This window comes from Triticum aestivum, chromosome 5D (assembly GCF_018294505.1).
Source record: "Triticum aestivum cultivar Chinese Spring chromosome 5D, IWGSC CS RefSeq v2.1, whole genome shotgun sequence".
Lineage (NCBI taxonomy): Eukaryota > Viridiplantae > Streptophyta > Magnoliopsida > Poales > Poaceae > Triticum > Triticum aestivum.
Window position 1 is genome coordinate 564,659,769 of NC_057808.1, and position 69,408 is coordinate 564,729,176.

The 69,408-nt window shown below is 45.8% G+C and overlaps 1 protein-coding gene across 1 annotated transcript; it reads left to right on the forward strand.

Annotated features, from left to right (window-relative positions):
• The first annotated feature begins 42,204 nt into the window (after positions 1 to 42,204).
• Positions 42,205 to 43,856, forward strand: LOC123126268 (transcription factor MYB60). Its single transcript, XM_044546632.1, has 3 exons — positions 42,205 to 42,552; positions 42,657 to 42,786; positions 43,176 to 43,856. Exons 1-3 carry the CDS (start codon positions 42,414 to 42,416, stop codon positions 43,753 to 43,755), a joined length of 849 nt encoding a protein of 282 aa, XP_044402567.1. The 5' UTR covers positions 42,205 to 42,413; the 3' UTR covers positions 43,756 to 43,856.
• Positions 43,857 to 69,408: the final 25,552 nt, after the last annotated feature.

Here is a 69,408-nt window from a genome sequence, read left to right on the forward strand (position 1 = left end):
CCAGTGAATCATAATGACCAGGCGGGTTGCTTGTAAACCGCCTGGTCAGGGCGGGTCGCCGGTGAATCGCCAAGTATCAGCCAGGTCTCAAGTAAACCGCCAAGTCCGGCCGGGTTATACTTCCGGCCGGTTTACGCCGCAGGGTATATCCCCGACAGGAAGGGTATCTAGGTCAGGCCTATGACCCTACCCTAGGTACATAGCTTCATCATTAGCCCCCCAAATGGATCAGGGTTTGAGTGGAGAAGGAGTTGGAAATACTTCCGATTCACTTTTCGCGCTTCGGATGTGTCTTGTTTGGATCGATGGACCAGCATGATGATACCAACTTCTTTTTCAGTCGCCTTGGTCCATTCCTGGTTTTGTCTAGTGAAATTTTGCTGAAAAGAGCTTCGAGGGTTAATATGGAGAAGATCTTCCGTCTGATAGGTTGTTCTTCTATCCGCGGATCTTGCGGGATTCGAATTTTGCGAAGCGCGCGGGGCGGAGGAGGCCGCAGTAATCGGGCTGGATAAGGCAGGGTCGCCTCGATTTCTACGCCATCTTTTTCGCCACGTATTGCGCACACGACTGTTGCGGGATTTGATAAGATCGTCCGGGCCTACAGGTCAGTCACTCGGAAGCAACCTCATATAAGGCGCCGGACCGGGGTTTTTTGAACAGAGCGCTCCCATTCTTCTTCCTTCCTCTCAGTTTTCCCCACTGCGTCCGCTCCTGCTCCAGCGCCGCCGCTCCATTCAAGCTCTGTCCGCCGCGATGGGGAAAGAGAAGACGGAGGCCCTGGAACGCGCGAAGAAGACGACGGTGAAGGGGAAGAAGACCAGCCGGGGCGGATCCTCGTCGAGGTCTGGTCTGCCGCACGGCTGGATCCAGGGCGACTGGATCCGGTCGACGATCCGCAGGGACGACATCGACGATCTGGCGGAGGAGGGACTAATTCCCCACGGATCTGCGCGGCTCCCGGGGAATGAGGCTGAGCCTCGACCGCAGGAGGGTGAGTGCGTCCTCCTCGCCACTCACATCGACCGCGGGTTTTCTTTGCCTCCGCACCCCTTTTTCCGAGCTTTCTTGAACTTCTTTGGGGCACAACTTCATCACTTTTCCCCCAACACCATAGTGTACCTTGCTGCTTTCGTGTCTTTGTGCAAAAATTTCTTGGGTTGTCGACCACACTGGGGCCTCTTCAAGCACATTTTCACGTGTCGCTCCCAGTCGGTCAAAAAGGCCAATCCGAGTGATGGGAAGACAAAAGTTATTCAGATGTGTGGGGGTCTTGGAATTCAAATGAGGGGTAAGAGCTCTTTCCCAGCCATAATTCTTCCCGAGTCAGTCCGAGGGTGGCAGTCGACCTGGTTTTACTGCAAAGACCAGCCGACTCCAGGACAGTCGACTGGACTTCCCCCCTTTTCCATGGCTCGCGTGGAGAAGCCGTCCGCCTTGAAAGTGACCCCGGGGGAGAAAGCGGAGGTGAAGGTGCTGGTCGAGCGAGTGGTCTACCTCATCCGTGAGGGCGTGACCGGCATGGATCTGCTGGAAGTCTTCCTCAGACGACGTATTCAGCCACTTTAGGCCCGTGACCATCCGATGTGGATGTATTCGGGCATTGAAGATTCCATCGGATACATCCAGAAGAAGTCGATGAGGACACGGTGGAGAAGTGGTTGAGGGGTATCACTGGCAACAAAGGTAACCCCAGGGGGGCCAGGAGAATCCCTCCACTCGACCAATCCTACGAACCAGACAAGGTCCAACTCCGAATTCCCGAGTGTTATCTTGATTTATCATGCAATTTTCTATGGTCCACTGACTGATTTTGTCTTGCTTGTTTTCTTCCAGGCCCTTACTGAGATGTATTCGATGCCCAACGGAGAGCAGGAGCAGGACCCGGAAGGGGAGGCAAGCGGAGGCGACAGCGGCGAGTGGCATTCTGACGGCGAAGGGGGCGAGGAGAGCAACGACCCGAGTGATGAAGAAGAGTTCGACTCAACTCCCCGCAGGGAAAGGCGGTCCAAGCTCACCCACGATCTGGCAAGCGCCCGCGACAAGGCGACCGTTCAGACCGGGCAGTCGTCAAAGCGTCCTCGGACGTCGTCTCCGGCGCCGACTGAAAAGGCACCGAAGCAGTCCAAGGTTGTAGTGCAGAAGACCCGGAAAGTGCTGCCCAGAATCAAAATTGACATCCCTGTTGCCTCTGCGTGAGTGTCCTGTGTTCATTTTACCCGAAGTTTTGTGCTGTCCATTTTTTCCTTGATTTGACCGAATGAATCTTGAAACTAGCAGTGCCGCTACCTCTGGGACCTCTCCTTATAAAAACGAGGATGAGGACATGGAAGATGCGGTCACCTCCAACCCAGGTATAATCTTTGTGATCTTGTCTTAGCTTTGTCGATTGAACTGCGATATAATCAATTGGGGATGAAATTTCAATGACCGATCTTTTTACAGCTCCTCTCAACGTCATTGACCTCCCCGACGACGATGAGGACGAGCCACAGAGGCCATTGGGGAGAAGAAACAGGAAAACGTCCGCTGGCAAGACGCCTCAGTCGACGCCGGTGGCGAAACCGGTAATTCAGGACGCCGCCGATGCCAATCGGACTTCTGTCTCCTTCGCTATACCGCTGTCGAGTGCTCAGCATTAAGCGTTAGCTGCACAGACTCCCGCCGACCCACCATCACTTTTTGCTGCACATTACGTCCTAGAGGACCAGGTGGGTGCTGCAAAAGAGGCTATACGTCAGGCGGGCATTATGATGGAGAAAATGAAGATGGTGCGGGAAGCCAGCCAAGCTGCTTATGATGCCAGCTCCGCTCTCCAGAGCAACGTCCAGGTTAGTAGGCTGTCGACTGACTCTTTTGGCTTGTTCTGTTAGGATATGGTACCTGAAAACTTTCTTTCCAAGAATCTTTTCATCTGTCTACGTCTCGCATCTGTACACCCACTAGGTGTTTTGATTTGCCACTGAGCAAACTCTCACTTTGAGCTGACTATGTTGTTGTCGATTGAAACTTTGAACCAGTGGGGGCACCCTGAGTGCACCCACTGGGTGTAGTCCCCGAGACCATAGTTGACTGCGGGCAGTCGACTGTGGTCTGAGAATCGGATTTTTCCATTCGGCCTGGATATTCCACGTCGAGTGGAAACTGAATCAGTGGGGGAACGCTAAGTGCACCCACTGGGTGTACTCCCCGAGACCGTGGTCGACTGCGGGCAGTCGACTATGGTCTTAGTTTTTCTTTTCTCTCTTTTTTTTGCCTGGTTATTCCACGTCGAGTGGAAACTGAATCAGTGGGGGCACGCTAAGTGCACCCACTGGGTGTAGTCCCCGATACCGTGGTTGACTGCGGGAAGTCGACTATGGTCTGAAAACAATTTGAATTTGTCGAACTATTGTTCTGAAGTAACTGATCTTTCCATCTGTCGATTGACTGCCCCTTGATTACAGAAATCCTGTGAACTCAGAGTTCGTTTTGCTGAATTGGAGAAAAAAACAGATTCAGCTCAATCTCGATCTGGAACTGGCCAAGACAAATCTGAAGAAGGCCAAGGATGAAGCTGCTGGTAAGAGAAAACTCGCTGACTGACTCGTCTTTGTGCCAGATCTTATCTTACTTTTTCTGAACCGAACGTTGTTTCTTTTCAGAGAAAATGAATCAAGCTCTGGCGAAGAAGGACCAAGACCTTGCGGCCGCACAGAAAGCAGCTGACGAGAAAACTGCACTCGCCGAACAGAAACTAGCTTGTCGGCGAATTGGAGGAAGAAAACACCAGGCTGAAAACTGCTCTTGATGAAGCCAATAAGGAAGCGACCCGCCTGAAGAAGGACAAGAACAATCTGAACGAGAAGATGGAAGGTATTGCTCGCAGGAGGGACGACTTGGAGAATTATCTGGGAGGTCTTGCCAAGAAGTTGTTCGTCATGCTTGAAGGTATTCTCTTTGACCCGACTGACTCGTTTCTGTCGATTCGACATACAATCACTGACCCATCTTTGAATCGTACGTGCAGAATTTTGCCAGAACTTCGAAGAAGAAACTGGGCGAGTTGAGACAAGTTTGGACCCCATCCATTCTCCAGTTAAAGACGAGGCTACCATGAATGTACTCCGATTGAAATCTCGTGTTGCGGGTGTTGTTGATTACCTTGCTCGACTGAAGGTCGCAATGTCGCGGATCGACACAGCACTCTGGCCAGGGGCAATACTCCAAAATGATCTCGACTCTCTGATGACTCGACTTAATGGGATTCCCGGTCGAGTGCAAGAATGGAAGAAGTCTTCTACCCGGTGCGGCACTGATGTGGCCCTGTCATTGGTTCGTGTTCACTGCAAGGAAGCGCGAGAAGAGAAGATGGCAGCGATCAAGGTTGCCAACACCAAGAGGCATGACTTCCAATCCTTCATGGAGACCTTCATTGCTGTTGCCACTCGGATCGCCGATGGAATTGACCTGGACGAATTTGACGAGCCTGCCAGCCCTCCTCCTGCAGAGTGAACAAACTCTTATGCTCCACCTTAAATTTCCTCGGGATGCCGAGTGATTTTGTAACCGTTAAACTCCTTCGGGCTTGATGCCCGAGTACTTTAATCCGCAGTCGGAACTTTAGGATTTATCTGGATTTGGTTTATCTCCGAATATGTTTGTGCTTGCCTTCGAGTGGAATCTATTCTTCACTCGGAACACTCTTGTATTTGAGATGCAGCTCTGGGGAGGAGTTCCCAGTCAACCTGCACTTTGTCATCCTTGCGGATCGGGATGGAGCGCACGTTGTACTTGCGGCGCAGCTCCGAAGGAGAAGGTTGCAGTCGACCTGCACCTCGTCGTCCTTGCGGATCGGGATGGAGCGCACGTTGTACTTGCGGTAGCTCCGAAGGAGAAGGTTGCACTCGACCTGCACCTCGTCGTCCTTGCGGATCGGGATGGAGCGCACGTTGTACTTGCGGCTCAGCTCCGAAGGAGAAGGTTGCAGTTGACCTGCACCTCGTCGTCCTTGCGGATTGGGATGGAGCGCATGTTGTACTTGCGGCGCAGCTCCGAAGGAGAAGGTTGCAGTCGACCTGCACCTCGTCGTCCTTGCGGATCGGGATGGAGCGCACGTTGTACTTGCGGTGCAGCTCCGAAGGAGAAGGTTGCAGTCGACCTGCACCTCGTCGTCCTTGCGGATTGGGATGGAGCGCACGTTGTACTTGTGGCGCAGCTCCGAAGGAGAAGGTTGCAGTCGACCTGCACCTCGTCGTCCTTGCGGATCGGGATGTGTTTCGAACTTAGGCGAGTACTGGACTGCAGCTAAGTCCCCGAGTGGGAGGGTCGCTTACCACTCGGTAGGATTTTACAAACTTAGGCGAGTACTGGACTGCAGCTAAGCCCCCGAGTGGGAGGGTTGCTCAACACTCGGTAGGATTTTACAAACTTAGGCGAGGACTGAACTGCAGCTAAGCCCCCGAGTGAGAGGTTTGCTCTCCACTAGATAGGATTTTTTTATAAACTTAGGCGAGTACTGGACTGCAGCTAAGCCCCCGACTGAGAGGGTTGCTCTCCACTCGGTAGGATTTTGTTATAAACTTAGGCGATTACAGGACTGCAGCTAAGCCCCCGAGTGGGAGGGTTGCTCACCACTCGGTAGGATTTTACAAACTTAGGCGAGTACTGGACTACAGCTAAGCCGCCGAGTGAGAGGGTTGCTCTCCACTCGGTAGGATTTTTTTATAAACTTAGGCGAGTACTGGACTGCAGCTAAGCCCCCGAGTGGGAGGGTTGCTCACCACTCGGTAGGATTTTACAAACTTAGGCGAGTACTGGACTGCAGCTAAGCCCCCGAGTGAGAGTCTTGCTCACCACTCGGTAGGATTTTTCAAACTTAGGCGAGTATTGGACTGCAGCTAAGCCCCCGAGTGAGAGTCTTGCTCACCACTCGGTAGGATTTTTTATAAACTTAGGCGAGTACTGGACTGCCGCTAAGCCCCCGAGTGAGAGTGTTGCTCTCCACTCGGTAGGATTTTTCAAACTTAGGCGAGTACTGGACTGCAGCTAAGCCCCCGAGTGAGAGGGTTGCTCTCCACTCGGTAGGAATTTTTAAAAACTTAGGCGAGTACTGGACCGCAGCTAAGCCCCCGAGTGAGAGTCTTGCTCACCACTCGGTAGGATTTTTCAAACTTAGGTGAGTACTGTACTGCATCTAAGTGTTGGGGAACGTAGTAATTTCAAAAAAAAAATCCTACACACACGCAAGATCATGGTGATGCATAACAACGAGAGGGGAGAGTGTTGTCCACGTACCCTCGTAGACCGATAGCGGAAGCGTTAACACAACACGGTTGATGTAGTCCAACGTCTTCACGATCCGACCGATCAAGTACCGAACGCACAGCACCTCCGAGTTCAGCACACATTCAGCTCGATGACGTCCCTCGAACTCCGATCCAGCCGAGTGCTGAGGGAGAGTTTTGTCAGCACGACGGCGTGGTGACGATGATGATGTTCTACCGACGCAGGGCTTTGCCTAAGCTCCGCAACGATATTATCGAGGTGTAATATGGTGGAGGGGGGCACCGCACACGGCTAAAAGATCGTAGATCAATTGTGTGTCGAGAGGTGCCCCCCTGCCCCCGTATATAAAGGAGCAAGGGGGAGGTCGCCGGCCAAGGAGGAGAGGCGCGCCTGGGAGAAGTCCTACTCCTACCGGGAGTAGGACTCCCCCCCCCCTTTTCCATGTTGGACTAGGAGACAGGGGGAAGAGGTGGAGGGAAGGAAGGAAGGGGGGCGCCGCCCCCCTCTCCTTGTCCTATTCGGACTGGGGGGGAAGGGGGGCGCGGCCCTGCCCTAGCCTCCTCTCCTCTCTTCCACCTAGGCCCACTAAGGCCCATTAAGTTACCGGGGGGTTCCGGTAACCTCTCGGTACTCCGGAAAAGTCCCGATTTCACCCGAAACACTTCCGATGTCCAAACATAGGCTTCCAATATATCAATCTTTATGTCTCGACCATTTTGAGACTCCTCGTCATGTCCATGATCACATCCGGGACTCCGAACAACCTTCGGTACATCAAAACATATAAACTCATAATATAACTGTCATCGTAACTTTAAGCGTGCGGACCCTACGGGTTGGAGAACTATGTAGACATGACCGAGACACCTCTCCGTTCAATAACCAATAGCGGAACCTGGATGCTCATATTGGTTCCCACATATTCTACGAAGATCTTTATCGGTCAGACCGCATAACAACATACGTTGTTCCCTTTGTCATCGGTATGTTACTTGCCCGAGATTCGATCGTCGGTATCTCGATACCTAGTTCAATCTCGTTACCGGCAAGTCTCTTTACTCGTTCCGTAATACATCATCCCGCAACTAACTCATTAGTTACAATGCTTGCAAGGCTTATAGTGATGTGCATTACCGAGTGGGCCCAGAGATACCTCTCCGACAATCGGAGTGACAAATCCTAATCTCGAAATACGCCAACCCAACAAGTACCTTTGGAGACACCTGTAGAGCACCTTTATAATCACCCAGTTATGTTGTGACGTTTGGTAGCACACAAAGTGTTCCTCCGGTAAACGGGAGTTGCATAATCTCATAGTCATAGGAACATGTATAAGTCATGAAGAAAGCAATAGCAACATACTAAACGATCGAGTGCTAAGCTAACGGAATGGGTCAAGTCAATCACGTCATTCTCCTAATGAAGTGATCCCGTTAATCAAATGACAACTCATGTCTATGGCTAGGAAACATAACCATCTTTGATTAACGAGCTAGTCAAGTAGAGGCATACTAGTGACACTCTGTTTGTCTATGTATTCACACATGTATTATGTTTCCGGTTAATACAATTCTAGCATGAATAATAAACATTTATCATGATATAAGGAAATAAATAATACTTTATTATTGCCTCTAGGGCATATTTTCTTCACTAACCCACTTGCACTAGAGTCAATAATCTAGATTACACAGTAATGATTCTTACACCCATGGAGTCTTGGTGCCGATCATGTTTTGCTCGTGGAAGAGGCTTAGTCAATGGGTCTGCAACATTCAGATCCGTATGTATCTTGCAAATTTCTATGTCTCCCACCTGGACTAAATCCCGGATGGAATTGAAGCGTCTTTTGACGTGCTTGGTTCTCTTGTGAAATCTGGATTCCTTTGCTAAGGCAATTGCACCAGTATTGTCACAAAAGATTTTCATTGGTCCCGATGAACTAGGTATGACACCTAGATCGGATATGAACTCCTTCATCCAGACTCCTTCATTTGCTGCTTCCGAAGCAGCTATGTACTCCGCTTCACACGTAGATCCCGCCACGACACTTTGCTTAGAACTGCACCAACTGACAGCTCCACCGTTCAATGTAAATACGTATCCGGTTTGCGATTTAGAATCGTCCGGATCCGTGTCAAAGCTTGCATCAACGTAACCATTTACGATGAGCTCTTTGTCACCCCCATAAACGAGAAACATATCCTTAGTCCTTTTCAGGTATTTCAGGATGTTCTTGACCGTTGTCCAGTGATCCACTCCTGGATTACTTTGGTACCTCCCTGCTAAACTTATAGCAAGGCACACATCAGGTCTAGTACACAGCATTGCATACATGATAGAGCCTATGGCTGAAGCATAGGGAACATCTTTCATCTTCTCTCTATCTTCTGAAGTGGTCGGGCATTGAGTGTTACTCAATCTCACACCTAGTAGTACAGGCAAGAACCCTTTCTTTGCTTGATCCATTTTGAACTTCTTCAAAACTTTGTCAAGGTATGTGCTTTGTGAAAGTCCAATTAAGCGTCTTGATCTATCTCTATAGATCTTAATGCCTAATATATATGCAGCTTCACCGAGGTCTTTCATTGAAAAACTCTTATTCAAGTATCCCTTTATGCTATCCAGAAATTCTATATCATTTCCAATCAGCAATATGTCATCCACATATAATATCAGAAATGCTACTGAGCTCCCACTCACTTTCTTGTAAATACAGGCTTCTCCAAAAGTCTGTATAAAACCAAATGCTTTGATCACACTATCAAAGCGTTTATTCCAACTCGAGAGGCTTGCACCAGTCCATAAATGGATCGCTGGAGCTTGCACACTTTGTTAGCTCCCTTTGGATCGACAAAACCTTCCGGTTGCATCATATACAACTCTTCTTCCAGAAATCCATTCAGGAATGCAGTTTTGACATCCATTTGCCAAATTTCATAATCATAAAATGCGGCAATTGCTAACATGATTCGGACAGACTTAAGCATCGCTACGGGTGAGAAGGTCTCATCGTAGTCAATCCCTTGAACTTGTCGAAAACCTTTCGCAACAAGTCGAGCTTTATAGACAGTAACATTACCATCAGCGTCAGTCTTCTTCTTGAAGATCCATTTATTTTCAATGGCTTGCCGACCATCGGGCAAGTCAACCAAAGTCCATACTTTGTTCTCATACATGGATCCCATCTCGGATTTCATGGCCTCAAGCCATTTTGCGGAATCTGGGCTCACCATCGCTTCTTCATAGTTCGTAGGTTCGTCATGGTCTGGTAACATAACCTCCAGAACAGGAGTACCGTACCACTCTGGTGCGGATCTTAATCTGGTTGACCTACGAGGTTCAGTAATAACTTGATCTGATGTTTCATGATCATTATCATTAACTTCCCCACTAATTGGTGTAGGTGTCACAGAAACTGATTTCTGTGATGATCTACTCTCCAATAAGGGAGCAGGTACAGTTACCTCATCAAGTTCTACTTTCCTCCCACTCACTTCTTTCGAGAGAAACTCCTTCTCTAGAAAGGATCCATTCTTAGCAACGAATGTCTTGCCTTCGGATCTGTGATAGAAGGTGTACCCAACAGTCTCCTTTGGGTATCCTATGAAGACACATTTCTCCGATTTAGGTTCGAGCTTATCAGGTTGAAGTTTCTTCACATAAGCATCGCAACCCCAAACTTTAAGATACGACAACTTTGGTTTCTTGCCAAACCATAGTTCATAAGGTGTCGTTTCAACAGATTTTGATGGTGCCCTATTTAGAGTGAATGCAGCCGTCTCTAAAGCATAACCCCAAAACGTAGCGGTAAATCAGTAAGAGACATCATAGATCGTACCATATCTAGTAAAGTACGATTACGACATTCGGACACACCATTACGCTGTGGTGTTCTGGGTGGCGTGAGTTGCGAACCTATTCCACATTGTTTCAAATGTAGGCCAAACTCGTAACTCAAATATTCTCCTCCACGATCAGATCGTAGAAACTTTATTTTCTTGTTACGATGATTTTCAACTTCGCTCTAAAATTCTTTCAACTTTTCAAATGTTTCAGACTTATGTTTCATTAAGTAGATATACCCATATCTTCTCAAATCATCTGTGAAGGTGAGAAAATAAGGATATCCGCCACGAGCCTCAATATTCATCGAACCACATACATCTGTATGTATGATTTCCAATAAATCTGTTGCTCTCTCCATAGTTCCGGAGAACGGTGTTTTAGTCATTTTTCCCATGAGGCACGGTTCGCAAGTACCAAGTGATTCATAATCAAGTGATTCCAAAAGTCCATCAGTATGGAGTTTCTTCATGCGCTTTACACCGATATGACCTAAATGGCAGTGCCACAAATAAGTTGCACTGTCATTATCAACTCTGCATCTTTTGGCTTTGACATTATGAATATGTGTGTCACTACTATCGAGATTCATTAAAAATAGACCACTCTTCAAGTGTGCATGACCATAAAAGATATTATTCATATAAATAGAACAACCATTATTCTCTGATTGAAATGAATAACCGTCTCGCATCAAACAAGATCCAGATATAATGTTCATGCTTAACGCTGGCACCAAATAACAATTATTTAGGTCTAAAACTAATCCCGAAGGTAGATGTACAGGTAGCGTGCCGACGGCGATCACATCGACTTTGGAACCATTTCCCACGCGCATCGTCACCTCGTCCTTAGCCAATCTTCGCTTAATCCGTAGCCCCTGTTTCGAGTTGCAAATATTAGCAACAGAACCAGTATCAAATACCCAGGTGCTACTGCGAGTATTAGTAAGGTACACATCAATAACATGTATATCACATATACCTTTGTTAACCTTGCCATCCTTCTTATCCGCCAAATAGTTCGGGCAGTTCCGCTTCCAGTGACCAGTCTGCTTGCAGTAGAAGCACTCAGTTTCAGGCTTAGGTCCAGACTTGGGTTTCTTCTCCTGAACAGCAACTTGCTTGCTATTCTTCTTGAAGTTCCCCTTCTTCTTCCCTTTGCCCTTTTTCTTGAAACTAGTGGTCTTATTGACCATCAACACTTGATGCTCCTTTTTGATTTCTACCTCCGCTGCCTTTAGCATTGCGAAGAGCTCGGGAATTGTTTTATTCATCCCTTGCATGTTATAGTTCATCACGAAGCTCTTGTAGCTTGGTGGCAGTGATTGAAGAATTCTGTCAATGACGCTATCATCCGGAAGATTAACTCCCAGTTGAATCAAGTGATTATTATACCCAGACATTTTGAGTATATGCTCACTGACAGAACTATTCTCTTCCATCTTGCAGCTGTAGAACTTATTGGAGACTTCATATCTCTCAATCCGGGCATTTTCTTGAAATATTAACTTCAACTCCTGGAACATCTCATATGCTCCATGACGTTCAAAACGTCGTTGAAGACCCGGTTCTAAGCCGAGCATGGCACACTGAACTATTGAGTAGTCATCAGCTTTGCTCTGGCAGACGTTCATAACTTCTGGTGTTGCTCTTGCAGGAGGCCTGGCACCCAGCGGTGCTTCCAGGACGTAATTTTTCTGTGCAGCAATGAGGATAATCCTCAAGTTACGGACCCAGTCCGTGTAATTGCTACCATCATCTTTCAACTTTGCTTTCTTAAGGAACGCATTAAAATTCAATGGAACAACAACACGGGCCATTTATCTACAATTAACATAGACAAGCAAGATACTATCAGGTACTAAGTTCATGATAAATTTAAGTTCTATTAATCATATTACTTAAGAACTCCCACTTAGATAGACATCCCTCTAATCATCTAAGTGATTACGTGATCCAAATCAACTAAACCATGTCCGATCATCACGTGAGATGGAGTAGTTTCAATGGTGAACATCACTATGTTGATCATATCTACTATATGATTCACGGTCGACCTTTCGGTCTCCGTGTTCCGAGGCCATATCTGCATATGCTAGGCTCGTCAAGTTTAACCCGAGTATTCCGCGTGTGCAACTGTTTTGCACCCGTTGTATTTGAACGTAGAGCCTATCACACCCGATCATCACGTGGTGTCTCAGCACGAAGAACTTTCGCAATGGTGCATACTCACGGAGAACACTTTTATCTTGAAATTTTAGTGAGAGATCATCTTATAATGCTACCGTCAATCAAAGCAAGATAAGATGCATAAAAGATTAACATCACATGCAATCAATATAAGTGATATGATATGGCCATCATCATCTTGTGCTTGTGATCTCCATCTCCGAAGCACCGTCATGATCACCATCGTCACCGGCGCGACACCTTGATCTCCATCGTAGCATCGTTGTCGTCTCGCCAACTTTTTCTTTTGCGACTATCGCTACTGCTTAGTGATAAAGTAAAACAATTACATGGCGATTGCATTGCATACAATAAAGCGACAACCATATGGCTCCTGCCAGTTGCCGATAACTCGGTTACAAAACATGATCATCTCATACAATAAAATATAGCATCATGTCTTGACCATATCACATCACAACATGCCCTGCAAAAACAAGTTAGACGTCCTCTACTTTGTTGTTGCAAGTTTTACGTGGCTGCTACGGGCTTAGCAAGAACCGTTCTTACCTACGCATCAAAACCACAACGATAGTTTGTCAAGTTGGTGCTGTTTTAACCTTCGCAAGGACCGGGCGTAGCCACACTCGGTTCAACTAAAGTCAGAGAGACAGACACCCGCCAGTCACCTTTAAGCAACGAGTGCTCGCAACGGTGAAACCAGTCTCGCGTAAGCGTACGCGTAATGTCGGTCTGGGCTGCTTCATCTCACAATGGCGCCGAACCAAAGTATGACATGCTGGTAAGCAGTATGACTTATATCGCTGACAACTCACTTGTGTTCTACTCGTGCATAGCATCAACGCATAAAACCAGGCTCGGATGCCACTGTTGGGGAACGTAGTAATTTCAAAAAAAATTCCTACGCACATGCAAGATCATGGTGATGCATAGCAACGAGAGGGGAGAGTGTTGTCCACGTACCCTCGTAGACCGATAGCGGAAGCGTTAACACAACGCGGTTGATGTAGTCAAACGTCTCCACGATCCGACCGATCAAGTACCGAACGCACGGCACCTCCGAGTTCAGCACACGTTCAGCTCGATGACGTCCCTCGAACTCCGATCCAGCCGAGTGTTGAGGGAGAGTTTCGTCAGCACGACGGCGTGGTGACGATGAAGATGTTCTACCGACGCAGGGCTTCGCCTAAGCTCCACAACGATATTATCGAGGTGTAATATGGTGGAGGGGGGCACCGCACACTGCTAAAAGATCGTAGATCAATTGTGTGTCGAGAGGTGCCCCCCTGCCCCCGTATATAAAGGAGCAAGGGGGAGGCCGCCGGCCAAGGAGGAGAGGCGCGCCTGGGAGGAGTCCTACTCCTACCGGGAGTAGGACTCCCCCCCTTTTCCATGTTGGACTAGGAGAGAGGGGGAAGAGGTGGAGGGGAGGAAGGAAGGGGGGGCGCCGCCCCCCTCTCCTTGTCCTATTCGGACTGGGGGGGAAGGGGGCGCGGCCCTGTCCTAGCCTCCTCTCCTCTCTTCCACCTAGGCCCACTAAGGCCCATTAAGTTACCGGGGGGTTCCGGTAACCTCCCCGTACTCCGAAAAAGTCCCGATTTCACCCGGAACACTTCCGATGTCCAAACATAGGCTTCCAATATATCAATCTTTATGTCTCGACCATTTCAAGACTCCTCGTCATGTCCGTGATCACATCCGGGACTCCGAACAACCTTCGGTACATCAAAACATATAAACTCATAATATAACTGTCATCGTAACTTTAAGCGTGCGGACCCTACGGGTTCGAGAACTATGTAGACATGACCGAGACACCTCTCCGGTCAATAACCAATAGCGGAACCTGGATGCTCATATTGGTTCCCACATATTCTACGAAGATCTTTATCGGTCAGACCGCATAACAACATACGTTGTTCCCTTTGTCATCGGTATGTTACTTGCCCGAGATTCGATCGTCGGTATCTCGATACCTAGTTCAATCTCGTTACCGGCAAGTCTCTTTACTCATTCCGTAATACATCATCCCGCAACTAACTCATTAGTTACAATGCTTGCAAGGCTTATAGTGATGTGCATTACCGAGTGGGCCCAGAGATACCTCTCCGACAATCGGAGTGACAAATCCTAATCTCGAAATACGCCAACCCAACAAGTACCTTTGGAGACACCTGTAGAGCACCTTTATAATCACCCAGTTACGTTGTGACGTTTGGTAGCACACAAAGTGTTCCTCCGGTAAACGGGAGTTGCATAATCTCATAGTCATAGGAACATGTATAAGTCATGAAGAAAGCAATAGCAACATACTAAACGATCGAGTGCTAAGCTAACAGAATGGGTCAAGTCAATCACGTCATTTTCCTAATGAAGTGATCCCGTTAATCAAATGACAACTCATGTCTATGGCTAGGAAACATAACCATCTTTGATTAACGAGCTAGTCAAGTAGAGGCATACTAGTGACACTCTGTTTGTCTATGTATTCACACATGTATTATGTTTCCGGTTAATACAATTCTAGCATGAATAATAAACATTTATCATGATATAAGGAAATAAATAATACTTTATTATTGCCTCTAGGGCATATTTCCTTCACTAAGCCCCCGAGTGAGAGTCTTGCTCACCACTCGGTAGGATTTTTCAAACTTAGGCGAGTACTGGACTGCAACTAAGCCCCCGAGTGAGAGTCTTGCTCACCACTCGGTAGGATTTTTCAAACTTAGGCGAGTACTGGACTGCAACTAAGCCCCCGAGTGAGAGGGTTGCTCACCACTCGGTAGGATTTTTCAAACTTAGGCGAAACGGATTCGCGGCTAAGCCCCCGAGTGAGAGGGTTGCTCCCCACTCGGTAGGATTTTTCAAACTTAGGCGAAACGGATTCGCGGCTAAGCCCCCGAGTGAGAGTCTTTCTCATCACTCGGTAGGATTGTTCAAACTTAGGTGAAACGGATTCGCGGCTAAGTCACCCACTAGGGGATTTATGACACAAGTATTAGCAACGACAATCATTTTAAGAAGACTGTAAAACTCTTGTCTCTAATAAACAAACTTCAAAGGTATTTCTTATTACAACTCAATAGAATGAGCGCTTTAAGTATAAAAGGGGCGGAGCAGCTCCGCATTCCAAGCCCGTGGCTCGTCTTTCTGATGTTCGACATTGTAAAGATGGTATGCCCCATTGTGGAGCACTTTGGTGATGATGAAGGGACCTTCCCAAGCAGGGGCGAGCTTGTGTGGTTTCTGCTGATCCACTCGAAGAACCAAGTCTCCCTCTTGAAATGCTCGACCTCTCACGTTTCTGGCGTGGAATCAACGCAAGTCTTGCTGATAAATGGTCGACCGGATTAATACCATCTCTCTTTCCTCTTCTAGGAGATCAACTGCGTCTTGACGGGCCTGTTCTGCTTCTTCTTCAGAGAAAAGCTCAACTCGGGGTGCATTGTGAAGCAAGTCACTCGGTAGAACAGCTTCAGCTCCATAGACTAGGAAGAATGGAGTTCGGCCAGTCGACCGATTGGGAGTTGTCCTTAATCCCCAAAGAACTGATGGAAGTTCATCGACCCAGGCACCTGCTGCATGCTTGAGATCACGCATCAATCGGGGTTTCAGTCCTTTGAGAATCAAACCATTTGCTCTTTCCGCTTGTCCATTCGACTGAGGGTGGGCGACTGAAGCATAGTCGACTCGAGTGCCTTGGGAAGCACAGAAGGCTCTGAACTCATCAGAATCGAAGTTTGACCCGTTGTCAGTGATGATGCTGTGCGGAACTCCATATCTTAATGTCAACTCTCTGATGAAGCTGACGGCAGTACTGGCTTCAAGATTCTTGATAGGCTTGGCTTCAATCCATTTGGTAAACTTGTCGACTACTACAAGCACATGAGTGAAGCCGCTCCTACCAGTCCTCAGGGGCCCAATCATATCTAACCCCCAAACAGCAAAAGGCCAGACGAGTGGAATGGTCTTCAGGGCTGATGCAGGCTTGTGGGACATGTTGGAGTAAAACTGGCCAATAAAAATGGTCTTCACATTTGTCGACTATATCTTTCGCCATTTCATTTGCTCGTGGCCAATAAAATCCAGCTCGGTATGCTTTGGCCACGGTGGTCCGAGAGGACGCATGGTGGCCACAGGTCCCCGAGTGGATGTCGTTGAGGATCACTCGACCTTCTTCTGGTGTTACGCATTTCTGGCTGACTCCAGTCACACTTTCTCTGAACAGCTGTCCTCTTATCACAGTAAAGGCTTTGGATCGTCGGACGATCTGTCGGGCCTCCTCTTCATCCTCTGGAAGTTCCTTCCTAAGGATATACGCAATGTATGGCACTGTCTAGTCGGGAGATATGACCAGAACCTCCATGATCAAGTCGACCACGGCTGGGACTTCGACTTTAGTCGGATCTGTGGCACTTTTAGGCTGCGGGGGCTCTTCAGTGAAAGGATCTTCTTGAACAGAAGCTGTATGAATATGTTCCAAAAACACATTGCTGGGAATAGCTTCCCTCTTGGAACCTATTTTTGCCAAATCATCGGCTGCTTGATTTTTCAGTCGGGGTATATGATGGAGCTCTAACCCCTCAAACTTCTTTTCCAACTTCCTCACTGCATTACAGTAACCAGTCATAGCCGGGCTTCTGACATCCCACTCCTTCATCACTTGATTGACCACCAAATCTGAGTCACCGTAGACCATGGGGCGACGGACGCCGAGTGAAATGGCCATACGTAACCCATATAAGAGTGCTTCATATTCAGCTTCGTTATTGGAAGAATCAAAGTGAATCTGGAGAACATATCTGAGCTTGTCTCCTCGGGGGGATACCAGTACCACCCCAGCACCGGAACCATTCAGCATCTTGGAGCCATCGAAGAACATGGTCCAGTGCTCCGACTGGACTTGAGTCGGCATCTGCTGTTCGATCCACTCGGCGAGGAAATGTGCTATTGCCTGGGACTTGATAGCTTTCTTTGCCTCAAACTTGATATCCAAGGGAAGAAGTTCAATCGCCCACTTTGCCACTCGACCAGTTGCATCTCTGTTGTTCAAAATCTCTGATAATGGAGCGTCACTGACGACTGCAATGGAGTGGTCAGAGAAATAGTGTGCAACCTTCTTCGTGGTCATATAAATACCATAGACAAGCTTCTGATAATGTGGATATCTTTGCTTGGATGGAGTCAGAACTTCAGAAACATAATATACTGGGCGCTGAACTTTATAAGCTTTTCCTTCTTCCCGCTCGACCGTAAGTACTGTACTGACAACTTGTCCAGTGGCTGCAATGTAAAGCAGTAAAGGCTCTTTGCTGATTGGGGCAGCAAGCACCGGCTGGGTGGAAAGCAGGGCTTTGAGCTCTTCAAACGCTGCATCAGCTTCGGGAGTCCACTCGAACTTATTAGACTTCTTCATCAGTCGGTAAAGAGGCAATGCCTTTTCACCGAGGCGAGAAATGAATCAACTTAAGGCGGCCAAACAACCAGTAAGCTTCTGGACATCGTGCACACGCACAGGGCGTTTCATCCGGAGTATAGTACCAACTTTTTCTGGGTTAGCGTCGATCCCTCGTTCGAAAATGAGGAAACCGAGTAATTTTCCGCCAGGAACTCTGAATGTGCACGTTCATGGATTAAGCTTGATATCATATCTTCTGAGGTTGGCAAAAGTTTCAGCAAGGTCAGCCAACAGGTCAGAACCCTTTCGTGACTTGACCACAATGTCATCCATCTATGCTTCCACATTCCGACTGATTTGAGTAAGCCAGCACTTCTGAATCACCCTCATGAATGTGGCTCCAGCGTTCTTCAAGCCGAATGGCATGGTGACATAACAGAAGCACCCGAATGGAGTGATGAAAGCTGTTTTTATCTCATCGGGTCCATACAGTCGGATCTGATGATACCCGGAATAGGCGTCCAAAAAGGACAAGCGCTCACACCCCACAGTCGAGTCGACTATTTGGTCGATGCGGGGGAGAGGAAAATGATCTTTTGGGTAGACCCGATTGATATGCTTGAAATCAATGCACATGCGAAGTGAGTTGTCCTTCTTGGGGACCATGACAACATTGGCGAGCCACTCGGAGTGGTAAATTTCTCGGATAAACTCAGCTGCCAGGAGCCGAGCTACTTCTTCACCAATTGCTTTTCTCTTCTGTACGGCGGACCGTCGAAGATGTTCCTTGACTGGTTTCACTTTTGGGTCGACTCGCAAACGGTGCTTAGCCAGCCCCCTGGGAACACCGGGCATGTCAGAAGGTTTCCATGCAAAGATGTCCCAGTTCTCACGGAGGAACTGGATGAGCGCTTCTTCCTATTTGGAGTCAAGTGTTGTCGAAATGTGGGTCAGAGCAGCATTGGGATCGGTCCGGTGAATATGAATCGGCTTCGTTTCACCAGACGACTGAAATGCAGAGTCTGTGGCAGGCTTCTTGGCTCGTAGAAAATCACTCGGATCTGCATTTTCTGATACTCTTGCAATTCTACTACTGCCATTTCTTCATCGGCGATCTTTGAGCCCTTCTGGAAGCACTCTTCCGCCTTCTGCCGATTGCCATTGATAGTGATCACTCCTCTGGGACCAGGCATCTTCAGTTTGAGGTACACGTAACATGGTCGAGCCATAAAACGTGCATAAGCAGGCCTACCCAGAATAGCATGATAAGCACTCTGGAAATCCACGACTTCAAATGTCAACTTTTCCTTTCGGTAATTTTTGGAATCACCGGAAACCACGTCAAGGGCAATCTGGCCGAGTGATTCAGCCTTCTTGCCAGGTATGATGCCATGGAAACTCATATTGCTTTCACTGGGCTTGGACATCGGAATGCCCATTCCCTTCAAAGTCTCTGCATACAGGATATTTAGGCCACTAGCACCATCCATCAGCACTTTAGTCAGTCGAGTGCCTTCAACAACTGGGTCGACCACCAGCGCTTGCCTCCCAGGGGTGGCTATATGTGCTGTGTGGTCAGACTGGTCAAATGTGATGGCAGCCTAGGACCACTTCAGATAACTGTGTGTCGCCGGAGCAACCATATTCACCTCTCTGTTTATAACTTTCAATCGACTTTTGCTTTCAACATCAGCAAAAATCATCAGAGTGGAATTGATGTTGGGAAAACCATCATCATCTTCTTCTTTATCTTCACCCTTGTCCGACTCCTTTTCCTTCTCCTTGGGCTATTTCTCTCGGAACTGTTGAATCAGGAGCCGACATTGTCGAGTGGTGTGTTTGGGGTAAATCAGGTTACCCTCCTCATCTTTCTTGGTATGGATGTGTACCCTCCTCATCTTTCTTGGTATGGATGTGACAGGGTAAATCCAACACATCATTTCCATCTTGATCTTTCACTTTCTTGGGATTCCACGGCCCTTTGGGCTTCCCCCTTGAACTTTCCTTGAGTCACGGCTAAGGCTTCATCAGGAGCAGCTGGCTCGGCTTTGCGCTTCTGCTTCCGACTGGAGTTCCCTCCTCCGGTTTCATGGGCGACTGTTTTGTGCTTGCAACTCCGGAGCCGATCCTCCTCTTCACCGTTAGCATACTTGGTGGCAATTTCCATCATCCGACTCAGAGACATATCTCCAGTCCGATCGAACTTCAGATGCAATTCTCGATACTTGACACCTTCCTTGAAGGCACAAACTGCTTGGTGATCTGACACGTTCTCCACCATGTGCAACGTGATCCACCTCTGGATATAATCTCTCAAGGTTTCATTCGGTTTCTGCACACAAGACTACAACTCGGTCAACCCTGCTGGTCGTTTGCATGTACCTTCAAAGGTCCTAACAAACACTCGGGCGAGTTCCTCCCAACTATAAATGCTGCCTGGCGCCAACTGATTCAACCACGCTCTGGCCGAGCCTTCCAACATCAAAGGAAGGTGCTTCACGGCCACTTCATCATTGCCGCCACCAATCTGAACAGCCACTCGGTAGTCCTCAAGCCAAGTGTCAGGCTTGGACTCACCAGTGAACTTGCTGACTCCAGTCGCCAACCTGAAGTTGGGAGGAATCACTACAGCCCTGATGGCCCTGCTGAAACACTCGGGACCTGAAACATGCACTCTGCTGCCAGTCAGGTAATCTCTGTCATGGCCTTCTCTGTGCGCTCTGTTCCTGTCAACCAGACCTTGAACGAGAATAGATCTCGCATGAAAGCCCGGCTCCCAGGGGTCGACTGGAATCCTTCGCCCACCACTGTGAGGGCGTCTGTCATCGTGCTGCCGAGGCACGTATGACCCACTCCTTGGGGGAGGTGTGGGCACTCGACGACGATCATCGTGGTCGAGTCAGTGATCATAGTGCTCACGGTTTCTGTACTGATCTCGTCAGTCTCCACGTCCCTCACGCCTCGGGGGTGATCTTGGGCTGTGAGCCGACTGGACTATGTCTGCTACAACGGATCTGCTATGGATCCTATTCCGCGACTGTGACACTGCTGTATTTTGTTCTCCCGCTGCCCGGAGTAAAGCCCTGATCTACATCAAACCTCTGCCAGCTTCTGACTAGGAAGGCTGAATCGACTCTGCTATTCGGGCTGCAGCTGTGAGATTCTGAATCGGAGTTCGATATACCTGAGTTGGAGGCGGAAAAAGCTGTCGTCGACTGGACTCAGGAATCCGTTGCCGAGCACGCTCGTCGAGTGCGTGCTAGAGGTTCTCCAGTCGAGTGCGCTCAGCCAAGTTGGCCAGGCACGCTTCCTCCAAGGCCTGGGCCTCGGGGGTTTCTCCGACGATAGGAGTGTGAAGTGCATCCATGTTACGGCGACGAAGCTCTTCCCTCTGCTGCGAAGATAGGGGCTCGGGGCGATACTCGTCATGGACGCATGACGGATCACCACCGCCATCACCACCGTCGCTGCGGGGGAAGCCAGGAGGACTGCGCGGTCCGTTGACCATCAGGACTTCCGCCGCGGGGTCACTGCTGTCGCACTCGGATGCAGTCTCGACGGAGCCAGTCGACAGATCGAACAGGCCGTAGAGAGTTTCGTCGGGCTCGATTGCCGCGACTTGTGGGGTGGCCGACTGGCAAGCCACCGCGTCTCTCACCAACCGCTGGAGCCGCGACCGACCGGAACGCTTGCGCCGGTGATCAGCGGGGAGTGAGGACGCCACGGGAGCCGAGCGATATTGAGTCGACGGCTGCCGCAGAAGGACGCCACGGACGCACGCGCGAAAGTGCGTTGCCCCGCGGACGGGGAGCGCCTCGACGTCGAGTGGAGCCTCTTGGAGCCAAGCGGAGTCGTCGGCGACGAACACGAGCGCGCCGAGACGGATCTCGCGGCCCTCAGCCAATCCTCCGCCAGAAACCATGATGATGGGGATCGGAAAAATTGCAACTTCTCCAACAAGTCGCTAAGACACCTGCCCCTCGGTGGGCGCCAACTGTCATGGTACTAAGACTGACAGTAGAATAGGGGGGTTAGTATGGAGAGGCAAGATCCTAGCTATGGCGAAGTTGTACACACGAGTTTTACGAGTTCGGGCCCTTCTCAGAAGAAGTAACAGCCCTACGTCTCGGAGCCCGGAGGCGGTCGACTGAATTATGCGTATGTGTGTTTACAGGGCTGCGAACTCTTGTGCATGTGGAGGGGGTGGCTTATATAGAGTGCGCCAGGACCCCAGCCAGCCCACGTTACAAAGGGTTTAAGGTACATCAAGAGGGGGGCGTTACTGGTAACGCTAGTAATAAAGAGTCATAATGATCATTAAAGCTATAGAGTAATGTCCGACCGTTGCAGTGCGGAGTGGCTTTAGATCTTCTGGCGGTCGAGTGACTGTCTCCACGGTCGAGTGACTTCGAGTCTTTCGAATGGAATGCATCGTGGTCGAGTGGATGGTGACTCCTCTTCGAATGCTTCTGGTTTTAGGGTGATGACCTTGGGAAGGGTATCCAGGTCAGGCCTATGACCCTACCCTAGGTACATAGCTTCATCAGCGGATGCTTGCAATAGGATTTAATCATAAGTGGGATGCTTGTCCAAGTAAGGACAGCACCCAAGCACCGGTCCACCCACATATCAAATTATGAAAGTACCGAACGCGAATCATATGAACGTGATGAAAACTAGCTTGACGATAATTCCCATGTGTCCTCGGGAGCGCTTTTCTCTATACAAGAGTTTGTCCAGACTTGTACTTTGCTACAAAAAGGATTGGGCCACCTTGCTGCACTTTATTTACTTTTGTTACGTGTTGCTCATTACAAATTATCTTATCACAAAACTATCTGTTACCTATAATTTCAGTGCTTGCAGAGAATACCTTGCTGAAAACCGCTTATCATTTCCTTCTGCTCCTTGTTGGGTTCGACACTCTTACTTATCGAAAGGACTACGATAGATCCCCTATACTTGTGGGTCATCAAGACTCTTTTCTGGCGCTGTTGCCGGGGAGTGAAGCGCCTTTGGTAGGTGGAATTTGGTAAGGAAAAATTTATATAGTGTGCTGAAATTTATTGTCACTTGTTACTATGGAAAGTAATCCTCTGAGGGGCTTGTTCGGGGTATCTTCACCCCGACCAGTAGAGCAAAGAGTTGCTTCTCAACCTACTGAACCTACTGAAAATGAAAATGTCTACTTTGAAATTCCTTCGGGTATGATAGAAAAACTGCTAGCTAATCCTTTTGCAGGAGATGGAACATTACATCCTGATGAGCACCTAATATATGTGGATGAAGTTTGTGGATTATTTAAGCTTGCAGGTATGCCCGATGATGTTATCAAGAAGAAGGTTTTCCCTTTATCTTTGAAGAGAGATGCATTGACATGGTATAGGCTATGTGATGATATGGGATCATGGAACTACAAATGATTGAAATTGGAATTTCATCAGAAGTTTTATCCTATGCATCTTGTTCATCGCGATCGTAATTATATATATAATTTTTGGCCTCGCGAAGGAGAAAGCATCGCTCAAGCTTGGGGGAGGCTTAAGTCAATGTTATATTCATGCCCCAATCATGAGCTCTCAAGAGAAATGATTATTCAAAAATTTTGTGCTCGGCTTTCTGATAACAATCGCACCATGCTCGATACTTCTTGTGCTGGCTCTTTTATGATGAAGACTATTGAATTCAAATGGGATTTATTGGAAAGAATTAAACGCAACTCTGAAGATTGGGATCTCGACGAAGGTAAGAAGTCAGGTATGACACCTAAGTTTGATTGTGTTAAATCTTTTATGGATACCTATGTTTTCCGTCAATTTAGCAATAAATATGGACTTGACTCAGAGATAGTAGCTTCTTTCTGTGAATCTTTTGCTACTCACGTTGATCTCCCTATGGAGAAGTAGTTTAAATATCATCCTCCCATAGAAGTAGAAGTAGCTGCACCTATTAAAGTTGAAGAAAAGACTATCACTTATAATGATCCTATTGTTCCTACTGCTTATGTTGAGAAACCACCTTTCCCTGTTAGAATAAAGGATCATGCTAAAGCTTCAACTGTGGTTTGTAAAAGAAATATTAGAACTTATACACCTCCTGAGCAAGTTAAAGATGAACCTAATATTGCTATTGTTAAAGATCTCTTGGCTGATAATATTGATGGGCATGTTATTTATTTCTGTGATGAGACTACTAGAATTGCTAAACCTTGTGCTAAAGATAAACATAGACCGGTGGTAGGCATGCCTGTTATTTCTGTTAAAATAGGAGATCATTGTTATCATGGCTTGTGTGATATGGGTGCTAGTGCTAGTGCAATACCTATTGACTTATACAAAGAAATTATGCATGATATTGCACTGAGTTACAAGAAATTGATGTTACAATTAAGCTTGCCAATAGAGATACTATATCACCAATTGGAATTGTTAGAGATGTTGGAGTCTTGTGTGGGAAAACTAAATATCCTGCTGATTTTCTTGTTCTTGGTTCTCCACAAGATAGCTTTTGTCCCATTATATTTGGTAGACCCTTCTTAAATACTGTTAATGCTAAGATAGATTGCGAAAAGGATGTTGTTACTATTGGTTTGGGTGATATGTCTCATGAGTTTAATTTTTCTAAATTTCGTAGACAACACCGTGCAGAGGAATTGCCTAGTAAAGATGAAATTATTGGTCTTGCTTCTATTGCCGTACCTCCTAGTGATCCTTTAGAACAATATTTGCTAGACCATGAAAATGATATGTTTCTGAATGAAAGAAGGGAAATAGATGAAGTATTCTTTAAACAGGGAACTATTCTGAAACACAACTTGCCTGTTGAAATCTTAGGGGATCCTCCTCCACCCAAGGGTGATCCCGTGTTTGAGCTTAAACCATTACCTGATACTCTTAAATATGCTTATCTTGATGAAAAGAAGATATATCTTGTTATTATTAGTGCTAACCTTTCAGAGAAGGAGGAAGAAAAATTATTGAAAACTCTGAAGAAGCACCGTGCTGCTATTGGATATACTCTTGATGATCTTAAGGGCATGATGTCTACTACGCAACCTTCTTCTTGTAGACATTGTTGGGCCTCCAAGTGCAGAGGTTTGTAGGACAGTAGCAAATTTCCCTCAAGTGGATGACCTAAGGTTTATCAATCCGTGGGAGGCGTAGGATGAGGATGGTCTCTCTCAAGCAACCCTGCAACCAAATAACAAAGAGTCTCTTGTGTCCCCAACACACCCAATACAATGGTAAATTGTATAGGTGCACTAGTTCGGCGAAGAGATGGTGATACAAGTGCAATATGGATGGTAGATAAAGGTTTTTGTAATCTGAAAATATAAAAACAGCAAGGTAACTAATGATAAAAGTGAGCACAAACGGTATTGCAATGCGTTGAAAAAAAGGCCTAGGGTTCATACTTTCACTAGTGCAAGTTCTCTCAACAATAATAACATAATTGGATCATATAAATATCCCTCAACATGCAACAAAGAGTCACTCCAAAGTCACTAATAGCGGAGAACAAACGAAGAGATTATGGTAGGGTACGAAACCACCTCAAAGTTATTCTTTCCGATCAATCCATTGGGCTATTCCTATAAGTGTCACAAACAGCCCTAGAGTTCGTAGTAAAATAGCACCTTAAGACACACATCAACCAAAACCCTAATGTCACCAAGATACTCCAATGTCACCTCAAGTATCCGTGGGAATGATTATACGATATGCATCACACAATCTCAGATTCATCTATTCAACCAACACATAGAACCTCAAAGAGTGCCCCAAAGTTTCTACCGGAGAATCAAGACGAAAACGTGTGCCAACCCCTATGCATAGGTTCATGGGCGGAACCCGCAAGTTGATCACCAAAACATACATCAAGTGGATCAATAGAACACCCCATTTTCACCACAGGTATCCCACGCAAGACATACATCAAGTGTTCTCAAATCATTCAAAGACTCAATCCGATAAGATAACTTCAAAGGGGAAACTCAATCCATTACAAGAGAGTAGAGGGGGAGAAACTTCATAAGATCCAACTATAATAGCAAAGCTCGCGATACATCAAGATTGTATCACCTCAAGAACACGAGAGAGAGATAGAGAGATCAAACACATAGCTACTGGTACATACCCTCAGCCCTGAGGGTGAACTACTCCCTCCTCGTCATGGAGAGCGCCGGGATGATGAAGATGGCCACCGGTGAGGGTTCCCCCCTCCGGCAGGGTGCCGGAACAGGGTCCCGATTGGTTTTTGGTGGCTACAGAGGCTTGCGGCAGCGGAACGCCTGATCTATTCTGTTCCCTGAAGGTTTTAGGGTATATTGGTATATATAGGAGGAAGAAATACGTCAGGGGGGCACGAGGGGCCCACGAGGGTGGAGGGCGCGCCCAGGGGGGTGGGCGCGCCCCCCTACCTCGTGCCTTCCTCGTTGCTTTCTTGACGTGGACTCCAAGTCCCCCGGATTGCTTTCTTTCCAAAAATAACTTCTCCAGAAGGTTTCATTCCATTTCGACTCCGTTTGATATTCCTTTTCTTTGAAACACTGAAACAAGGGGAAAAACAAGAACTGGCACTGGGCTCTGGGTTAATAGGTTAGTCCCAAAAATAATATAAAAGTGTTTAACAAAGCCCATAAACATCCAAAACATATAATATAATAGCATGGAACAATCAAAAATTATAGATACGTTGGAGACGTATCAGGGCATTAGTCCCACTCAAATACCTGTTATCAAATGCTAGAAAGATTATCCAAACCTTACATTTTTGCTTTCTAGATGGTTATTCTGGTTTCTCTCAAATACCTGTGTCAGCTGATGATCAAGCTAAAACCACATTTACTTGCCCTTTCGGTACTTTTGCTTATAGACGTATGCCTTTTGGTTTAAGTAATGCACCTGCTACCTTTCAAAGATGCATGATGGCTATATTCTCTGATTTTTGTGAAAAGATTTGCGAGGTTTTCATGGATGATTTCTCCGTCTATGGATCCTCTTTTGATGATTGCTTGAGCAACCTTGATCGAGTTTTGCAGAGATGTGAAGAAATTAATCTTGTCTTGAACTGGGAAAAGTGCCACTTTATGGTAATGAAGGCATTGTCTTGGGGCATAAAATTTCTGAAAGAGGTATTGAAGTTGATAAAGCTAAAGTTGATGCTATTGAAAAGATGCCATGTCCCAAGGACATCAAAGGTATAAGAAGTTTCCTTGGTCACGCTGGATTTTATAGGAGGTTCATTAAGGACTTCTCAAAAATTTCTCGGCCTCTGACTAATCTATTACAAAAAGATATACCATTTGTCTTTGATGATGATTGTGTAGAAGCATTTGAAATACTTAAGAAAGCATTGATTTCTGCACCTATTGTTCAGCCACCTGATTGGAATTTACCCTTTGAAATTATGTGTGATGCTAGTGATTATGCTGTAGGTGCTGTTCTAGGGCAAAGAGTTGATAAGAAATTAAGTGTTATTCAATATGCTAGTAAAACTCTAGACAATGCCCAGAGAAATTATGCCACTACTGAAAAAGAATTCTTAGCAGTTGTATTTGCTTGTGATAAGTTCAGACCTTATATTGTTGATTCTAAAGTAACTATTCACACTGATCATGCTGCTATTAAATATCTTATGGAAAAGAAAGATGCTAAACCTAGACTTATTAGATGGGTTCTCTTGCTACAAGAATTTGATTTGCATATTATTGATAGAAAGGGAGCTGAGAACCCCGTTGCAGACAACTTGTCTAGGTTAGAAAATGTTCTTGATGACCCACTACCTATTGATGATAGCTTTCCCGATGAGCAATTAAATGTCATAAATGCTTCTCGTACTACTCCATGGTATGCTGATTATGCTAATTACATTGTTGCTAAATTTATACCCCCTAGTTTCACATACCAGCAAAAGAAAAAGTGTTTCTATGATTTGAGACATTACTTCTGGGATGACCCACGTCTTTATAAAGAAGGAGTAGATGGTGTTATTAGACGTTGTGTACCTGAGCATGAACAGGAACAGATCCTACGCAAGTGTCACTCCGAGGCTTATGGAGGACACCACGCTGGAGATAGAACTGCACATAAGGTATTGCAATCCGGTTTTTATTGGCCTACTCTCTTCAAGGATGCCCGTAAGTTTGTCTTATCCTGTGATGAATGTCAAAGAATTGGTAATATTAGTAGACGTCAAGAAATGCCTATGAATTATTCACTTGTTATTGAACCATTTGATGTTTGGGGCTTTGATTATATGGGACCGTTTCCTGCCTCTAATGGATATACACATATTTTAGTTGTTGTTGATTATGTTACTAAGTGGGTAGAAGCTATTCCAACTAGTAGTGCTGATCATAACACTTCTATTAAGATGCTTAAAGAAGTTATTTTTCTGAGGTTTGGAGTCCCTAGATATTTAATGACTGATGGTGGTTCACATTTTATTCATGGTGCCTTTCGTAAAATGCTTGCTAAGTATGATGTTAATCATAGAATTGCATCTCCATATCACCCACAGTCTAGTGGTCAAGTGGAATTGAGTAACAGAGAGCTCAAATTAATTTTGCAAAAGACTGTTAATAGATATAGAAAGAATTGGTCCAAGAAACTTGATGATGCATTATGGGCCTATAGAACTGCATATAAAAATCCTATGGGAATGTCTCCGTATAAAATGGTTTATGGAAAAGCATGTCACTTACCTCTCGAACTAGAACATAAGGCATATTGGGCCATTAAAGAGCTCAACTATGATTTCAAACTTGCCGGTGAGAAGAGGTTATTTGACATTAGCTCATTCGATGAATGGAGAACCCAAGCCTATGAGAATGCCAAATTGTTTAAAGAAAAAGTTAAAAGATGGCATGACAAAAGAATACAAAAGCGTGAGTTTAATGTAGGTGATTATGTATTGCTATACAACTCCCATTTAAGATTTTTTGCAGGAAAACTTCTCTCTAAATGGGAAGGTCCTTACATTATATAGAAGGTCTACCGTTCCGGTGCCATAAAAATCAACAACTTCTAAGGCACAAATCCGAAGGTGGTGAACGGTCAAAGAATCAAACACTATATCTCAGGTAATTCTATAAATGTTGAAACTAATGTTATTGAAACCGTAACACCGGAGGAATACATAAGAGACACTTTCCAGAATGTTTCACACTCCGAAAAGGAATAGGTATGTGGTACGGTAAGTAAACCGACTCCAAAACAGTTCTAATGGCAATTTTTCTCCGTTTTGGAATATTTAGAAAAATAGAAAAACAAGATGCAGTCTGGGAAGGACACGAGGGTGGAGGGCGCGCCCTACCCCCCTGGGCACGCCCCCCTTCCTCGTGGGCACCTCGTGCGCTCTCCGGACTCCGTTTTCTTGCATGTTACGTATTTTGGTCGGTAAAAATTCATTATATATTGTCCCGAAGGTTTTGACCATCGTATCATGCAAATATCCTCTGTTTTCGTTTCGAGCTGTTTTTCTGACAGATCTAGATCATCATGACGTCTCCAAGCGCCCCCAAGGACAAGTTCTTCGAGAAAGTCATCAACCCTTACCTCGCGGAGGTGCTGCGACACCCTCAAACCATTGAGATGCGTGATGGGTTGCTGCACATCCGCGATGTTGAGGGACCAAAGGGAACCGGAAGCGTGGAGACGAGGCTCGAAGCAATGGAGCAACATGTTTTCAAGTGCCAGGGGATGGTGGAACGTGGACTCAGCTCCAAACACATGATGATCGCGGAGTTCACCAACAACCACAAGCTGGATGCCAAGAACATTGGGGAGACCATCTTCAAGCTTCACGAGAAGATCGAGCACCTCCAAGCACAAATCTATGACCTGCAAAACCAAGACAGTGAGTATGAATATAGATTCAAGAAGATGAGTTTGGCTGCAGATTGGAGGATCCCGGAGACTCGATCATCCTTCTATGATTGAGAGCCTATGCCTTGGAAGATGGACGACAAGCCCACATCATCAACAACTCCACCACCTTCTTCACCAGCAAAGGAGACATAATCACATGGGTATGGGCACTCCCCTTGGCAACTGCCAAGCTTGGGGGAGGTGCCCCGGTATCGTATCACCAACACACTCCTATCTTTACCGTTTTTCTTAGTTCGATCCTTTTTAGTATTATCTTGATCTAGTAGAATAAAGCTTTTGGTATGATCTAGTTTTGAGTTTTGCTTTATGATCCCTCTATGTAATCGTGTCCGTGAGCTATATAATAAAGATTAGTATTGAGTCAAGGGCTTGATTATTTTGCTATGATCTTGAGGGAATAAAAGAAAAAGAAAGAATAAAAAGAAACAAAGAGATCATATTGATCTTATGGAGAGTAATGACTTCACATAGAAAGAGTATGATGATTAAAAGTTGTTGAAAGTTCACAAATTTAGTTTTGGTCATCGTTGCAATTAAGAGGAAGTAATAAAGAAAGAGAGGTTTCACATATAAATATACTATCTTGGACATCTTTTATGATTGTGAGCACTCATTAAAATATGACATGCTAAAGAGTTGATGTTGGACAAGGAAGACAACGTAATGGGTTATGTTTTCTTATATATGAGATAAAGTATATTGTCATGGATCATCCAACATGTTGAGCTTGCCTTTTCCCCTCATGCTAGCCAAATTTTTGCACCAAGTAGAGATACTACTTGTGCTTCCAAAAACCCTTAAACCCAGTTTTGCCATGAGAGTCCACCATATCTACCAATGGATTGAGTAAGATCCTTCAAGTAAGTTGTCATCGGTGCAAGCAATAAAAATTGCTCTCTAAATATGTATGATTGATTAGTGTGGAGGAAATAAGCTTTACACGATCTTGTGATGTGGAAGAAATAAAAGCGACGGACTGCATAATAAAGGTCCATATCACAAGTGGCAATATAAAGTGACGTTCTTTCGCATTAAGATTTTGTGCATCCAACTCTGAAAGCGCATGGCAACCTCTGCTTCCCTCTGCGAAGGGCCTATCTTTTACTTTTATCTTCTACCTTATGCAAGAGTCATGGTGATCTTCACCTTTGCTTTTTACATTTTATCCTTCGGCAAGCACAGTGTGTTGGGAAGATCCAGACATATATATCTAATTGGATGTAAGTTAGCATGAACTATTATTGTTGACATTACCCTTGAGGTAAAAGGTTGGGAGGCGAAACTATAAGCCCCTATCTTTCTCTGTGTCCGATTAAAACTCCGTAACCACAAGTATTGCATGAGTGTTAGCAACTGTGAAAGACTAAATGATAGTTGAGTATGTGGACTTGCTGAAAAGCTCTGACATAGAATCTTTCTGATGTTATGATAAATTGCAATTGCTTCAATGACTGAGATTATAGTTTGTTAGTTCTCAATAAAGTTTCTGATTCGTACTTTGCATTGTGAATAGATTATTACTTGAGCATAAGAAATCATATGACATTATCCATATATGTTGCTCTTATGAGAATAATCATGATGCCCTCATGTCCGTATTTTATTTTATCGACACCTCTACCTCTAAACATGTGGACATATTTATCGTTATCGGCTTCCGCTTGAGGACAAGCGAGGTCTAAGCTTGGGGGAGTTGATACGTCCATTTTGCATCATGCTTTTATATCGATATTTATTGCATTATGGGCTGTTATTACACATTATGTCACAATACTTATGCCTATTCTCACTTATTTTACAAGGTTTACGTAAGGAGGGAGAATGCCGGCAGCTGGAATTCTGGGCTGGAAAAGGAGCAAATATTAGAGACCTATTCTGCACAACTCCAAAAGTCCTGAAACTCCACGGAAGTTATTTTTGGAAATAATGAAAAATACTGAGAGGAAGAAATACCAGAGGGGGCCCACACCCTGGCCACAAGGGTGGGGGCGCGCCCTACCCCCTGGGCGCGCCCCCTGCCTCATGGGCCCCCGTTGGCCCTCCGGTGCCCATCTTCTGCTATATGAAGTCTTTCGTCCGAAGAAAAATCAGAAGCAAGCTTTGGGGACTGGCGGAGCTGTTCTGCCGGACCTTGGCGGAACCTTGGCGGAACCAATCTAGGGCTCTGGCGGAGCTGTTCTGCCGGGGACACTTCCCTCCGGGAGGGGGAAATTACCGCCATCGTCATCACCAACGCTCCTCTCATCAGGAGGGGGCCAATCTCCATCAACATCTTCACCAGCACCATCTCCTCTCAAACCCTAGTTCATCTCTTGTATCCAATTCTTGTCTCTAAGTCTAGGATTGGTACCTGTAGGTTCCTAGTAGTGTTGATTACTCCTTGTAGTTGATGCTAGTTGGTTTATTTGGTGGAAGATCATATGTTCAGATCCATTATGCATATTAATACTCCTCTGATTATGAACATGAATATGCTTTGTGAGTAGTTAAGTTTGTTCCTGAGGACATGGGAGAAGTCTTGCTATTAGTAGTCATGTGAATTTGGTATTCGTTCGATATTTTGATGAGATGTATGTTGTCTATCCTCTAGTGGTGTTATGTGAATGTCGACTACATGACACTTCACCATTATTTGGGCCTAGAGTAAGGCATTGGGAAGTAATAAGTAGATGATGGGTTGCTAGAGTGACATAAGCTTAAACCCTAGTTTATGCGTTGCTTCGTAAGGGGCTGATTTGGATCCATATGTTTCATGCTATGGTTAGGTTTACCTTAATACTTCTTGTGTAGTTGCGGATGCTTGCAATAGGAGTTAATCATAAGTGGGATGCTTGTCCAAGTAAGGACAGCACCCAAGCACCGGTCCACCCACATATCAAATTATCAAAGTACCGAACGCGAATCATATGAATGTGATGAAAACTAGCTTGACGATAATTCCCATGTGTCCTCGGGAGCGCTTTTCTCTATATAGGAGTTTGTCCAGGCTTCTCCTTTGCTACAAAAAGGATTGGGCCACCTTGTTGCACTTTATTTACTTTTCTTACTTGTTGCTCGTTACAAATTATCTTATCACAAAACTATACCGCTTATCATTTCCTTCTGCTCCTCGTTGGGTTCGACACTCTTACTTATTGAAAGGACTACGATAGATCCCCTATACTTGTGGGTCATCAACCTATTTGAAGGGGCTGACGACAACTATATGCCAGAGTCCGAGGAAGACGAGAGCCTCGGAACCGAGGACTACATCGTCTCCGAAGAACCCTTTGAGCAAGAGCGCTTCCGGCGGCACCTCATCGCCACCGCCCGAACTATGAAACGCAAGCAGCAGCAGCTGCAAGCCAATATAGATCGCTGAACGAAAAGTGGGTTGAAGTACTCTCGGCCGAACAAGATCTCGAAGATCGACTCCAGAGCGCGCCCAAATCCTATAGTCGCAGGCGTTTGCTGCCGGAGTTTGATCCCAAATTAGCTGCCTATGCGCCTGGCCGACCCCCCCCTAGAGGGCGTGACAGGCCAGTGCGGTAAAATTTCAACACCCAACCGACTCCACGCCATCACGGCAAGGACCCTATAGATTACCTAGATCCTCATGACGTTCGATGTCGGATAGAGGCAAACCGGGCGCCGCCTCGATCCATTTACGGATCTAGAAGGCGCGAACCCATGGGACGCGACGGCTATGATGCGTGGATGGACAGGAACGACAGAGCTCGGGACCAGGCCTATGCACGGATCTCCCTCAAAATCCGACGCGACACTACTCGGACCCGAGGTCCCGCTCACCCGATCTGTTCCACAGACAAGGTAATGGAACATCAATTCCCGGACGGGTTCAAACCCATCAACATAGAATCATACGATGACACAACCGATCCAGCTATGTGGATCGAGGATTTCCTCCCGCATATAGACATGGCTGACGGAGATGACCTCATAATATGACGGTGGAGGTAATATCCTACTCCTGTCTTGTGTGGTGCTCATAATATAAGAGAGGTCCACCTGTGCGCTACTCCTTAGAGCATCTCCAATAGATGTCCAAATTTTGGCGGTCCAAAACCGGAGATGTAAAATTTGGACCGCCAAAAAGTGCATTTTGGAGCTTCGAAAAACGCTCAACTCCAACAAATGGTCCAAAAGAGCAACTCCAACAGATGGTCCAAACCAAAGATGTAAAAATCTGAAAACGGCCGCACGGCTGCTGCCAGCCACTGTTCAGTCGCGGTTTTGCATTGAAATAGCAACAAAAATTTGAAAATAAAGTGCATCATCATCATAGTTTCAATCAAAAGTGCATCACCATCATAGTATCAAATCCCTCTACCAAAAGAGCATCGTCTCAATCATAGTTTTTCGCCCTAGAAATTGAAATGCACCTGAATATTACTCATGCGGGTTATCAACACCACCGGCGTTGTGAACCGTGGTACGATCATCATCTTCACCACCGTCTTTGTCGACGTTCTCAACAAGCGGTGAACTCTCATTGCCGTGAGCACCACCGGAAGCATCTTCATTGCGTCCCATACCGGTCATGTTGCCGACGAAGCCAACTCCAACGCCACTCATGTTGCCGCCATAGCCACCTCCCAAGCCACCCATCATGTTGCCGCCAAAACCACCTCCCATGCCACCAAAGCCACCTTCCATGTTGCCACCGAAGCCACCTCCCATGTTTCCGCCAAATGCACCATTCATGGAAACTCCAATCATGTTCATGTAACCACCCATGGTACCTCCCATGCCTCCTCCCATGGCACCTCCCATGCCTCCTCTCATGCCTCCTCCCATGGCATCTCCCATGGCACCTCCCATGGCACCTCCCATGCCTCCTCCCATCATCATTTGCCTCATGAGCATTTGCTTCTTCATGAGCATTTCATCGCGACAAAGTTCAACATATGCCTTTGCCTTGGCATCAAGAGTTGATGTGTCCATAAACATAAACTTGAGTGTCCTCTCCTCAACCATCTTCCTCTCGTGGGCCGCAGCCTTCTTCTCCTCTAGGTCCACCTTCCTCTCCTCGGCCGCGGCCAACCTCTCCTCGGCTGCCACCCTCTTCTCCTCGGCCGTCGCCCTTCGCCGCTCGGCCTCACTCCTCTCCTCTATTTCCTTGATCTTCAAGATTCTTTTCTCTTCGGCATACTCTTTCCTCGCCATGACAATGGCATCAAATCCTTCCTTGAGATCATTCTCTCCGGCCTTGGTTCCCTTAGCTTTCTTGTTTCCATCGGGCCTATAAGATTTTGTCGCGGAGTGAGGAGTGGGGCTCGTCTCCTCAATGGCGACATCTTCTTTATCCTCAAGCACCGCACTCTTCTTCTTCGATGATTCAAAAGTCTCTCTAGTTTTCCACTTCTCCACATCCTTGAGCTCTTTGTAGCAATGATGAAAAGTGAAAGCTTTTCCTTTCCTTTTCTTCTTCTTGCCTTTCATGTTCCTCTCTCGATACAATCCTTGTGCAATCATTTTCTACAATAAAACAAGCAACACATCATCATCAACATGTGGAACAAAGAGGAAATATTTGACAAAGCATGGACGAAGAGGAAATATTTACCAAGTCACTATCACCGGAACCACTTGGGTTCATGCGAGCAACGTTTGACAAGCAACCGGCCCACTTTTGGCATTCAGCGTTGATGGTGGACCAACGTTGGCGTAGAGAGTCGCTCGAACGGAAGTGACCACTTGTGTTGCGCTCATCGAAGTACTCCTTGATGCGTTGCCAATAGGTGTTCACCGTTTGGTCGCTTCCAACGCTTGCATCTTGAGAGATTTTCTTCCAAGCGGTGCATATCAACACATCCTCCGCGGTGGTATAATTTCCACTTCTTCCCTTGACAACAAAGCCCTCATCGTCCAGATCAAGATTGTCATCATCATATTGGGTTTCATATTCTTGTGACGCATACATGTAATCATCATTTGCCACATTTGTCGCGTGCATGAAAGCTTCATCATCAACGCTACAATAGGACGCACAAACAATCAAGAACACATACAATTTGAAACAACAAACGAGAGCACAACCGGAAAATTTATACCTTTGCGACATTTCGTCGAACATGTTGGAGGCGGTGGCCGTCGGCGTGGCCACATCTTCCTCCACGGCCGGCGGTGGCAGCAGGGGAGGTTGAGGAATGGATGTGTGGCTGCTGGAGGAGGCCGCCGGCCGCACCGTCTGCGAGTCATTGCCCCGAGCCGCCGCGGCCGCCTTAGAGACCTTCACCGACTGCGTAGAACAGTCGGTCGGGTTGCGGCTGCGGTTGGCCGGCCGTTTTCCGCCGCCTCGTCCCTTCGCCGGCTTCGCCGGCGGCGCGGTGGCCACCGGCCGGGGCGGCGCCAATCCGGGCCGGCGGGCGGGGGGCGGCGGCAAGGCAGCGGTTGCAGGCGAGATGGCAGCGGCGGCGGCCACGTGGGACAGCCCACCGGCTGCGGCGGCGGCGGGGTCGTCGCCTTCGGCCATGGCGGCGCCGGATGGCGGGGGGCGGCGGCGGTCAGGAGGGTCGCGAGAGGGCGGACGGGCGCAGGCTGGCGGGAAAGGAAAAGAAGTGGCGGTTGGGCGTTCGCGGGCGGCGGCCGGTAACAGATGCATCTCCTGATGTAAATTTGCACCGTGAGGTGTTGTATTTTACATCACGAGGAGGCCGCGGTCTAATTTTTTACATATGGACCGTCTGTTGTAGCAGCGTTTTTTCCCAGACGGTCCAAAAGTTAGGTATTTTTACATTTAGACCATCTATTAGAGATGCTCTTACTTATATAATTATATAATGTGCTACGAGGTGGTGTTGCAACGGATCGCACTAATGAATGCATGACGAGGGTCATGGTAACGTACGACGTAGCCCACTGTAAGGTGACTAACTGCTCCTGTCTTGAGGCGACCGACTGATGGGTCTTGTCTATCAAGGGGTGTGTGACCCGATTGTAGACACATGGCTCGTTAGCGAGTATTCCGCTGGTATTTGATGCCCTGGGTTGTAACTCCAATGGGACTGGTGCGTTGCCGTTGGCCCATTGTCTTCTGAGCTATATCTTTGGTTCGAGAGTGACTATTTGACGAGCGCTACTTCAGGAGCTTTCTAACGATCACTTGGGCGGGTTGAGAGTGCGCCACTTGGCGCCTCTCAGTCACCGCCATGTGTCGCGTTCAGGAAGCTCTCTTCAGATTTTGTATTTTTTTATTTTCTCGCGGTCGTTTTCAGCTTTTTAGATGGTTTTTTCCTGGTTTTTTTTACTTTTCAGTTTTGCATAGCTTTTTGACAAAAAAGTATTTTAAAATATTGCGCAAAAGAATATGTTTTTTCTTTTTTTCTTTCGTGAGAGGCACGGTTTTGCTTTCGTGAGAGGCATGGCGGTGCCTCTTGGAAACGAAAAAAACGCGTTTTCTTTTGTTTTTTTTTATCCGTGAGTTCCCTGAGAGGCACGGTTTTTCTGCTGCGGGAGCCATGACTCTCGGAAACGGAACAAAGAACGTGTTTTCTCTTTTTCTTCTTCCAGGCACGGTTTTGCTTCCGCGAGAGGCACGCCGTGCCTCTCGGAAACGGAAAAAACCGCGTTTTCTCTACTTTTTTTTTTCTAGAAGAGACACGGTTTGCTTCCGCGAGAGTCACGGCCGTGCCTCTCGAAAGCAACTTCCGAAGGGGAAAAAAGTGCTCCTGGTTTGGTTTTTTCTTCAATTTTTATTCTGTCTGGTTTTATTTGTGAAGAAAAATTTGTCAAAACCTATCAACATGGGATCTAGTTTTGAAAATCTTGACCCGAAGAATCCATCGATGAAAAGGGTTCTGGATTTGGATGCACGGTTTAAGAGATAAAACGTTTTGAATAAATGAATTTACGAAAAAATGGAAAAAACAGATTGCGACAAGTGGCGCACATGCTAGCACGCCACTTGTCACAACCCGAGGAGGTGGAAGTGATGTTTGACAAGAGTACTCCTCGATTAGTGATTTCATTTCGGTTCACCTTGATCCTTGGCTGGGTCATATGTACCTTTGGGCCTACCCCTTAGTTATAACCCCATCATATCCCGTTTACTTTTATCAGGCCCGAGCCGATGGGAGTGCGATTTGTGCGCTCGCACAAAACCTCTAGCTTTTAGGGGTCCCTAATTTGGAAGCACCTAATCGGCGCTGCAGGCGCCCGTTACGCGCGCTGGCGCTCATAGAAGACCGTAATGGGCTGTGGCCCAAAAAAACTTCGCTCTCACCACTAGATGGAAAAAGTTCACATATATTGGGTGTACTTGGATTCGAACTCCAGTCACCTGCGTCATTACCAATCACATTAACCACCCGGCAAAACATCTCTATTTGACACTTCTTCCAGTACAAAACTTAAAACATATACCAGTATTATATATCCTCTATTTGAATAAAAGAAAAGGATGTACCAATTGAAAAAAAAATCGCAAAAATGGAAATAGTTCATAAATTTTGACAATAAAAGTTCATCGAATTTAAAAAATTCAGCATATTTGAAAGAAGTTCATCTAATTTGAAAAAAAAGTTCATCGGATTTGAACAAAATCATTAAATTTGATAATAAAAGTTCACCAAAATTTGTAAAAGTTCATCAAATTTGAAAAAGCTCATCGATTATTCTTTAAAAAGCTCACCAAATTTGAAAAAAAGTTCATGAAATTTGACAAAATTTCATTGTATTTGAAAAAAAGTGAATCAATTTTGAAAAAAGGTCCTCCAATTTGAAAAAAATTCGTCGATTTTAAGAAAAAACTTCATCGAATTAACCAAAAAGTTCAAAATTTTAAAATAAGTTCATCGAATTTGAGAAAAGAGTTCATCAATTTGAAAAAAATTCATCGAATTCAAAAAAAGTTCACAAATTGAAAAATAATTCATCGATTTTACAAAAAAGCGAAATGAAAAAATTTCGCGCATTTATCATTATCAAAAAGTGTAAGAATAAAGAAAGAAAAAAGGAAAAAATGTAAAAAGAAAAATGAACAAAACCGTTCGAAACTATTCCAGGTAAATCAACAGAAAAGAAGATATGTAGTCACATCGGATTCAGTTAGCTAGGTGGTTATCACGGGATTCCTCAAACCAGCTGGTCGCTGGTTCGAATCTCAGCTCGCGCAATCATTTTTCATTTCTAACAAAATGAGAAAAAAAATTCAATGGGCCGGCCCAGCTCGCTGGAGGTGGTGTTGGCCCCCTAATTCTCCATAGAACGGTATAACCCATTGTGCATGAAACTCAAGCATAAAATATACAGGCCCAAGCATGCAACTCAGTGGGCCCCGTCGGCTGGGGCACGCCTATGCCTCGCTTATAGCGGGACATAAGATACCCTCGCGTCAGGCGTCTCCCTAAATGGGCCGGCCTAGCGACGGGAGGCTACATGACACTCCCTCATTTTTTTTTCATGGTTTTTGTCTCCGTATTTTACTTTTATTTATACTTACAAATAATTTAAATAAATAATATAAAATTACTTTACACAAAATATTTGAAAAAAAGTTAACCAAGTACTTAAAAAATGTTAAATGTGTATAGAGAAACTTTTCTACTGTATACATAAAATGTATAAAAATATATAATGTGTATGAAAAAAGTAGATCAGGTATTTAATTGTTTAATGAATAATTTCAAAAATATTAATCAAGCACTTTCAACATGTAAATGTGTATATAATGTTATTCATTCATATGACAAAATATACAAATAAATACAATGGGTATAAATGTTAAACATTAATAAAAAATGTTACGTGTGTACAAAAAAACTACAACATATACTAAATAAAAGTAGACATATAAAATAGTTTATTATGCATTTTAACAAATTCATGTATATAAAAATATTTCTGATGTATATGAAAAATCTACATTGTGTGTGCCTTTTTTATTGCCATCATAAAAAATTTCACTGGTATTGAAAAATGTTTACCAGGTACTAAAAAAAGTTATTCTTGTATTTGAAAAATATTAAACCTGTATTAAAAATATGGAACATGTATGAAAAAGTATACATAAACAATATGAGTTTTCAAAAAATAATAATGATGTATTTCAAATTGCTAATCATGCATATAAAATATTTCTCTGATGTATGCAAAAAATATTGAATGTGTACTAAAAAAGTTGACATGTGTTGACCAAAAAGAAACAGGTGAAAATCAACAAAGAACACAAAGAAAAATGAAGATACCCAATAAAGAAAGAAAACAAAAAAAATGTGAAAAAATGATTCCAAAAGGAACGGAAACTGAGAAAACCGAGAAAGAAACAGGGAAAACAAAAAAGAGGAAAAATAACTAAATAAAGAATAATTGCAAAACAAACAAGTGAAGACAAAGAAAAATGAAAAAACAATAAATAAAAGAAAACCAGTAAAAATCATGAAAGAGACAAAGAAAACTAGTGAAAAGTTGAAGAAAATCGGTGAAGAAACAAAAAACCTAAAAGAAAACAAAACAGAAAAAACCCAAAAAACCAGGCAAGCAAGTACAGATGAATCGATCGAAAATGGCCAAAAAGGGCCGTCCTAGTAGCTACAGGTGGAGGAAACCCTCCAAACGGGATATAGTCACCGCGCGTTGACTTTTCCAATCATCGGTACGGCTGTCTCCTCAAGAGATGGGCCTCTGGACCGCGCATGTGCGATGAAGCAGCAGGGTGCCCTATGCTCATGTCAAACCGTTCGGCTAGGCAGACGTACGCCTCAAGTACAGGCTCCAGCGACGACTCGATGTCTGCATCTCTTCTTTTCTTTCTCCGTCCACCGCTGTCGATTGATGCCTCGCTCCAGACGGCAGCACCTGACCGCGAAGAAGGCATGAGTAATTCAAGTTCGACAAATATAGGAAATCGTTTTTCATCGGCCAAGGATGGGCGAGCCGCATGAGACTTTGATCGTGAGTCTCATCAATTTTCTTCTTTTTATTTTTTGAATGTTGCCTTTTGAATTGTGAGTTTTGTAGCTAATATTATTCTTTTCATCTTCTATATACTAGACGTATAGTGTTCCATGATCCAAAGTATTGTCGTCACGTCATCCAAAAACATGAATCTGGTTACCAAAAATTGTAAAAAAACATAGAATTTAACCCAATATCAGAAAGGACTATGCAACCAATGGTTGAAGATATACAGTTCTTGATAGATCCCATTGCTCTGCAACACATTCTAGTCTAGTATTATCATGTTATATTTATTTTTCTAGAAAGGCAGACCGATTTTCGAGTTTGGGCCTCTAATTTTGCCTTCTCGGCCCTGTTTTTTTAATTTTATTTTTTATATCCATACCAAAAAAATAGCGACAAAAGAACAAAAATAGCCCAGCTAGCCCAAAAGCACATGGCCCGTTAGGGCTAAAATGCCACGGGCCAGCCTGTTTAATACATGTGCCATGCCTGAGCCTGGGGCCTCGGCCTGCATTGCACGACCCACTTATAAATGTGCCTTGGTGAGTCGTGCCATGCCAAGACTTACGTTTAAGTGTCGGTTGGGCCGTGGCCGATCATGTTTTGAGCTTATCAACGGCCCAAGAGCTTGTAATAAGCTCACGGACGCATTAGCGACGTATGGGGCGAACCTTGGTGACTAATCCCAGCCTCTGTGCACGGAGTTTGCCTGTATGGTTGATCTGGTGGCCAACTCTGTGGCCAGCTGCTTGGTTTAATGGAAGGAAGTTTCAAAAGTAAAAAAAAATAAAAATACAATCACGTTGCATTTCACGCATGCCCACTTTTTTGACTTACTTTGGTGTCACAAGCTGGTTGTTGAAATTACCATACATACATGGTGCGAGTCGTCCATGTTGGGCCGTACACGCTTGATCGTACGTACCACATGAAAGCTTTACGGATGAGAGAGTGGTCTAGAAAGAAGAAAAGATGCCAAAAATGCTACACGTACGGAGAAAGTCGTACGGGATTAGGATGGGCTTACGTGGGATTTCTGGTTCGATGAAAATCGAGCTTTGCTACACGTATGGGGGATTACGAGATGAAGGGATTACAGGGTGTTACGGCAGTTTTTAATTGGTCATGAGTAGAGGCGCAGGCTCACCCCCATTGAATTAATTCAGGTGGGGGCTGTTTGGGAAGTTTCGAAGGAGGCTGTAGAATCCCTGTAAAAGCCTGTACGTCTAGCATTTTTGATGAAAATCAGGGGAGAAGGACTAGTGAAGAAGGTTCCGTAATTATTGGGTGGATTAATCGTAAGTGTACGTAGCATTTTTGGCGCGTGCTAGCTGATGGATGTGCACGAGCACACTCGCTGTCCCCATCAATGCCCAAGAAATCAGGAGGGAACACGCAACGCAATTACTCCCGTCATGAGCACCAGCTGCACAAAAGAAGCCCCGGAGAAAGTGACAGATAGACTATTGGTTGATCAGAAGTCCCCAAGCAATACGTCAACCTTTCATGTGGGAAAAGCAAGCCAAAGTTCACTCTGCATGTGATCTCTTTCACCAAAGAGATGGACCCGAGGAAAGAGGCTGCTGGATGCACCCTGGCTGACTTTTGCATGCATGGAAAGCACACTAGCACAGGGAGGAGGAAGGCTCCATATGATATGTGGTCACATGCAGCTGAGGAAAGCCGCAGGCCAGCCAGCACTGCAGGGCTTGGTGTCTTCGAATAAAAGGAGACCATGGGGAGAGGAGAAGCTTAGTTTCAGAGGTCAGTCTAGTGTGGAGGAGTGCCGGCCATGGCCGTTGAGGCAAATTAGGCTAGGCTATATCTCTATTTATCACAACGTACCTAGGTACTCTTCAACTAGCTATATATATATATAGTTGCCTAGCTATATTATCTGGCGGCAACGACGACATGGGGAGGCCACCCTGCTGCGACAATGGTGGCGCCAGCGTGAAGAAGGGGCCATGGACGCCGGAGGAGGACATCATCCTTGTCTCCTACATCCAGCAGCACGGGCCCGGGAACTGGCGCTCCGTGCCGGAGAACACCGGTTGGTAGATGATTCTTGTCTTTTGATCGACCAATCTATGAGAGTAGTAATTAATACAATATGTTGTTGCTTGTTTGCTTTGGTGATGGATTGGTTAATTGTAGGGTTGATGAGGTGCAGCAAGAGCTGCAGGCTGCGGTGGACAAACTACCTCAGACCCGGGATCAAGAGAGGAAACTTCACCCAGCATGAGGAAGGGATAATCATACACCTACAGGCATTGCTTGGCAACAAGTAAGTAATCATGTCTCTATCTTGAACTGTGTGTTGCTGAGAGATAATATTTAACAAAATTGATGCTCATTTCATATCTTTCTTAGGGCTCATATTCAACAAAATGAATGTTCACTTTGTTCCAACTAAAATCCTTTGTGTTGAATTTGCTCTAATTATTTCCATGTACCATCAAAAGGGATTAATCGAATTGCAGTGCTAGCACTTTTAATATTTCAATCTCCAAAATTTTGTCTTGCTTGTCTAGTGTTAAGTCTATTATAAGCAAAACTATAACTTTGTGACAGACTCATCTGAACCTTCAACTGTCAAAAAACTATTCTATGTTTCCCAGTTTTGTACGCTTGTGTGTGAACTTGGCGCTGACTATTCTTCCTATGTAAATTCAGGTGGGCAGCAATAGCCTCCTACCTCCCCCAAAGAACAGACAACGACATCAAGAACTACTGGAACACACACCTGAAGAAGAAAGTGAAGAGGCTGCAACAACAAACACATCCGGCAGATCACTTCTTCCAGCACACGTCCACTGCCCCTAATGCAGCTGAGCAAACCACCAGCATGAATTACTACAACCCTAGCAGCAGTAACCTCGACTCTGCCATGCAAGCCGCCATGGGTTACCCTGAGACCACCACGGGCAACGTTACACCTGCTACCATGGCTGTCTCGAAGCTCTTCCAGTCTTGGATGCCCAAGGCCCCATCGACGGATCTGGCAGACTACAAGGGTATGGTGGCCATGCAGGAGTTCCGGACGGATGGAGAGGCCGGTGCTTCAGTTTCCATGACCAGTGGCGACAGGTTCTCGTCCTCGGACATATTGACCGGACGTGGCAAGGCTGACACGGCCACCACCTTCTCGGTGCTCGAGAACTGGTTGCTCGACGACATGGTACCGGGGCAGGCTGCCATGGACGGGCTCATAGACATCTCTGCTGGTTGCTGTGCAAACCCCATCATGTTTTGATAGGCCCTGTCTGTTTCTTACCACTCTTGGTGGCCAATCTTGTGTTTCCGGTTAATAAGCCGTTGGTTTTATAAAGGTATAATAAAAGACAGAGATAACGAGCTCCATATGTCCTCCTTAACCCCGTCGCCCGCTTGTTCTTTGATTCGGACTCGCAGCTGTATATGCATGCATATGCGTATTGACAGAATTATGGAAAACGTTTAAAATCATCCGGTTGATCAATCGTGCTTGTAAGCCGTCTTGAACGATCGACACGCGTCCGGTGGGCTCCACGCGCCGCTTATCTTGCTCCCTCCCTTATCCCACGATGTGAGGCTGGTTGTAATGGGGAGTATCATATACTAGTATCATGCATATGATACTAGTGTATGATACTATCTCCCTAATGCATAGTATCATATATTAGTATCACGTAGTACTCTATTTATTGTCATGCATGACACATAGTAGCATAGCATTTATTATGATACCCACTCCTCTTTTTTTTCATTTAATTCTATGACACATCATCAAAATTGCCTAGTTTGCATGCATGATACTAGCTATGATACTACCATTACGACCAGCCTGAAGCGCACAGCCGCACGTTTTTCCCAGTTTGACTTCCTCTCGTCTTCAACCTCTCTCTAAGATCTCGCCCGGCATGGCTTTTCTCCTCCACTCCGGTAGTTTCCTCCTCCACCCGCCTGGCCGAAATCTGCACGTGCTCCTCCCGCGCACCCATCCCTCCTCTCCCTCGCGCAAACCCTGATGCTGCAGAGACATGCCGGACCACCGTAGCTGCAGAGACACGCCGGACCACCGTAGCTGCAGAGACATGCCACCGGGGCTGCAGTGGTGGCATCCGGAGCTGCAGAAGAAGATGGAGGCCGGCGGGGCTGCAATGGAGCGCCGTTCGGGGGTCGTTGACGCCACCAGGGCTGCAATGGAGCTCCGTCGGGGCTGTGAAGGACCAGCTGCTTCAATGCAGCAGGGGCGCTGCCGGCCGGTTGTACAGAGCGTCGCCGGCGCCGTCGAGGGTGGCGCCTGGCACGCTGCGTTGCAACTTCCACCCGTGTTGCGAGCCTGCAACCCACTCGCCGGTCTTGCATGTTGTATGGGGCGCGACGCCGTCGGGTCACCGGTGCTGCGATGAAGCCGCCGGTGCCGCTGATGCAATGAAGGCCTTGTCACGGCCACCGGTGCTGCAATGAAGCCGCTGGTGCTACAATGAAGCTCTCGTCGTCGCCGCCGGTGCTGCAATGAAGCCCTCGTCGTCGGCTGCCGGTGCTGCAATGAAGCCTCGTCGCCGGCCATTGGTGCTGCAATGAAGCCATGTTGTCGCCGGCATGGGGTGGTTCTCCTACTCTGCAGCAGCGCTGGAGCGGTGGCGACGGAGATGTCCGCTGCGAACATTGTGTTTGCTGACTCAGGAGGAGAAAGCCGGGAGCATGCTGATGTGTTGACCCCATCCACGGCTACACAGGGATGAATCGGATGGCTATGGACCCGACTGATTTCGGGAGGAAATCAGTCGGTTGATTTCGAGCAGGGACCAGAATTATATGCATGCTTATTCCACACCACGGTCCACCTACCTACTGTCATTAATGTAACCTTGTTAGGCAAAGATATTTAGAACAAAATTTGCATTAACTTAGATAAAGTAATTAATTAGCAATTATTCTAATTTGTTGAGTTAACACTTACTCCCTCCGTTCCTAAATATAGGTCTTTATAGAGATTCCACTATGAACTACATACAGAGAAAAACGAGTGAATCTACACTCTAAAGTATGTCTATATATACATCTGTATATAGTCCGCACTGAAATCTCTAAAAAGACTTATGTTTAGGAACGGAGGGAGTAATTGTCAGGAACGCTTAGGAAGAACTTTACAACAAAAACGTATGTAAAAGATAGCATGATGCTAGAATAAACCACTAACACTCATGAGTATTGCCTCATCAAGGCTCAGTGGTACTCTTTCCATCATTGTTTACTGAAACTTTTGCCTTACGATGACGAGATCATGCATTCCTAAAAATGATACATGCACTTTGGATATTGTTGTGGATCAAGCCGAATTGAGCATAATGATCATTATTCATTTTCCCACAAAAACACTCCCTCCAGAGAAAGCCAAATAATATTCGTTATAACATTTGTTTACACGCGTTAACCAACTCAATAACCGAAATCCAAGCTGAAACTCGGTTAGATCGTTCATAGGCCAGCTGAGTCGTCAATATATCTTAACAGGGGTGACAAAGCTCACAAGATACGCGTAAAATAATATCTTAGCGATAGGGCCATAAGACATGCATGCTTAAAGCAATATATCATGTTTTGCACACCAAGTTTTGGCATCTAATAATCTCAATCACCTCTAACTTGGTTCCTCTAGACAACTTTATCCTGAAGTGTTATTGAGTCTATCAAATTAAATACTATTGGGTTTGAGTATCTCTAATACTAGCTGCTTTTAACAAATTTTCTCAACAACTATGTCTTTTGAGAGACTTCGTCTTATGCATGGATTATCATTACTTTCTCTACAAATCAGTCTCATGGCAAGTTTTGGTTATGAAATAGAACAAAATCTAATTAATTAATTCATCTAATTGAATAAAAACTTCGTTCTAGCCATCAAGATTTACTTTCACTTGAATACATGGCACATGCAAGCTACTACAACTTGCATTGGTATTCCAAGCTCAAAAAGCGGGAGTCATGGCAGGGGCGGAGCCATGATTTGAGTTTGGGGGGGGGGGGGGGGGAGACACAACAAGAAAACAAAATCTAGCATTACAATTTGTAAACATGATAATTATCTCGGATGGTTCAGAATAGACCATATGGTCAATCAACAATGCAAAAAAGTTACATTTCTATTAGTTTAAAATTGGCTTTACGATTATCAAGAAGATCAAAGATGTCTATAATTTCATCAGAACTAAACTTTGAAGCTAGAATCTTTTGTCATGCCTAATTTACAGTACATATTTAATGCTAGAATTCACGTGTCAGAACTAAACTTTGATGCCACAATCCAAGAAATCAAACAGGACTACACAAACACAAAAATACAGATCGGTGACAATGGACAAATTAAAGCCGAACAAGAGAATCCATGTGTCATGCCTAATTTACGGTACATATTTGTGAGGATAAACAAGAAATTACCCGCAAAAAAGAAGAGGATAAACAAGACATTATTGCCCTAATTAAACCCATCTAACTCAAGAATTTCTGCAGCTTACATAACACAAATTAAAGAAGACTCATTGGCGAATCTCCTTGCAGGTTTGGCCATCCCTATTAGGCTTAGGCTTGACATTACCATGGGGGGTGGGCTAATTAGTCCTGGTCGTACCAAACTAGTGCTACAATACGTAGGTTCGACGTGCACGTTGGGGGGGGGGGGGCTAATTAGTCCAAATTAGTACTGGTCGTACCAAACTGGTGCTACAATACATAGGTTCGACGTGCATGTTGAGGGGGCGGGGGGGGGGGGGGGGGGCTCATCCCCCCCTACCTCCGCCCCTGAGTCATAGGACGTAGCTCACGTCCATGAATGTTCGCCCTTCTCTTCCTTATGATGAGTTCCTTATTCCTCAATGTAGATCAACTTTACTGTAAAAAGAATTAGCAAAAGATACCAAAGAAACCTCAATGAGAAAAAGGATTGATATTCGTTTTGTTTTTGAAAACAAACTTCCAAGAAAAACAAATGAAAACAAGGAGCAAGGCAAGGCTGCGAAAAAACAAACGAAAAAGGAAAGGAACAAAAGAGCAAAGTAAAGTGCTGGAAAAACCAACATGAGTGTTTCAAAGCTCTCCATGAGCTGAAGCTCATAATAAGTTCATTTAAATAAATGTCATCACCACATCTTGATGTATATGACATCCCTGAGCTTAGGCTTTTGCAAGTCCAACCTTGAGAGCTCATTGTGGTGGCGGCTGATAATAACCTGGAGCCCATGAATGGCTACATGTGGGGAAGTGGGACGTCATTCCTCCAGTTGTATGTCGGTTGGCGAGGTCGGTCATGTTGTTGATGGAGTCTCCAAGCTCGTAAATGTTTGCATATGTAGCATACGCCTCTCTCCTTCCTCATCGTCATCAAGTTGCACCTCCTGCTTTAGTGCAAGATCTGCTTCATTCTGGTATGACTGCCTCAAGGTCAATCTCCTCTTCCTCTCCCTGCACATCATAATGCAAAATGCCCTTCTTGATTGAGAAGTGTTTAGCCATGGGTTTGTCTGGGATAAAAATCGGTGGCAGGGTGCGGAGGTCGTGCGATACTCGAGCGATCATAGGGACCCGAAGATGAAACAAACGAAGCAACATACCAACTCCCACTTCATAATGCTCTCTTTGTTCACTATTATAAGATGTTCTAACTTTTTCTGATTTGGGTGTATGTAGACATATTTTAGTGTGTTTGTTCACTCATTTCAGTCCATATGTAGTCCACTAAGATATCAAAAACATCTTATACTTCCTCAATGATCATATATTAGTTTACAGAGGGAGTATATGTCAATGGAAGGATTACATAATAGTAATAGAGATATGAATTTAAACCTTAATAGTTCCAATGTTTACTTAAAGTAAATCTTCTTAAATGATTCTACCCTCATTAATTTGTGATGATTTCTGCCCTGAAATCCAAAGAAACAATGTGATATGATGTGACATGACATTGTAAAGTCTGCCAATATTGTTTATGCATGAAATTCTAATTTATAATCTGGAATTCAAAATTTTGTGTAAAATAGTACTACTCAAATAGTTAATAGTACACTCATATAACCTGATGGTGAATCCTAAACTTGAGAGGAAATTTAACTAACAAATGGGATCAATTGGCAATATGGCATCCTCTTTGAGAAAATTAATGTATGAAGTTGTAGCCAACAAGTACAATTAAGCAAAACATGGTTAGTATGTGCATCGAATATTAATGGAGTCACTACATGTATGTCAATTGCTATGTGAAAGCAAAGTAAGTGTCGGACACACAGGTCGTAGATGTAGCGTCGTATGCGCATTTGTATTGTTTCCACAGATAGTGTAATGTAACTTGTTTTACTTTTGTGTTTTGTAGAATGGATATGATATGCCCCATTTTATCTCTTCTTACAAGCTTTTGCAATTTCACCGTTCTTAACAAGTGCAAATCGAACAAATACACTAGTCAAAACAAATAGACAGTACATCAAAACGACTACGAGCACCACACGATATGTTCGTTGCGCAAAACATTCTAGTCTTAATTATATGTGCTATCATTTCTCTTTTGTACTACTGGCTAAGCAACTCAACGGTAGCTTGGATCACCTAAGTCGTCCCACTACCATGCGGGACTGCCTGGAGTTGATGACCATGGACTTGCCCTTCCGCTGGGACACATACCGCTCGCCACGTTCACTTGCGTTCCATCAATCCTATACCAAGTACCACTTCGTTTCATAACTCATAATACACCATGTACACCATACGAACCTGCACAGCGCCCGGTGCTAAGGTCCAGTTATCACCGCGTTCTCGGTCACCATCTAGTGACACTCTACCGTAGTGGAAATGGTCGTGTTAGTCCGGGAGTGCATGTTGTAAATCATGTTACTGTTTGGTAATTCCTGGTGCCTTTATGCCTATACCCATGAAATCAAATACGTAGGATCCAAAGACAAAACAAGTAACACAGGCAATGGGATTGGACAATGCTGAGATTGAAATATAATGGCGAGTAAGATATTCATCTCTTGCTTTGGGAAGTCTCGTTTCTTATAAGAGACTTTAGTCTACAGGCGGTGACATCGAGCCGCTAGTCCTCCGATGGATCAATGACTCTGAATCTCTTGGTTATGAGTTTTGCCCTTGGGTAGGTCGGAGGGTATGAAATCTTTAAACAAAAAAGACAATATTTTATCAATCTTTCAAACCCTGCGTCAAGACGATGCACCTGGCCTACACACAATTTATTTGTTATACTAGTACAAAGTTGTTGAAAATAAAGCCCAACCAATAAGGTTCTGTCCTCTTAAGAGAAAAAGGCAAGCTAAGTAACAAAGGCTAGTTAATATTTTGTGGTTTCCAACGATATCTTTCTAGCCCCCTCAACCTGAATGTTTTAAACAAATAATATTAATTTTAGATAAATATGGAGAGCTCCACAGCTCCCATTCTATTGAAAAAAAAGCCAAAATCCTGGTCCACAATAATTCATCAAACTCCACGCACAAATTTATTGACAAAAACAACTCAGATTACAGGAATCCAGCTTGACAATAAGCCACCAGACCTGATTCACGCACATCCAAGGAACCCCTTTTTAAACAACAAACTATACAGTTGGCCATCTTGGAAGCAAATTTGGAAACCCCAAACGTGCAAACTCCTGTTTCATGCAAACTAACTGCCAGATTTTTTTTTGAACTAACTGCCAGTTGGCTTGGTGGATCTTCCTATGTCCTGAAAATTGTTCCAAAGAAAATTAGCCACTTGTGAATTCAGAAGGTCAATGGCCCACCTAGGAAATTTTAAAAGGGATACACAAATAATATTCGTAGGTGATCAGTTATGTTTTGGCAAGAACATTTGCTTAATATGTAGGTGCATGTTTATAACCGTGCATAATTCAGTCTAGCCAGAGAATAAGTTGTACTATATGTTATCATCATAGCCTAACTAATGGAGTTAGCACATACGCCCTCCGTCTAAATACGTCTAGATACATTCATTTCTCTGACAAGTAATTTCAGACCAAGGGAGTAATAAGAAGATAAAAGCACTCTCCTCTCTCCTCTGTGGACCATGACGAAGGGTGATCTGTTGGCTCCAAACCATCGCTCTCCCTCTCTCCGGAGCTCTCTCCTCTGTGGACTTGCTCGAACGGACGGAAGGAGGAGAAGGGAGGGAGACAGTGGATCGGAGCTTTCCCGACGCGCGAACGCCTGCCACAACGACGGCCTTTTTCTTCCTCAAGCACGAACTTGAGCAGCCTTACAATCTACGGGAGGAGAGTGGGTTTTATACGGGCGTGCACTAACACGGACTGAGATCCGGTGCCTTGGCACACACAAGGCACGCGTGAACAGTATCGTGCCTTGAGGGCATCTCCTGGCCGTTGGATCTACAAGCGACGATCCGATGAACATCAAGAGTCACCGCTACAGTACATCGCTACAGGACCAACACACTGTAGCGCGGGTACTGTTTACTGACATCTGGAACCTTGATTTCCGATCAAACGGTTGAAAGCTCAAGGCATTGCACTGTTCACGCGTGCCTTGTGTGTGCCAAGGCACCGGATCTCAGTCCCATTAACACACCACGCCGCGCTCCGGACGCCCCCACTCGCGCACCCCCCATGACCCACGCTCTGCGGCTCGCGCTCCGGCGCGACCGAGTCCAGCGCCCAACGCGGTCACACACCCGTACACCTCACCAACTGACACACATGCGCAGACACACACACGCACCCTGCCACATACCTGACGCTACTACTGACCAGCATCCGACACGTCCGGCGCGCGTACGCATACTCAACGCGGTCGCCGTGGCTTATTGGCCAACACTCACCCCCTAAGACATGGTCTAGAGGAGTGCTGGCCCCTCAACATCGACATCGGCGAGAAGAACCTGCTCCACCGCCTCTGCCTTCCGCGGTTTTGTGCACTCGCGTCGGAAGTGCCCGGTAACCGCGTCGCTTCCCTCCACCGCTTGGCACCGTGCTGCCACCACCGACGTCGTCATGGTCCAAGCCGCCACTTCCCTGCACCGCCCACTATGCCGCAGTGAGCATGAGCTAGTCGCTGCCACCTCCACCGATGTCCTGACTGCGCTGCCACGTCCACTCCTCTAACGCTTTCAGCCGTCCGAGTGCCTCTTCGAACGACATGGTCTCCACGTCGCAGAATTGCTCGATGCCGGCCACCGCCCCGTACAGGCAGTCTGGCACCGCGTCCAGCAGCTTCTTGACCATTTCCGCATCATCCAGCGTCGTCCCGAGCCCCGCGTAGCACGCCGCCATGCCTCAAATAATACTGGCGTAGGCGTCCGGTGACTCGTCGTCCGCCATGCGCAGCCGGTCGAAGTTGCGGCAGAGAGCCGCCCGGACCCGATCCGCGCCAACGAGTCGTGCCTTGAGGCTCGTCCACACCTCCGCACCCATCTTCTTCGACGACACCTGCAGCAGGATGTCCTCAACGAGTGCTCCGACACTAATAGAAAAAGGGGCTTTTTTCCCGGTTGGTAAGGCCCTTTAGTCCCGGTTTCCGGGACTAAAGGGTCGTTACTAATGCCTCTCCCTTTTAGTCCCGGTTCTTACATGAACCGGGACTAAAGGCCGCGGCCACGTGGAGCTCCACCTTTAGTCCCGGTTGGTGAAATTTTATGATTTTTTTTTGAATTTTTTTTTGAATTTTTTTTATTTTCTAATTTCTGAATTATTTTAACCTCTAATCTCTAATCATCACTGCTCAATTTATCCTCTAATCTCTAATCACCCCTCATCATTCCAAATCATCTAACTTCCCGAACGGTCACCCATCCTCCCACTCCCCCAGCCTGAGCACGCTTAACTTCCGGGTTCTATTCTCCCTCGTTTCCAAGTCTGCACTTGTTGTTTTCCTGACAATAGTAAGATGTCAATCCTATTAACCCTCAAGAATTTTGCTTGAGCATGAAGTGACACATTTCACTGTTTGAGTTTGAAACTATTGTTTAAAAAAAAATATTATTTAGTAACACTAATATTTCTTGAATAATTAGTTTGACCATTGTTTGATCACAGTTTGACCAGATTTGACCAAAATTCAAAATAACTGAAATAATTATTTAGTAACACTAATATTCTAGAATAAATAGTTTGACCACAGTTTGAATTTTTTTCGATTTTTTCCACTCTAGATCTTAAAAGCCCCGTAACTTTTTTTCTGTTAAGTTTTTGAGGATTTTGAAAATGTTTAATGGGGTTCCCCCAGTTAAATTCGGATGTAACTTTTCGAGTAGATGATTTTTCATATAAAAAACTTTTTCATCCGAGTTCGTATGCAAAAGTTATGTCCATTTTACAAATTCCAGAGAGATTTTGCAAATAAAGTCGAAATTCATATTTGTTAATTTTCCCAACAACTAGACCACATATCACATGGGAAACTTATTTTATTTTATTTTTTGACATTTCCATCATTTTCTTTTGTTTTAGAGGGGGGGGGGTAGAGTTTGAAAATGGGACCTTTAGTACCGATTCGTGCCATGAACCGGTACTAATGCCTCAAAGCCCATTAGTACCGGTTGGTGGCACCAACCGGGACTAAAGGTCTAACCTTTAGTCCCGGTTGGTGCCACTAGCCGGGACTAATGGGCATCGCACCCTTTAGTCCCGGTTCGTGGCACCAACCGGGACTAAAGGGCCCAGGTGAACCGGGACTAATGCCTTAGCCGCACGAACCGGGACGAATGCTCACATTAGTCCCGGTTCGTGACTGAACCGGGAGTAATGTGAATACTGCCATGTGCCAAGCCCTGTTTTCTACTAGTGCGAGCAGGTAAGCCCTCGCCGTCTTGTTATTCTTCGGGTAGACCGCCGCTGGAGCGTCCACCGGAGCCACCGCCTCCCACAGCCCCTGCGTGTCGAGGTTGGCCTCGACCTTGATCGCCCACATGGTGTAGTTGTCATCGGTGAGCGTCGGGCACTGTAGGGACATCGGATTCCCCGCTCCGCCAGCGTACGACACAAGCGACATCGCCGGCGATCACCCCCGGCACCGCAGCTCTGATGCCAATTGTTGGCTCCAAGCCCTCACTCTGCCTCTCACCGGAGCTCTCTCTCAGTCCCTGTGGACTCGCTTAAACAAACAGAAGGAGGAGAAGGGAGGGAGATAGTGGACAGGAGCTCTCTCGGCGCACGAACGCCCGTCGCAACGACATCCTTTTTCTTCCTCAAGCACGAATTCGGGCGGCATTACAATGTACGGGAGGGGAGTGGGTGTTATACGGGCATGCACTGACACGCCACGCCGCACTCCGGACGCCCCCACTCGCGCACCCCCCACGTCCCATGTTTCGTGGCTCGCGCCACCGACATGAACACACGTGCTCCGGCGCGACGGGGTCCAGCGCGCCCAACGCGGTCACACACCCGTACACCTCGCCAACTAACACACACATGCACGCACGCACACACACGCACCCTGCCACAGACCCGATGCTGCTACTGACCAACGTCCGAGGCGGTCGCCATGGCTTATTGGCCAACATGATCTGCTGAGCGACTTGTGCAGTCGGGCGCTGCTCTTGCGGGTGCGTCCTAGCAGCAGGCGTTGGCGGTCGCCGCGTTGGTTGTTGACGCGGCGGTGGCGGTTTGCCTCCCCGTCCTGCCTTCTGTTCACGCGGTCGAGCTACGGTATAATGTACCTTCTTTTCCTTTTGTGTTTTGTAGATCGGACATGATATGATCGCATTTTATCTTTTTTACAAGCTTTTGCAATTTCGCCGTTCTTAACAAATGCAAATCAAACAAATACACTAACTGTCGAAACAAATTAACAGTACATCAAAACAACTACGAGCACAACACGATATCTTCGCTGCGCAAAACTTTATTGTCATAATTATATGTGCTATCATTTCTCTTTCGTACTACTGGCTAAGCAACTCAAACAGTAGCTTGGATCACCTAAGTCGGCCTGCTAAATGGACACCAGTGTTACCTCGCGGGACTGCCTGGAGTTGACGATCATAACCTTGCCCTTCCGCCTGGACACATGCCGCTCGCCACGTTCACTCGTATTCCAGCAATGCTATACCAGGTACTAGTTAGTGCCGTATATCCTAACACACCATGTACATCATCTGAACCTGCACAACGCCCGGTTCTAAGCTCCAGTTATCACCACGTGCTCCGTCGCTATCAAGTGACACTCCACCGTAGTGGAAACGGCCGTGTTAGTCCGGGAGTGCCTGTTGTAAATCATGTTATCGCTTGGTAATTCCTGGTGCCTTCTATGCCTATACCCATGAAATCAAATACGTAGGATGCAAAGGCACAAGTAACATAGGCTTGGACAACGCTAAGATACTGAAATATAATGGGGAGTAAGATATTCATCTCTTGCTTCGGAGTAAATAGCATAAAACTACTAGTTTACAGGCTATGGTTCCAAAAAACTACCGAATTTATTTTTTTCACTGATAACTACCAAGTCAGGGGTTGGCTGTTTCAAAAAACCCCAAATTCTCTTTGTTAAAAAATTAAACAGGTTTATGACAGGTCGGGCCCGCCACTAAACACACTGTTTGGTTGACCATTTGTTTGACCGTTAACTGACTTGTGGGGGCCACATGTCACTGTCTGTTTTAAAAAACCGCGATCAGGTCCTTATAAATTTTTACAAAAGCAATCGGGTCCCTCCCGTCCCTGTGCTCCAGAACGATAGGAGCTGCGCTGGCCAGCAGCCCCGCCGGATGAACTCGCCGGCCAGCAGCCCAGCCGTGAGGAGCTCGCCGGCCAGTAGCCCCGTCGTCGCCGCGGACCTCCCTTCGGTCGCCCGTCGTCGTACACTGCGCGCGGGGTGGACCTCCCGTTCGGCCCCAACAGATCCATGGTGCAGCGTGTGTGCCGGCGGCCGCCTCCTCCGGCCGGCGAGCCGTGCCCGCAACCGCGGTGTGCTCCCCATAGTGCGGCTTCTCCCTCTTCTCTCCTCCTCGCGCCAACTCGAGGAGGGTGCGGGCTGCTGGCTCTGTCGCGCTGGTGGCGGAGGTCAGGGGTTGCGGGAGCGGGCGGGGACTGCTGGTGCTGTCTGTGGCGCGGGTGGAGGTGCGACGACGACCGCGGGCGGACCCCATGGCGCGCGCGGCGACGACCACGGGCGAAGCCCCATGGCGCGCGGTGATCGCAGGCGGAACCCCATGGCGGCAGTGCGCGGTGGCGACCACCCATGGCGACGTGCAGCGGCGACCACGGGCGGAGCCCCATGGATGCGCAGCGGCGACCACGGGCAGAGCCCTTTGGAGGCGCGGCGGCGACAATCCAAGGACCCGATTGCTTTTTGAAATTGATTTCAGGGACCCGATTGCTTTTTTAAAATATTTGTAGGGGCTAATCCGTAAAAAATCTGTTGATGAGGCGCTGACATGTGGCCCCCACAAGTCAGTTAACGGTCAAACAAATGGTCAACCAAACGGTGTGTTTAGTGGCGGGCCCGACCTGTCATAAACCTGTTTAATTTTTTAACAAAGAGAATTTGGGGTTTTTTGAAACAGTCAACCCCTGACTTGGTAGTTATCAGCGAAAAAAATAAATTCGGTAGTTTTTTGGAACCATAGCCTATAAACTACTAGTTTTATGCTATTTACTCCTTGCTTCGGGAAGTCTCGCTTCTTATAAGAGACTTTAGACAACAGGCAGTGGCATCAAGTCACTAGTCCTCCGACGGATCAATGACTCTGAATTTCCTGGTTATGAGCTTTGCCCTTGGGGTAGGTCGGAGGGTATGAGATCTTCTAACAGAAAAGACAATATTTTATCAATCTTCCGAACCCTGCGTCAAGACAATGCACCTGGCCGACGCACACAATTTATTTGTTAGTACAAAGTTGTTGAAAAATAAAGCTCAACCAGCAAGGTTCTGTCCAATAAGAGAAAAGGCAAGCTAAGTAAAGCCAACATAGGTTTTTTTTTTAAAAAAAGAGGTTATCTCCGGCCTCTGCATCAGAATGGTGCATACGGCCATCTTATTAATAAGCACACAGTTCAAACAAAGTCTTCAAGTCTGAAAAAGCAAAATGGCTCACGAAGAGCTAAAAATATGAAAACGGGATAGCCACAACCGACGGAATAAAGATAGATAGGAACCTAAACACCTATCTTATTACATGACCGCCATCCAAACCGGTTGAAGATAGCCAGCGCTATCGTCTCCGAACAATAGACTCAGTAAAAAGCCAACATAGGCTAGTTAGTATTTTGTGGTTTCCGACGATATTTTTCTAGTCCATTTCTCTGACAAATACGTCTAGATACATCTATTTCTCCGTCAAATATTTTCAGACAGAGGGAGTAATAAGAAGATAATAATACTCCTACTGGTCCTTCTAATGGATTAGTACCCCACTAGCTAAGCAACTGTACAACAAGTCAACAACGTGGCGCCGGTGGTCCGTCCGATCATTCAGTCGGCCTTTATCATGGATACAAGCATTCGCGTGGCGGCGGCGGCCACCGGCTGCAGAACGAGGCCTTGGACTCTCCCCACCGCTCGAACATATGCCACGTTCACCTCGCACTCCGACAGCACGGCCATGTAACGGTCTATGGGGTAGCACACTGTGTTATGTGTACGCCATCTCCTCCCCCGGAACCGACGCATAGCCACCCGCTTCCGCTCTGTCTCGAGTGGGCACTCCGCCGTCATCAGCTCCCACTCTGCCGTCGTGCACCGCTGCATGGAGGCGCTAACGTGGAGCTAGAGGATGTCGGCGTCCGCGGGGCATCGCTGGAGCACGAAGCCGGAGAACTCAGCGGTGAAAGGCCAGCGGCGGTAATCAACGGTGTGCTTGCCGTTCTCCGTGGCCCAGGTGAAGACGTCCCAGATGGACACGTACACCACCATGGGCTTGGACGTGTTAGGGAAAATAAATCGCGCGTGTGTAGGTTTCATGGCGTGCGTGAGTGCGTGTGTGTCACGGTGGGGGCAAGAGCCAGGCTCGCGTTCCAGCTTGCCGCGTAGGGCTAGGCTGGTCGCGACCGTAGCTGATTGGGTGTGGCGATCCGTTGCAGCCTGGCCACGTTGCGCATATTAGAGCGCGTCGTGGGTGCGGCCGGGGGAAGCCGATCGCGCGCCAAGCGGAGTCGCAAAATCTGTGTGCACCCACGTATAAACTCCCCCGTGTGTTGCTGGTTGTAGGTTGGTGTGGTCCCAAGTTCGATCTCAAAAGAAGCCGTGTGCACGACGTGGCCTTTGTCGCCGGCAAACTAGTGATCTCTGCTTCTTCTTCTTCTTCTTCTTCCACCTTCGTCTTGCAGCGAGTTAGAGAGAGAGAGAGAGAGAGAGAGAGAGAGAGAGAGAGAGAGAGAGAGAGAGAGAGAGAGAGAGAGCTAGTCTAGGGTTAGACCCAATAGGACGGGCAGTCGGTGCCCATGTCACAATCGTCGCCGTCTATGAAACGACTATGACCACAGTGGTGCTGCGCCTCGGGGACGGGGGTGCCATCGACGGAGAAGATGATGGAAGTGGAGGACTAGAGGATGGAGAATATGTGGTTTGCATCAGTGTGGCTGAAGGGCATGAGGCTCCTTGCGTCCGCGCTCCTTGCTGCCGTTGCCAAAGTGATACTCGGCGCAGGCATCCCTGCCGACCGCATGTGGTCCTATAAATTATATTCCCTCCTTTCTATAATATAAGACATATTTTCACGTGTGAAAAAACTTTTTACATTATGCAACGGAGGGAGTATATATGTATGGATTGCCACCACGGTCGTGTTCTCCTCGGGGATTACTGGAACCCGGGCACCTTATCGATTGCGATCCCATGACGTGTCGCCGGACGAGACGTAAAGCGCAATTGTAACCACCGCACGTGTCACGTAGACCACTCAGTTCTTGGGTCTGGACATGAGTGAAGCCGATGATTTACGTCTCGCACACATGCATGTCCTTCGAGGCAATGAGTGATTAAACCATGTCATGCTCTATATATCATTTTGATGGGTGGAGCGAGATGTGCCATGCAGGTGCGGAGCCAGAAAATCGAGCCAATGAGTTCATGACTGATTTAGAGCCAGAAAATCTGCTCCGTAAAAATCAGCTCCGCTCCCAAAATCATAAGCCAACAGGGTAGCTCCACGATTTGCAGCTCCGTGAAAAAACTCGAATCTGGGAGTCAGCTTCGCACTTTCTGGGGAGCTACTCGAGGGGTACTCCAAAAATTCGAGTTTCGAAAGTACTCGTGGAGTTGGTGGGTAATTACCCACCACTGCCACCCATAAGTCATACCCCTTCGTTTTTTTCCAACTCTTTTGTTTTTTTATAGCCATCACGAACGAGAGAGATCTCAACAGCTTATCCTTTCGCTTTCAGGAGGCACGGACAACTCGACCTACCGCCGCCGCCGCCGCCACCTGCATCGGCCGACCGGAGCACGACGCCGGCGAGGAGACCACCAGAATGGGTCGATCCGGTGGTCCTCCTCCTCCTCCCTCCAATTTCTCTGCCCATCTCCACCATCCAAATCCCGTACCTTCGAGGACGGCCATGGCCCCGGTGATGAGGGTCGGCCTTTCCCGTCCCGACCAGTCCTCGACGGCAGCAGCCCCGTCCGTTGTGGCATCCGCCTCTTCTAGGCCGACGCCAGCACGCCATGGGGGGACCCCTACAGCACCCTTTCCTGCGAGCCAGGAGTCAGCGTCCGCCATGGACGCTGAAGCTTCGGTCGGGCACACCACCGGCATGAGCGGCAACGTCGGCCAGACCGGCGCCCCGACCAAGAGACGTGCAGCACGCTCAGCCACTAAGGAAGAGCAGGTATACCATTTTTTCCACTTGTGTTCTATTGAAGATGATTTGTTTCCACAATACACGACCATGGTCTTGAATTTGGACAAATAATTAGATACAGTATGTAGATTGAAGTAGTATGTCTGTAGCAACGATTTGTTGAGAAATATATACTGAACTATTATGGTCAGGGTGATTCAATGGAGTGGACCGATGAGTACGTCCAAATTGTTTGTTCCTTGATGGCTGAACAAGTGGGACAGGGGAATCGTCCCAACACTCATTTGAACCCTTTAGGCTATAACACTGTGTCAGAAAGGTTCTACCAGATGACCGGAATTAGTTTATCAAAGACACAGCTGAAGAACAAGTGGGATAAGTTAAAGGGCGACTGGTCTTGTTGGAATAAATTAATGAGGAAGCAAACTGGGACAGGTTGGGACAGTTCGAAGGGAGTTATTGTCATGGACAATGAGTGGTGGAAGAAGGCGAGAAAGGTTAGTGTTGTCATATATTACATTATAATGGTAATTGTAATTCATAAACATGTTATGTTGATGATTTTTCTTTTCTTTAGGACATTCCTGGATGTGGCAAGTTTAGAAAAAAGCCTCTTCAAAATCTGGAGCATCTTTCCAAAATGTTTTGGTGATATTTTGAATGATGAACAAGATCATTGGAATCCCATGAGTGACAACCCCATCATACCCCCAAGTCAAGAGAATTTTGTTGATGCTGATAATGTTGTTGGAATTGGAGAGGAAGAGGTTCATGACATCCCTGATGATATTGGTAATGTGGTTGGAGGTGAGGAGGATGAGGTTCATGAGGTTTCACCTTGCATTGCTAATGCAAAGAAAAAACCTCGTGTTCTTTTTGAAAAAAATAAGAAGCCAAAGTCAAGCACAACACTTGTTATCCAAGATAAAATCACAAAGATAGCTGAATCCGCCGCTTCTTTTACTTCAATGAAGCAAGGAGAGGTGACAATCAAGGAAGTCATGGATATGGTCTTGGAATGTGGGGCCGTACACGGTTCCGATGAGCATGATATTGCCACACAGTTATTTGTGAAGAAGGACCAACGGGAAATGTTCAAGACCCTTCCTAAAGAGTTTAGGTTCAATTGGCTTAAGAGGAGATACAACGACAAGTATGGAAATTGAAGAAGTAGTGTGTTGGCGCATGAATTTTTCTTACGTCATGTCATTTGAACTATTTGCTTTATGTATGTTGGAGTGAACTATTTTGTCATTGTATGCCACTTGAACTATTTGCTTTATGTATGTTGGAGTGAACTATTTTGTCATTGTATGCCACTTGAACTATTTTCTTTATCTATGTTGGAGTGAACTATTTTATCATCGTATGTCACTTCAACTATTTGTTTTATGTATGTTGGAGTGAACTATTGTATCGTTGTATGTGACTTGAATTATTTCTCTATGTAATGTCACTCGAAATATTTTCTCTTTGTATGCAGATGTTTGATAGTGACAACGATGATTCTGATGATGAGAGTATGAAGTTTTGCAATCTTGTTCTGGGTGCTGCTACACTTGCACAAGTGTATTGTGATACATATCTTGATAAGAATCCACCGAGGACATCAATTGTAAGTGGTATGGGATGGTTGCAAGAGACTTTGTGGACTCCAGGTGAATGCCTTTCACAACTTCGCATGAGCACAGAAGTATTCATGGACCTTCACGACTTGTTGGTGCGAAGGTACGGGTTAGAATCATCCATGCATGTGAGCACCTATGAAAGTCTTGCAATGTTCCTCTTCTTTTTTGTGGAAATGAGTCCAACAGAAGAGTTCAAAATCGTTTCAAGCACTCGGGCGAAACCATTAGTAGGAAATTTGATGAGGTTCTGAATTGTTTGATGAAAATGGCAAAAGATTTCATTAGACCTAAAACCCCCAACTTTCCAACTGTTCATAAGAGGATAAGAGATGATAGACGGGCGTATCCACACTTCAAAGATTGCATTGGTGCACTTGATGGCACGCATATTTCAGTGTCTCTGTCTCCTGAGGATAGTGTCAGATATATTGGGAAATCAAGGATACCGACTCAAAATGTTCTTGCAATTTGTGACTTTGACATGCTATTCACTTATGTGTCCGTGGGGCAACCAGGAGCTATGCATGACACTAGTGTGTTATACAATGCAATAAGTGTTGATGAAAGTTTCTTCCCACACCCTCCAAAAGGTAAACATGTTTGCATAAACTCATACAATTTACTAATTGTTCAAACATGAAATGTCCATTACAAAATAGCTCATATCATCTCCTCCCTTTATAGGCAAATACTATGTTGTTGATGCGGGATATCCCAATCGTCCGGGATACCTGGCTCCTTACAAGGGTGAGAGGTATCATATGCCAGAATGGCATAGAGGTATGGAGCCCAAGACTCCAACAGAAAAATTCAATCGTGTTCACTCATCTATCCGCAATGTTATTGAGCGATCATTTGGAGTGCTAAAAATGAAGTGGCAGATTCTCTATAAGATGTGACCGTACCCGATGTTCAAACAAAAAATGATCGTTGTTGCCACTATGGTCCTTCACAACTTTATTCGCGAGCATAACAGCGTAGACTTGGACTTTGAGCGGTTCGACCGTGATCCTGATTATGTGCCTACAATTCCAGATAGGTATAACAAATTTGTTGTTGCCTCAGATAGATCTACTGCGGAACCGGATGCTCCGACCATGGATAAATTCCGTGACGAGTTAGCCACCGCTATTGCCTCTGGTTGGAAGTAGCTATGTTCTAATCAAAGATGGTCTGGTTCTTATTTGAATCATTTCTTTTCGTTTCTTTTCAAGGAAGTCAAACAATGTATCGTCGCACATTCATGTGAAACTTTTTAATTATCTATCGATGGATATTTATGTCGAACTTTAATTTATATATCAGTGGATATATATTGGTTGTATTAATTCACATCATTTTACATCTTTGTAATCCGGCGACATGTTCATGCATACAACACTCAAACCGTGAGCACATGAGTTCACTTGTAATATTTTATTTTTTAAGTACAAAACTTGAAGAAAAAAACAATCCCTCAAGGGGCACAAATGTTAGCCCGCTCAAAACATCATCCATAATAAAATAGGGGCACAATAGACTTTTCCCACCAAATATTCCTATTCTTGAAGCTGGAGCTAACTGGAAGCCAAACAGTATAAAGTGGAGCTCCAACTTCTGGGTGAAACTGCTCTAAAGTGAAGTTGGTGGAGTGAAGCTGGTTTTCCTGGAGTGGAGTAGTCCCAAACAGGCTCTTATTGTGAAAATTTTGTATGACATAATTAAGTACAGTGTCTAATTTCACACTACCATATAACGAGAGGCTAGCACCCAAATACAAATATGATAGCACTTATATTTTATACATTGAAAACAAAAAAGTATAACATTTGCAAAGAAAAACAGCAAGACATACCAGTTGGATGATATTATAAAAATCTCTTGTTTACATATTGTGAATAGAGTAATTCCAAAAAAACTTCATAGCTTCTGGTGCAGCTTCTCCTTCCCGAAAACACCGGGAAAATAGTCAAGTTACATTGACAAGTGTATAATACCATAAATCAAAAGAAGCATGTACAGTCACTCAAATTACAGTCTGCTCCCTTTCGACCATTCCAGTCAATTAATTACCAATGCATCACTCACAACTTGCCCCTCGTTATGATCTGTGAAAAAGGCGGCAACACAATAATACATGGATTTTTCCTTTTTTCGAAATCTGTAAGAGTACTTACATCAACGACATTTGATGCACTTTACCTGCATCTAACAGGCGGCCTTGAAGTGCCTACATCATAATCTGAATCTGGTGATTGGTTTCTCTTTGAGAAATATTGCTCCACTGCCGAGATCAATCAAACTTCAGGAAAAGTTAATTAGAAAATTAGGGCAAAGGCTAGGCTAAATAGAACATGCATAAGAAGAAGAATATGTGGTGATCTATTAGTATCTTGAATTTGTACTGCACGCCGACCTGATGTTGCTTCCTTGCGGGCTGTCGGGGGAAGTCTAGGCGGATGCGCCGTCGCTGCGATGGGCGAACAAGATGGGGAGAGGCGGACTAGAGGGAAGACCGCGTAAGTCTTGGCGAGCGAGAGTCGTCGATTCACAACACATGCGACCTGATGCGTTATGAGTCATCTAACGCATGCACGAGACAGTAGCAGTTTACGTATGGGCCTTAGCTGGGCTACTCGCGTGAAGATTTCTGGACTAAAAGGCTTTTCGCTTGTGAATTCCAAATTCCGATGGGTGCAGCCTTGATTTTCTAATGGGTTCACACACACGATAACCTACATACACGTACGTGGCAGCAGAAAATCGTTGGGTTCACTTGAACCCAACGCCACAACGCTGGCTGCGCCACTGGTGCCATGGTCTTCATCTAGCGACTAGTGCATTCATCGTGACAATGTCTACATTAGATTGCAACGTAATGCCTTTTCCCTCACACATAGGCAGCTAGGCATAGTTCCCCACACCTATAAGCTGCACCCGTCAGCCCATGGGTTCGCCTCCCTCTGCCTGCCACTCCGGCGGCTGGTGGAGGTAAGGGGAATCCCGTTGTCTCATACTGGAAACTAGTTTAGGATGGCGATGCTTTATCTTCGAGTTGGTCTTCCGGGCTTCTATATATCCTCCTTGAATTCGTCCATCAGGGCGGAGTTGACGGAGCTCTGATAAATTCTTGGTGTGTCCTTGTCATCACGAGGTCAGGGTTTCTCGCCGTACATGCGTGACGGCGAGATCTAGAGTCAGACACTTCAAAGCAATTCAACGGTTCATCGGCGATGACTATGGCCTTAGGGGCGCTGGCCCTTAGCGGCATGTGCACGAAGACTTTCCGACTGTCGTTGACAAGGCTGATTGCCTTCGGTATGGCCACAGAGACAGGTGTGCATCTCTATTCTCGCAGCAGTACTGATCGTTCGGTTGTCTGGGAACCTCAATGTAATTAGGGGACTACTCGAGCCGTTGAATTTGATACAATCGATCAGCCAAACGTCTTTATCTACTTTGCAACAAAGGAATTGTTGCAGAAACATTTGCAACAGGCGTTATGTTGTGTTTTTTCTTTGCAACATAGGTTACATTGCGGGATTGACCCATGTTGCAGGAAAAAAGTTGTTGTCTCTAGTATGAGCCGCAAAAGTATCGCGAGCCATTAGGCTTCATAAAATCGATCAGCCAAACTTCTTTCTCTACTTTGCATCAAAGGTCTTGTTGCAGAAAACATTTGCAACGGGGGTTATGTTGCATTTTTTCTTTGCAACATAGGTTGTATTGCGGGATTTTTTTTTACAACATGGGTTGTGTTGCAGTAAAAATTGCTCTGCCTAGTGCGAGCCGCAATATTATGTAGCCACAAGCCGGTTTCCAACAAGGTGCTAGTTGCAGAATCCATTCCTTAAATAATGGACTAGTTGCAGAAAGTGGGCACGGAGGGGTTAGCTCCCCTCCATTGATTAAGAGTCCATCTGACAGACATAGGGACGGCGGACGCTCGCACAAAATCGACGGGTTGAAGAAAATCTTTTCTCATATAATTAAGGTGCTTTGTACTTTTGGTGAATTTTTATAATAGATCTGCGTCTTTTCGTAAAGTACAAAACTGCAACGGACATCAGCAGATAAAAAACCGGATGTATTTATCTAACAGAAAAACAAACCAAAACTAGTTTTTTTTAAATATAACCTTTTTATATAAAAACTACCGTATAATTCTTTTTATTTGCCGTGAATCCTCTTTTAATCGAAATTCTGAATTCCGAAACAATCACGTAATTGTGGGGAAAAAAATCACCTAAGCTTCGTCACGATGGAACGAAATCGAGTTTTTTTTTCAGTTTATCTAATTCACATCTAGATGTTTCTTAAGGATGTCATATATAAGCTCCCACAAATAGATAATGCAGCAACAAGAAATAAAAAAACAAGGACAAAAAAAATAGACCACAAACTGAGTGGACATCAGCTTAGATATGACATAACTATGTCACATCTAGCTAGACAGACTTTTTTTTAGTGGCCACAAATCGACCAAGTTGAGAACTTGAGATTGAGCGTAGCCCGACTTGGAGTGGCGGCTTGGCCCGAGCTGCGTTATATACACTAGTCGTCAACCCGTGCATCTGCACGGGCTAGCACTTTTTACTTCTTAGTATGTTAAGTTTTTTTGCAATATGAAATGTCTGACAATTATACAATGTTTTCATAAATAGTTATTAAACACAACATGCACTATTTTTATTGGTTAGACATAGCAGAAAGGAGTTATGAACCTTAAAACAATGTCTCATTATGAATTTTGAATGCTAAATCTGTCACCATAATACACAAAGATTTTTCTCGTGTCATTGCAAAAGACCTCAGATTTATAGGTATTGTAAAAATATGAACCTGAAAGCTTGTTAAGATATACATTTGTGGACAATATATACAGTTGCAAAACATGGTAGAATTCACATGATGGTACTGGGAACAGAGGACACAAAGTTATAAGTTGGCTACAAATAGCAAACCGGAAAGATTGGACCTAAATATTAACGAACATAAGTAATGTGTGCATGTTCTCTTCAATTATAACCTATAAGTTCTGCAAATTGAATACCCTGTAGTAGCATATGGTGTCATTTTGCCATGAAGGAAGGTAGAGTTTGAACTTACAATTTACTGAGATAAAAAAAATGCATAGGGGAACATTGAAAAAGTTCGACAATAAACATGCCCTTAAAATAGATTATATTTATTTTCTGTAATGGGTATATGTGAAATAATTTATTTAGATAGTTTGTGAAGAAAAACATTTGGAATGTTCTGGGCAAAAAATGATACTCCTAAAAGACTTTGTAACTTAGCATGCGGAGACATCGAATGTAGGCGGCACATCGCATTCCTTCTAGAGACTGGCATGTAGCCTGCACCCGGTGGCGTAAAGGAGGAGTTGTTAACTACTCAGAGGCGCCTTAGAGTTTCGCTTTTTGCCTCAGTACGTTGAGTCACGACGGCTCCGCAGACGCCGAGCATATTTCCCATGCATGGTCGCAAGAAATAAATTACATAGAAGCACTATGCATGTACGTATGTTGATATCCACCTAGGAAGCTATAAGAAATTCTACACCTTACGTGATTCATATAAACATTTACCATTAGGACCGTTTCTGAAAAAAAAACAATGTATCATTAAGATTGACACTTCTTTTGCCTTTGCACGTACTGTACACATGTCAAGATCTTTAAATGATTTAGATAAACGTATATCATTTGGACTCTTCCCAGAAAAAATAATATATCAATAGGAATAGAGTCCAGGTCTGAATCATCTCCTTCCTTTGCCCTTGCACGTATAATTTATGGGCACGTACAGATTTGCATATGGAAAAAAGAGACCACATAGGATTTGCATCAGAACTTGGGATGGTTAGGAAGAGACCACGCATAGATTTGCTTTTGTTTTTTTCTTTCTAGGAAACAGGAAGAGACCGAGGTCAGAACGCCTCCTTTATTTTTTTATGAGGTAAATACACCAGCGGTGCTTTAACTTGCCATGGACGTTCACTTTAGTGCCTGAACTTGAAAAATACACCAAACTGGTTCTAAAACTTGGTACGAACGTGCAAATACGGTGCCATTCCAGTGTATAGACATAAGGTGCGTCGATATGGCACCGTATATGGCTGATGTGGCACTGACATGGCATGGGGCCCACTTATATCTGCAAAACAAAATTACTTGAATACTATCTGTCTCTATGATTAGCGGGCCTGCCTGTCAGTACGTTAGCAAAATTAATATTGAAAATGCGCCGGAATGGACTTGAACCGGCAGCCTGCCGCTTGTGAGCTGGTCGCACTAGCCACAACATAGAATATGATTTGCTAACTAAGATAGCCTCTCATTCTTAATGTATTTTAACTAAAACTCTTCTGTCCATAAATGGGCTCCAGCCAATGCCTCATTTTACACACGTTATTTTTTTAAAGTAAATAATAATCATAATAAGAAAAGTTAGAATCAAATATTCATGTGTTATTAATAATTATTTTATTGCATACCGCCTTACGGATATTTGTGTAGCATGAGGTAATTATTTATTACACGTGAATATTTGAATCTAACTTTAATTATTATGATTATTATTTACATAATTTTTACAATAAAAAATAGCCTGTGCAAAATGGGCCACTACCTGCAGCCGGTTGTTGTGCACAACAGTTTTTGGTTCAACTACATTAAGCCAGAGGGGCCAACATTATCGTCAATACAATTCTGGTTTTGTTGGCTAGCGCAAGCATGGGCCAAGCGTCATGTTGCAGGTTCGATTCCCGTCTAGTGCATTTTTGTGTTCATTTTCCTAATTACTGACAGGCGGGCCCACTAATCATAGAGACTTAGATTACTAAGTTATTCTGTTTCATAGCTACAAGTGGGCCCCTTGCCATGTCAGTGCCACGTCAGTCACATACGATGCCATGTCGATGTACTTTATGTCTACGGACATGATTAGCACCGTATATGCACGGTCTCGCCAAGTTTTAGTATTAATTTGGCGTATTTTTCAATTTCAGGCACTAAACTGAATATCCACGGCAAGTTCAAGCACCACGGGTGTATTTACCTTTTTTTTTTATTAGGAGGAAACATGGAAAGACCCAGGTGAGCACGTCTTTTTTTTCACGTCGCATGCTTCATCCTACGGCTAAAGACACATTATATGCTAATCGGATGGATGCAATTTCTTAACTTTTAGAATTAATGCGGTGCCTTGTATGGTGCCTTCAATTAGTAAATATAAAATATAATATAAAATGCACGTCCACCGCCCTCCGGCCGGCCGATCACAACGTAACAGGCAACATGCACCATGGGAGCAGTCGTGTCGTCCTGCTCTTCTCCCGCCGTCGTCGACGCCGCCAGCTGCGTGACCAAGAACTACCCGCAACAGCGGAGATTCATCGCTCCAGATGCCGTATCGACATGCCGGACAGCGTCTTGCTCGCCATCGTGGCGCTCGCTGTCGTATCGGCATGGATGGCGTTCTCTCTCGCTCGACGCAACCAGCCATCCATGCAAGTAGCCTTGCCGCCGTCGTCCTACGCGCCTGTCGTCCACGCAGCAAGCCGGGCCACCGAGAACGACGCGCAGCAACGGAATTCTGCCGACGACGACTACTGGTCCGGCCTGCCGGACGACCTCCTGTTCACCATCATGTCGTCGCTGGACGTCCCCAGCCTCCGGCGAGCCGGTGCCGTCTGCAGGTCCTGGCGCGCGGCGCACAACGCCTTCTGCCTCCCCGCGCTGGAGCGAGCGTCGTGCCTGTTCTACGCCTGCGAGGAGTACGGGCCCAACGACGCCGCCCTCTACAGCATCGCCACCGGCTCCACCTTCCGTGTCCCCTTCCCGGGGCCCCCGCACGAGAAGCGGGGCTTCACCTTCGCGTGCCACGGCGGCTGGCTGTTCACCACCGACGAGGTCGGCGACCCATATCTCCTCAACCCGGTCACCGGCGTCCAGGCAGCTCTCCCGCCGGTCAAGACAATCTACAAAAATCACGAATTCTACGACGACGGCGGCAAGCATGTCCATCCTGCTGATCCCGAGGACGGGATCATGCTACCCTATGTCTTCTAGGCGCGACACGCGGAGTATCGTCGGGTCGCCATCTCCACTGCCGCCGACGTGAGGGAATGCACCGTCCTAATCGTGCATGTGCCCATGTGCCGGCTCTCTTTCGCCAGGCCGGGAGACGACAGGTGGACACTAGTCTCCCAGGATGAAAGCCACGTTGGCAATGTTCTTTACAATGAGAGAATTTAACCAATAACTACCACATTTCACGGAAACGTGACAGAAAACTACCACTCTACGATTTTGTGCGAAAAACTACACTGGTAGAAAAAGAGGCTTCCATACGCCACCATTAGTCCCCAAAATAATTGAACCGCGACCAAAGGGGTCTTTAGTCGCGGTTCGGGAGGAGACCCGCGACCAACTATCTGGGCCCAGCGCGCTCGGTCGACAGCTGGCGGACGGGAGGGGCTTTAGTCCCGGTTGGCCTGGCCAACCGGGACTAAAGGTCCCCGAAGGCCTTTAGTCGCGGTTGGCCA

Excerpts from the sequence above, each read along its gene's own strand:
- LOC123126268 (XM_044546632.1), top strand. The coding sequence starts at position 42,414 with ATGGGGAGGCCACCCTGCTGCGACAATGGTGGCGCCAGCGTGAAGAAG. Across the intron at positions 42,553-42,656 it reads CTCCGTGCCGGAGAACACCG|GGTTGATGAGGTGCAGCAAG; the intron begins GTTGGTAGATGA and ends GGTTAATTGTAG. Across the intron at positions 42,787-43,175 it reads CAGGCATTGCTTGGCAACAA|GTGGGCAGCAATAGCCTCCT; the intron begins GTAAGTAATCAT and ends ATGTAAATTCAG.